The following is a 72,089-nucleotide window of genomic DNA, read 5'->3' as shown; positions in this document are numbered from 1 at the left end:
GGACACAGGTGTTCCAATGGTTGTAGGAGGTTTGCTGCTGGAGACGGGAATATCCTCAGTCTGTGCCTGAACAAACGCCAGGATATAGGTCAATAGGCAGCCTCATCACTACACCAAAAACCAAAAACTAGTTGTAGTTTGTTTTCTGCAAACTGCAAATTGAAAATATAGCTTGTTTTTCCCCATAAATTGTTGGAGTCAGGTAAAGGTTATTTCCAGAATGACAAGGAAAAAAGTCGTAAGCAATTTATAGGACATGTGGACATCACTTAATCACAGTTTTTGATGCAGTGGGTTGTTGATGTATTACTCGCAACGTTTTCTGTTAAGGCACCCATGTGGGAAGAATAAAGCGGCTTTTTTTAAAGAACTTTGCCCAGGCCAGGTGTGGTGGCTCATGTGGGAGGATCACTTGAGGCCGGGGGTTCAAGGTCAGCCTGGGTAACATAGAAAGACCTCATCTCTACCAAAAAAAAAAAAAAAAAAAGCAAAGTGTGGTGACTCACGCTTGTAATCCCAGCTACTTAGGAGGCTGAGATGGGAGGATTCCTGGAGCCCAGGAGTTTAAGGTTGCAGTGAGCTGTGATTGAGCCACTCTACTACTCCAGCCTGGATGACAGAGTGAGACTCCATCTTGAAAAAAAAAGGAACTTTGCCCAGATGTTTGTCGTTTGTCTCTGGGGATGACCATATCTGGGTTGGGTAGGTTGAATGTCAGAAGCTGATTGTGATGGTTGGATTCCATAGGGAGAGAAACCAAGTTATTGCAACTTTATATGCATCCAGATGAAAGACGGTAATAATAATGGCTTACTGTAAAATGAAAACAACACTAATGATTGTATTCATTAGCAAAATGATATTTGCTGGACTAGCATTAGCAGTTATCGAATTGCAGGCGATAATAGGAATGTGAAATTAATTTCATTGAAGGAATTGAAGAATGATTTATTTACAGTGAATATCCATTCTATTTGAAACTTCACTGACTCCATTAAAAAATATAGCTGTATTCTTCTTAGAATGTGCAGCTCAAAAACTAACAGTTCGCAATCTCGTTGCTTTATGCTTTTTAAAAGGAGCATACTTCCTTCTTATCTCCACCATAGTGGACACAGAGGTGTCACTTCAACTCTTGAATGAGGATATTTTGTTAAAGTATGAGAAATGATTGTTGCACCACTTACAAGGCCATTTATGTTCCGTTCACAAACGCAGCCTCTGCCTCCTGTGGCTGAACTTGCTTCTCGTTTTTGATGAGGACAGTTCTGACCTATAGGCAATCACCCCTTTTGTTCCTTAGAAAGCTTTCTCAGGTTGTGGCCCACTTCTAGGTTAGTTAGCCACTTTGTGACAAATGCTGCTCTTGAGGCATCCCTGGGTGAGTGGTGAGGTCACTGGCTTGGCTCGGGCATGAGATGATGAAGACAGAGGGCTTGAGATGATGAAGACACCTACCCCTCAGGGAACCACTATGCCGACCCCAACACTGTAGAGTAGCTTTGTCTGAGATCCAGTTTGTCTAAATGGAATCGTACCTGTGTATTCTCTGATATCTGACTCCCTTCCCTCAACATGGTATCTTTGAGAAGCATCCATGTGTTGTCATGAATCAACACGTGTGTTCTTTTTTTATTGTCTCATTTCAGTCTTTAGATAAATGTTCTTAAAATGTTCCAGTGTTCACTGGAAGGGGCAGGGAGCTCTCTTGAGGGTGCTGGAATGTTCTATATCTTGATCTGGGCCATGGTTACACGGGTGTATCCATAGATAAAAATCCATTGCACTCTACACTTAAAATTTGCTCACTTTTCTTTTTATAAATTATACCCTAGTAACATAAGAATGACTACACAATATCATTAGACCAATTGAAACAGGGTGAAGTCACATAACCTAAGCTATCATTTCTTTAGTGACCTAAAGTGAACTGGTTCATTGTGATGAAATCGAGCCCATTCTAAAAGGCAGTGTTGTGGTTGGGAAGGACCAGAGGACAGGGAGTCAGGAGACAGTCTGTTGCAGATGGGGGGCCTGGAGTGAGTCCCTTGGCTGCCCTGACTTTGGGGCACTGTCTGTGAACAGTGACTGCGGGGCTGCTCCACTGACTTCCTGGGGTCATGGGTCAGGTGGATGATGAAGGGCCCTGGGCACCCCAGGGGGAACTTTGCTGGTGTAGGTAGCTTCAGGGAGCATGTCCTGCTGGGCCCTCCAATATTTACGCTCTGCAGTGGTGCCGCATGCTTGCTTACCATTGATTTTCTTTTTTAAAATCAGCTCCAAGCTCTGGTACTAAAACTTAACTTTCAATTTTTGCTGCAAGCATACACAGTTCTCAGGCTCCGTATCTCAACACACGACACACACGGAAACCCCCACTGCCCCGTTCGTTGATGTAGTTCGGTGTCTCCTCAATGGGCTCGTGTTTTCACCGAAGTTCTCTTGGGGGCCTGAGCTCCAGCAGCCTTCTCTTCTGTATTTATTTATTAATTAGTTTGTTGACTATGAGATTGTCCTCTTTTTCTTATTCATTGTTTTTTAAGGGTTTGAACTGATTATCTAAATAAACAGTGCTCTTAAAATGTTCCCTCAAATAGAATTGCCAACCCCACATTATATTTTTGTTAAAATAGTATAGGATCCTTCTCCCCGTGAAAAGCCCTTTTCATTCCACCTTTTCAGGGAGTAGCCAAGAATGGACAAGGATTCAAAACCCAAGTCCAGTCTCATTTCCAGAGGAAAATGGAAGAAGAAAGCATTTGCTCCATAGTGAATAGGTGCTAACAGCTTCAAGAACTGCCCCTCACGTATTAGCTGCAATCCAAAACTGCTTTTAAAACAGAAAATGCAGTTTAAAAGTCTACCTGGCCAGTTAAAAATCTGGAAGGGAAAATGACTTGAGCATATGTACCCTGAATTTTTCTCCCACTGTGGGAGATGTTGCAGTGGTGAAATATTATGCCTATTATGAAAATAAAGCAATGCCATCTTTGATATATAGCCTTCCCCAATTCACGCTCATCATAAAAATCAAAGGGGGCAAGAGATCATTTGTGCTTGCTGCCAAAAAAAGAAGTGCGACTCTGCCCTATGAGCATTTTGAAAGAACCCTTATCCCAGAAGACCTCCCTTGGTGCAGCTCCCAGGAAGGAGGACAGCTGGGAGCACCAGGGTGGATGGGTGGCTTGGCATCAGGTGGTGGGGGGTGCAGCAGAGGAGCAGCTTTGCTAGAAATCAGTGTGTCTGGTGCTCAGAGCACACAAGGGCCCTGACACAGGTACAGCCCTGCCTCCTTCCATCTGTCTGGTGGCTCCACAGGTGAGACGGACCCCAGGTAAGGCACTGTCCACCATTGCCTAATCACTCCTCCAGGGGTCTCTTCTTTAGGGCGGGTTTGGTCTCCTACAGTCTCTATTACACAAGAAACTAGGAAAGACCAAGGGACTGCCTTGGTACCTGTGAATACTATTGGGAGAACGGTCTTTGCAGATGTGACTAAGTGAAGGATATGGAGAAGAAATCAACCTGGACTTAGGCTGGACCCTAAATCCAATGGTAAGCATCCTAGGAAGTGAAAAGAGATACAGATTTGGGACAAAGAGACACACAGAAGGGAAGGCCACGTGACCATGGAAACAGAGATGGGAGTTATGTAGCTAAGAGCCAAGGAACACTAAAGATTGCTAGAAGCCACCAGAAGCTAGAAGAGGGATGTGGGATAGACTACCCTCTAAGCTTCCAGGAGGAACCAAACTTGCTGCTACTTTGATTTGGATTCTGGCCTCCAGAATTTGGAGAGAATACCTTTCTCTTGATCTAATCCACCCATCCCTTGCTATACAGCCACAGAAAACTAATATGCTGAACACCCTAGACCACTAAAAATGCTGGGAATTTTAGGTCTGATTTGGGGTCAAACCCTAATGAAGAGTGAAGAGTGACCCCATTTTACAGCCACAGTGTCCTCACGTGTGCAATGCCCATTCTAATGTCTGCCTGAGGCTGGCTGTACAGATTTAGGGAACTGTGCTCTACATAACACTGGCAACAAGCAGCAGAAGGGAAGAGGCTGAGGAAAGACAGAGCTCAGCAGTTATCAGCTCAGTGTGGACAGACCCCAGCCTGGTTCTGTGGTTCCAAGTCCCAACAGTGATGGAATAACTTCAGGTCACTAGTATCAACAGAGAAGAAGGGAGGGCAGAGAGCCACTGCACATTAAGGGCTGAACAAGGATTGTGCCAGATATTTGTCAACATAAATACATTTTATCCTCACAACAAGCCTAAAAGGCATTGTCATTCCCTCCAGGTTAGAGGTGAGGGAGCTGAGCTCAGACAGGTGAACCATTGGCTAAGACCTCAGCAGGTGAGTGGGAAGGGCCTACTGCCCAGGTATCAACTCTGTGGGACCTCCCTGGTCGAGAAGTGAGAATCTATGGTGTCATTGTGCAGCTTCATTACACTGGGCTGATGTCACCTGGAGCTTGTGCTCATTCCTAGTTAGTGTGGTTTGAAGTTTGCCTTTAGCCTTACTCGGGCTGTGGAGTGTGAAGGGTGGGGGCAAAGCCTGCAGCAGACAGATGTTCAGCTCTAGTAAGACATAGTGACTGAGGAAACCCTTCAGTCATTTAGGATTATGCACAAATAATGTTTGCAAATGGATCCTTTCTGATAACTGGGAAATGTTCCTAAGGACCCATATGAGGTAAAGGTCATAAAATCCTGCATTAAAAATACATAAATAAGGCTCTTGGAAACACCAGTGCATTTCCTCCAAGGTTAATTGGACAGGCTTTGCTCATAATCCTTCAAGCCACGATGCGAAACACCCGGGGCTGCTAGGAAGACCTGCCCACACTCACTGATGGGCAAGTTATGATTGTGACAACAGTTTGCTTTTTGACATGCCTATTGACCTAATCAAAACATTTTATGTGTTTTTGAGCATTGGTTTACTTAACCCCATTTTAAGAAAGGTATAAAAGAAAACCTGCAGAGGCCGGGTGTGGTGGCTCACGCCTGTAATCCCAGCACTTTGGAAGGCCGAGGTGAGTGGATCATGAGGTCAGGAGATCGAGACCATCCTGGCTAACACGGAAACCTATTTCTACTAAAAAATACAAAAAATTAGCCAGGTGTGGTAGTGGGCACCTGTAGTCCCAGCTACTCAGGAGGCTGTGGCAGGAGAATGTTGTGAACCCAGAAGGCAGAGCTTGCAGTGAGCTGAGATGGCACCACTGCACTCCAGCCTGGGTGACGAGCAAGACTCCATCTCAAAAAAATAAAAATAATATAAAATAAAGAAAAAAGAAAAAGAAAACCTGCAGAAAGATTCAGAGCTGAGGCACACATTCAAGTCATCATGGAATCTCTTGGAAGATTCTGTGCCCCAGAACAGAATGCTGCTCACAGGTCTGGGGGAGTTCCCAGCATTAGTGCATTGGCTGTGTAGCCGGGGCTGAAAACCACAGGCCATGAAAGTAACTGCATTAATCCTTTCTCATGCTTCTAATAAAGATGGACCCGAGACTAGGTAATTTATAAAGGAAAGAGGTTTAATTGACTCACAGTTCAGCATGGCTGGGGAGGCTTCAGGAAACTTACAATCATGGCAGAAGGGGAAGCAGACATGTCCTTCTTCACAATGGCAGCAGGAGAGAGAAGTGCCCAGCAAAGGGGGATGCCCCTTATAAAACCATCAGATCTCATTAGAACTCACTATCACAAGAACTGGATGGGGGATACTGCCCCCAAGATTCAATTATCTCCACATAATCCCTCCCATGATACATGGAGATTATGGGAACTACAATTCAAGAAGAGATTTGGGTGGGGACACAACCAAACCGTATTGGTAACATACACCTCAGTTCAGGAAAACAGGGAAAGAACTTTGAAGAAAGAAAGGAAGAACTGGGTGAGTGAAACACTGTCAGATACCCATTCAAAATATTGAATTAAAAAGATCAACATGGTGTAGCCTGTGTGGAAGGGGCACAAGGCAGAAACCAGAGTTTAAGTGTGAGCACCACGAAACAGGGAGGTACTTCCAGGGAAGCCATGGAAACCAGACACGAAAATGACTTTTTTTTTTTTTTTTTTTTTTTGAGATGGAGTCTTTCTGTGTCGCCCAGGCTGGAGTGCAGTGGCGCGATCTTGGCTCACTGCAAGCTCCGCCTCCTGGGTTCATGCCATTCTCCTGCCTCAGCCTCCCCAGTAGCTGGGACTACAGGTGCCTGCCACCACGCCTGGCTAATTTTTTGTATTTTTAATAGAAATGGGGTTTCACCTTGTTAGCCAGGATGGTCTCGATCTCCTGACCTCGTGATCCGCCCGCCTCTGCCTCCCAAAGTGCTGGGATTACAGGTGTGAGCCACTGCGCCTGGCTGAAAATGACTATTTTTGATGGTTAAAAGGTGGTGGCTCTCTCCAGGTGACCCTCTTCCATGACCTCAAACAGGCATTAGGATGGTCTTGATAGAATTGGCTTAAACCTTCTGGAACTTTCCACTGGTCACCCATGTTACTCCCTTGAGAGTTTAGTTGCTGGACTCATTAAATTCGATATCTAAGATGAAAGGTGTCGTTGATTGAATTTCCAAAAAATCAGTGCACTAATATTTTATTAGTAATCATTAAAATCTTCTAAAACAACCTGATTATCCTGGATATGGCCATACATCAGGCAACAAAATGATGAGAAATTATTGAGTTCCGACTGAATATTGAGGAATAAAGTCTCCAATGACCTGATGATTCTAAGATGGCTCGGAGCAAGGAGTGTGGATTCTAAGTTCTGGCCTTATTAAGAACCTAAGAAATTGTCAACCCCCAAAGAAGACAGACAGGTCAGAAGGAGGTGGCCCAAAGGTCCCTATCTGGTGCAGCCAGACTGATCTGTGCACTGCAGGGCAGGGTTCACTAGAGCCAAGGTTCCTGGCCAGTCCTAGCTGCCCCTCACTTTCCCAGCCCCTGCAGTCTCCCTGCCCACCCAGGCCCCTCACCCAGCACCACCATCGCAGCCAGTAGTGGAACACACTCCTGAGACACTCTCCCATCAACCTGCCTTTCTTTCATCTGCCACGACAACAGAAAGTCTCATTTTGGTGTAATGAGAGCCACAGGCCTGGTTTTCCATGCACAATGCAATCCTGCCTCAGCCTCATCTTTCCAAGGCCTGACCACGTCTTCCTGTTCTTGCTGGCCCGATTCACAGGCGAAGGCCTGCATTTCTAGGTTATAGCTGGGAATGTGAGCAAAAGACCAGCAGCTGGAAGTCTGCCTTTGAAATGCTTCCAGCCAGACCAGAGGAGGAAATATTGGATTCTTCACCAGAAACCTGTTTTTATCCACTGTGAAATTCAAGTCCAAAGTCAGGCTTCCAAGGATTTAGAGGCATGCCCCTGCAGCATCTGAGTCATGGGAATTTAGGAAACTCCAGGTCTATCCTGAAATCTTGAGACTAGTCTCTCTCCTAAACAGCTACATTCACCAGGCATTTCCATGGAATAAGAGGTACTGGTTTTGTTCTAAGTATCAAAAATAAAAGTATAAAACGCAATCTTAGGGTAGCACAAGCTATATCCATGACCAAGGAAGCCAGCATCAGTTTCTCTAGAAATGCTATATCTCAGTATCTAAAAAGAAAGACATGTGCACCCCTGCCGTCTCACAGTTACACAACAAACTTAAAATATCATAGGATTTTAATGGGAAAATAGGAAACAATAGTTTCCTACATAGCATGTTGTTTATTTCTTATTTTCCCATTAAAATCCTACAATATCTTTCAACATCTTCACCGTAATCACAGGCAGCCCGACCACGGGCTCACCCAAGGCCTCACCAGGGGCTTCTGGGAGCCATGGCAGGCCTGCACGGCTGCTCTTTAAGAGGACGGGACTCAGGCTCTCTGGCTGCCTCTCCCTGGGACCTGCTGGTTGCTGTCACTTTCCTTTTGCTCTTATTGTCACTAACTTTGCTTAATGACCCTGTTCTCTGGGACTTACCATTTCTCCAGTGGAGAAACAGGCCCAGCTCTCCAAGGCTGGAGTTGGGGGAATTTGCTCTCTGGCTAAGACCCCAGAGTGTGCGGGCAGAACCACGTGGACTGTGATGGGACCGAATGTTCAGTCCATTTTTTTTTTCTAAATGGATGTTCAATATTTTAAGTGGCACATCAGTTACTCTGGGGTGTTCTTATCCAGTTCACTCCATCAGCTTCAATAAATGCCAAATTAAAAAGAAAGAAAAAAAAAAGAAGAAAGAACTAGCATGCTCTTCAGTGTCTGTGTGCGTGTGTGTGTGTGTGCGTGCATGTGTGTGGCACAGAATTCAAACTTGGGAGTAAGAAACAAAAGGAATTAACAGACCGGGCTCAGTGGCTCACACCTGTAATCCCAGCACTTTGGGAGGCTGAAGCAGGCAGATCACCTGAGGTCAGGAGTTTGAGACCAGCCTGACCAACATGGTGAAACCCCGTCTCTACTAAAAATACAAAAATTAGCCGGATGTGGTGGTGGGCACCTGTAATCCCAGCTACTCAGGAGGCTGAGGCAGGAGAATCATCTGAACCAGGGAGGTGGAAGTTGCAGTGAGCGATTGTGCCACTGCGTTCCAGCCTGGGAAACAAGAGCAAAAACTCTGTCTCAAAAAAAAAAAAAGAAAGAAATAATTAACAAAGCAGAGAAGCAGAAAGCAGGTGGGAAGAGGTGAAGGCCAGCTGGCAGTGCTTTCCCCAGACATTGCCATCTTCACCGCTCCTTTCAGCCTCTGGATGACCACGGAAGGACCCTCTGCTTCCTTTGTACCACCCCATCCCTTGGTTCTGCTTTCTTATTTTCTTGCCTTATTAGTAGAAGGAATAATGTCCCCCACCCACCTCACAAAAGGCATGGACAGCCTATCCCTCAAACCCGTCCTCTTACATTGCCAAAGGGACTTTGCAGATGTGATTAAGTTAATGCTCATGTGATGGGGGTCTAGATGGGCCCATTGTCATCACAGGGGTCCTGATAAGACAGAGGCAGAGGAGGGTCAGGGTCAGAGAAGCCAGTGGGAAGACAGAAACAGAGACAGGTGGGGGTGTGGGGCCAGGAGCCCAGGCACACCACAACCTCTAGAAGCCAGTAGAGGCAAGGGGAGCATTCTCTCCTGGAGCTCCGGTGGGAACACAGCCCTGCTGCCACCTTGATTTCGCACAGCAAAACCAATTTCAAGCTTCTGCCCTCCGGAACTGCAAGACAGCACTTCCGTGTTGTCTTAAGCCTCCGAGTTTGTGGTCTTTTTTTGTTATAACAGCCTCAGGAAACTTACATATTTCCCCTGTGCTCTGTTCTTCAAAATCCTGCGCCTGACCACTGGCTCACAGGAGAGTTAAGGTGGTCAGAGCTGTGTGCACCCCACAGGCCGCGGTGGCCAGGTGATGACGTCATCTTTGTTGAAGGTGGGTTCTCAGTGCCTCTGAAGCCAGGCTGGGCACAGTTTCCCTGGCTTGGTCAGCCTGGCATTTACCCCATCTTAATCCTGTAAAAAGTGTAAAAGACAGTTCTAGAGCCACTGCTGTCTTCAGGAAACTTCCTATCTTGGCTGAAGAAATAAAACTTCCATGTAAGAATAAGAGACTGGCCCAGAAGGGCACTAAGTGAGAAGACGGACATCGCACAGACACCACACAGACCCTATGTGGCTCAGCCCCACAGCTCAGAGTTTGCCTGGGGAGAGAGTGGGGGACTTGCAGCTGTGCTCTCACTGCAGGGACAGCAGCCTCCACCCTCCGACTAATCCCTGGCATGAAGAAGAGGTTCCCTGCCAGCTGCAATGCCTGCACCCCCTCCCACACTGCCCTCTTTACATTTATGGGCTGCGATATGGCATGGCAGACAAGGAGAGAGGCAGGCCTCAGTCCGGGAATGTCCAAATGTCCGTGCCCCAGACTGGGCTATCTGGGTTCCTTCAGTAATTCAGGCCTTTCTGACTTTTCCAAAAGGAATCCCTGGGGGAAGGAAAGCATTCTCTCAACCAGGACTAAACAGCCTCTCCAAGAGCCGTCTGCTCACATTTTCAGAGAAAGACCCGCTCCCTGCCAAGAGAGCAGAAAGGAATGGTGAGTTAATGGATTTCATCACATCTGGATCCTCTTGGGGTTAGAACATGTGAGTGTGTGCCCCCCGATTGGGATCTGCATGCAGGAACGACCATCCAGGCCAACGCTGTCCACCGGGCAGTATTTTCCACTTGAGAGCAGCATGCAAAGCTGTGGGAAAGGCCAGGGCGGAGCTCCTGCTCCTTCTGAGTGTCCAGTACCCACCCTTATTACCCTCTGCTTAGAGCAATTCAGCTAAAACATCTTCGATGACCCATTATTTCTAGATTCCATTGTGTTTCCTTTTTTTCTCCCAAGATGGTGTCCATCTTACTAATACCCACTCTCCTCACTGCTTTCCTGATGAACGCAGGTCTAATCGCTAGGCGTCTGGCCTTTCTGTCTTCGGCTCAGCCGCCAGCTTAGGTTTGCTGGCCAACTCTGGGACCTGTTGGAGGGTGGGGTCGATGGCATCCTGCATTGGTTCCTGGATAAGGCTGTCATCTAGATGGCAAGGCCAGATCTCCAGGACAGCACTGGATCAACGGAAAAGGAAGGAGAGACAAGCCAACAGAAGGAACCAAGCCAAGCTCAGGCCGGAGACAGCAGTCATGGCATCGAAAAAGAAATGCATCTGCTTTGCCTGCTGTGTCTGTCCCAGTTCCTGGGAAATCACAACCGCAGGAGATCTTCATTCTCATACCAAAAATGCACCAAGAGGCAGGAGAGGACAGCCATACCCAAACTGCCTGGAAAAGGGAAGTACAAGTAATGACTTGCAGGCCCCCCATCCCCGAAGCCCCCAGCTCTCAGGGCAGGAAGGCCGTGCCTGCAGCCCACCTGGACACCTCCTGGGGGGGACACGTGCCTCCAGTTAGAGCCTGCAGTGGGCTGTCTCCAAAAACATGGCCATGACTCCTCAGATCAGCCATGAACTCTGGATGTCCAAGATCCTCACATCACTACAGCACCCGGAGAAAGCTCATTTGGCCCCATTACGGATTCCTCTCCATCAGCTTTGGCAATGCAAGAGGCAAGGCTGATTATCCTGGGACATGCTCTGCACACCGGGCATTAGGAATGAACATTTAGCATTCATCCTTTGATGTTTTCCAAATGGCCTACACAGGGGCTGTCAGCACGAAGAATTATTTTATTACATTTTCAGCTGTAACTGAAATCTCGTTTGGAGCCACCGTTTGGATGTTAAAACAGCATAGACTGATTTTCTGTAACTGAAGGACAAATTGATCCCAGCGAATGCAGCAGGAGGAGGCACCGTGAGGGCAGGCAGGGAAGGTAGGAAGGACAGCGGCTATAGCAGACAGCGCCATGCCCGTGGCTGCCTGCAGGGCAGACCAGGGCAGGCCCCTGAGTGTAACCCACTGTGCCCCCTCAACAGTGATTTCCAGGGAAATCTTTTTCCCCTGTCCAGGCCTCAGATTGTCTGTTTGAAAATGAGGGCTCCAGATTCACATCCGGACTCAAAGACAAAGAGAGAAGGACTTTCAATGAGCGCGGGCCCAGGTCTCCAGAGCTGCAGCCAAATATTTGGATCTAAAAACAACCATGTTAAGCCTTCTGAGAGGGTCTGCCCAAAGCCTCAGATGTGTGGGGTCATGGGAAACCTATTCACCCTTCCTGGGCTTGTCTGAATATTTCAAGTAGTCTAGAGAGAAGTCCTTGCTTTTCCCAAACATAGTTTTGGGTGTTTTGTTAAGAAAAGGCCAAGAATGAGACCATAAGCTGGGCCATTCCTTGGTGTGTCCATGTGTGTATGTGTGCATGAGCATGCGCATGTGTGCCCATGTGTGCCTGTGCACGTGTGCATGGCTGTTTGCACATGGACTGCATGTGGGCATGTTGCCCCACTCTCAGGCCCCCTTCTGCATTCTCAGGCTCCCCTGGGGATTTCAGCTGTGTCCACACTGCCCAAGCACCCCCTCTGTGGTCTGCCCATTGCCTGCTGCCAGCTTGGTCAAGGACATCCAAGGTCACTGTGCTGTTAAGAAGCCCGGCCACTAGCAGGGCTCCTTTGAGGAAATGAAAACAGACCCTGGTAGGAGTTCCTTTCCCCTCCCCTAGGACCAGCCTGTTAAGATGCATGTGGACTCCACAAGCACCCAGAGGGCTCAGGCAGAGCCATGAGCAGGCAGTCCCCTTGAGGGTGCTGGGGTGTGGGAGTGCAGAAGGAGTTCTGTCTGCAGGTATAGGGACTGCTGGCCTGGTAAGTCCCCCACGTGGAAGGAACACAGAAGCTGGGCTGGAGACAACCTAGAGGCCCCTGCTCCAGGCATCCCTTCTCCAGTTGAGACAGCAGCTTTCAAGGGAATTGTGGGCTGCCCCAGAAAACAGCAGACAGGTGTGAGTGCCTGGGCAGGGGGAGGGGAGGAGGAAACAGTGGGGGGCAGGGGTGGGGCAGAAACAGGGCCAGCAAGTGGCAACTGGACCTGACCCTGCGGGCAGGGACGGGCCCAACTCAGTAGGATCCTGCAGGGAACCAGGCAGAGTCCAAAGGCTACTTGAGTCTCTGCCATGGGCCTGTCCAGGTGTTCGACCCCACAGTGCCCTCTGGGCATTGCTTGACCTGGGTGCTCAATCAGCAGACTTCAGCTCACCCTGAGGCCTTGTCTGCTGCTCAGCATGCCTGGTAATGAAGGTCAGGGCACCGCAGCCATGCTAGGTTCCAGCCCCCAGTGCTTGGTTACTCATGAGTGCCCGCTGGTGAGTCCTTCACGTTCTCTGAGACTCAGTTTCCTTGTGTGTAGACACAGATGAGACACCTCAAAGATTTCAAGGGGAATCAAACTGGCAATCCCTGAAAACTCTCTGCACAGTGCCTGGTGAGCAGGAAGTGCCTGGCAAAGGCAGCCTTTATCCCAGCCCAAATCTGGTCTTCGTCTGCCTCAGGACACATTCCAAGTTAGGGAGGAAACCTGGCCCTAGGTGCCAATCCTGAACCCACTGCAGCCTTGATATCTGGGAAGCTCTTATCAGAAATGAGAATCAGAAACAATATTTAGAAACACAAGGGGTGGGGAAGAGTTGGCTCTGCAAATCTATCAGCTGTTCCCCAAGGGAAGAAGATGTGGGTGAGCTGCCTGAGCCTTATTTGCTCCACAGGGGGTGTGAAGGTGAAGAGGATGCACATGGATCTCTGGGGCTGTGGCCACGTTCCTAGCAGACAGGGGAGTCCAGGAGAGCCCTGGAAGGAACCAGAATCCTCAAGTGGCCTGTGGAGAATGCCTAGTGTCCCATCCCAGCTACTTCCCATGACTTACACCACAAAGAATCTGTCGCTTGCTCCTTCTGTTGGAACATTTTCTCCCCTTAAATGCATCTCCCTCGAGACCTACAAGCTTCAACCTTAAAGACCTGGGAAGATAAGAGCTGAGGTGGGCATCCAGCCTGCTAGATGAGGACCTGGGCCAGGGGCTAGCTCAGCCCACTGCCTACCAAGGAGAGAAGCAGGCCCTCCTCGTGGCCTGACAAGAGGCACAGAAGGGACAAGAATCTCAGAAAGGGGCCTCACTCACATCCGACCACATATCAGTTGGGACCCAATGGGGCGGAGGCTGCACCTGTGTCTGATTAAGCACAAGGAGAGATCTAGAAGACGCTTATCAAACCCCATATCCCTGAGAGCATTGTCTCCACCAACAGCGCAGCACAGAATGGAGTTTAATTCTCACCTCCTTGAAACCCAGGAGAGAGAAATCTTACAAGCAAGATCTTCTAAGGGAAGAGGAAGGAATGTATAAACCAGATAATTACAAGAAAAGGATATGCACGTTGCATTTTGCTAAATGTGCAATCTACAAGAAGAATCAAAAGGGTCGCCTAAGGTAAAAATCTACATTTGAGGTGCGAGTTTAACTGACAAAAATCAAATGGAAGATTATCATGTACAACTTAACAGTACCAGAGCTTACACTTTCAAGGAAAGTTTTCTTCCTGAGGAAAGTGATCACTAAGAGTCAAAGTGACAGGAAATAAATGAAAATGTGGGCAGGAAATGAGGGAAGGGTCTCCCCACTGGAGAACATCTTTCAATATTGAATCGACATTACGGACCACCTTTACCAAAAGCAAATGTCTCAATAAACTGTGAACAGGCATCTTGATTCCAGTCTTGTCACTACGCCCTGAAAGCTAGACATAAATTATCGAAATACCCTTTGAACATTGGCCCATTAGAAGCTTCAAAGAGAATTTGGAATGCAGAGAAAAAGTGGGAAATTACCTAAGACCCAGGCTGGTGGAGCATCGGCTGTATCCTTGCCCCGCTAGACTTTGCACACTTAATCATGAAATTGTGCACTTAGTAAGAGGCTGAGCTTGTCTCATACAGATGAGAGGAAAAGATGGTTTGTGAGCATACAACACAGATGCAACCATGACCTTCCCACCCTTCTGGATATCCAGTACACGTCTCTAAACAGTGAAATCTCCAACTCTGTTTCCAGCTGTTGGTGGAAGCCTGTACCTGTCTGAGTGGGTGCTAAGGGAAGCCACCCTGGGGTGGGCTTGCTATATCTGCAACCCACAGCAAACTTATATGAAATTGATTATTGACTGATGGCCTCTCCCAGCAGCTGATCTCCCAGCAAAAAGCATTCTTCCATTTGGTGAATTAATTCATTCTCCAGGACAGAGGTGCACTTGCAGAAAGCAGAGCAATGAGAAAAGCACAAGGAAACTGGCTTCTGTTTCACCAATTTCCTGCAGGGGCTGGTGGGCGCGATTGCTCTGGACAGCCCTCCAGGAAGGGGTGCCTCTTTGGAGAGGTGTCTGTGACCTCCTGGCATGTCTACAGGGGAGGCAGATGAGGTGAGAGACTCGGAAGCAGGAAACAGAGTTGACTTGGCAGGTTCCCCCGGAGGAGAGGGAGCAGGGATCAAGAGGCCTGATTGAAAACGTATAGAAAGTATAGATTACTTTGCATGAGATTGACACTTCTGCTTTTCCCTTCCTTGGCTTTGGCGATGGAGAATGACAGACCTGGGCTCTGCTGGGCGAGTGGTCTGGCAAACTTACTAAAACAGAGTAGAGAGCATGGAGACACAGGGTAATTTGCAAGGTGGCTAGTGGGGCCTGGGAGGAGGCCAGGACATTGTACCCATGTGCCTACTCCCCGTTCAACAGCTGGGTCATCGACCCAAGTCAGACAAATCCTGGTGTATGTGGTGAAAAATCCTGCACCTCCACGCGGATCTGCAGGGGACCTGTCACATCATCTTGAGCTGGCTCCTAATTTGACCAAGCATGAAGGAAGCAACCTGGAGGCTGGAGGCGAGGCCTCCAAATTCTCAGCCCATCACTGCCCACAGAAGCTACCTACGGCTCTCAGCAGAATAAAATAGAGAATGTGATTTGGATACTCACTATACAAATGCAAATAAATTATTTATTTATTTACTTAAATTATTAAAATACAAATTATTGACATCTTTATTATTACTATTATGTGTAGATCACCTTTCCCTATCTCATGGAGTGCAGTTTGGTATAAAAAATAAGCGATACTGTAGTAATCTATTTACCGTGAAGCTGTATGCATTGATTAGTTTCCAGAATTAGTGAATAAGAGAAGATTAGGATTACTAAGTACTCTAGTTAATACTGAGTTATATATATTCCACTTATCTATTAGCAAATTTTAAATGATGACAATAAAAAATATGTTGCAGAATAAACCTATACTAAACATAACTGCACCATTCTTTGATGATTCGGAGAGCTGTTCAAGATTTAGTGGTAGAAGATTTCATAAAAAAAAGAAGAGCAGTGTTGAAAAGGTTCAGGGGGAGGAAACCTTTCTGGAAAGCAATTAGGCAGCATGTACAAGGGACTCTGAAATATTCTTATCATGTGATCCAGTCATTTAATCCCTAAGAATCTTGCCCGGGGACTAGATTGCGCAAGGATGTTTCTCACTGCATCTTTTATAATAGGGAAAAGTTACAGATAACTTATGTCCAGCAATTAGGGCGACTTTTGTTATTTCTATTAAGTGGAATATGGTATAGCCATTAACAACCTTGTTTTCAAAACCAATTTTATAATATTATGTTTATAATATAATAGTAAGTTTTAAAATGTACCCCCTGGCTGTGCAGTGTAATCCTGATTTTGATAGGTAGCAGACAACCATGCTAGGATTTGTGTGTGTCTCTGTATACACACATGAAGCGAGGATTAATATACATTTCTCTTCTTCATCACAATTTTCTGTTTTTCTCAAATTTTTATGAGGATCATGTATTATTTTGAACATTATTTTATTTTTCCAAGGCATATATTAATGTTTAACATGTTTGTATATTTTTAATTATGAAATAGTTCAAACATAGAAAGAGAACAGAAAATGGAATAAAGATGCCCACATACTTACTTCCCAGGTTTAACATATATTAACATATTTAATCATATTTAACCTATTTGTATTGGACATTGTTTGAAATCAATTGTTACAGGTACTGCTGCAACCACCCCAAAACATAAGCAATACTGTAAAGTGGGATTCATTTGCATAGATGTTTTGCTGCTTTTACTAAATATTCCTATTCCTATTCCCACAAATGATATGTACTCTTGAATTAATTATGTTTTAATTTACACACAAGTTATTTCTTCTGAAACTTGATTTTTTTAACTCAAAGTTATGTTTTTTTTGTTTATCCACACAGAGGCATGTGAATCTAGTTCATTAATTTTTAACTAGTGTATGGTATTTCCTTGTATGAACAAACCACTATTTACAGACATACCTCAGAGATATTGCCTGTTCAGTTCCAGAGCACTGCAATAAAGCAAATATTGCAATAAAGTAAGTCACATGATTTTTTTTGTTTTCCAGTGCATATAAAAGTTATGTTTACACTAAACTGTAGTCTATTAAGTGTGCAATAGCATTCTGTCTAAACCAGCAATGTGCATACCTTAAGTTTAAAATACCTTATTGCTAAAAAATGCTAAGGAACAGCTGAGTCTTCAAGTTGTAACCTTTTTGCTGGTCCAGGGTCTTGCCTTGATGTTGATGACCGCTGACTGATCGGTGTGGTGGTTGCTGAAGGCTGGGGTGGCTGTGACAATTTCTTAAAATAAAACAACAATGAAGTTTGCTGCATCTAATGATTCCTCCTTTCACAAAACATTTTTCTGTAGCGTGTGATACTGTCTGATAGCATTTTACTCACAATAGAACTTCTTTCAAAACTTGAGTCAATCCTCTCAAATCCTTCTGCTGCTTTATCAATTAAATTTATATAAAATTTACATAGATAAACGTGTGCCATGGTGGTTTGCTGCACCTACCAACCCATCACCTAGGTATTAAGCTCCACATGCATTAGCTATTTATCCTCACATGTATCCCGGAACTTAAAATAAAATAAAATAAAAATTTTTTTAAAAGGAAAAAAACACGTAAAATTTGAAATTGCCTGTTGTTATTTCAACAATGTTCCCAGTATCTTTACCAGAAGTAGATTCTATCTCAATAAACCATTTTGTTTGCTCTTTCACAAGAAGCAATTCCTTGGCCTGGCACGGTGACTCACGTCTGTAATCCCAGCACTTTGGGAGGCCGAGATGGGCAGATCACGATGTCAGGAGTTCGAGACCAGCATGACCAATGTGGTGAAACCCTGTCTCTACTAAAAATAGAAAAATTAGCTGGGCATAGTGACATGTGCCTATAATCCCAGCTACTCAGGAGACTGAGGCAGGAGAATTGCTTGAATCCAGGAGGCGGTGGTGTCAGCAAGCTCAGATTGTGCCATTGCACTCCAGCCAGGGTGACAGAAGCAACTCCTCATCTGTTAAAGTTTTTTTTTTTTTTTTTTTTTTGAGTCTTACTCTGTGTCCCAGGCTGGTTTCACCACGTTGGCCAAGCTGGTCTCAAACTCCTGACCTCAGGTGATCCACCCGCCTTGGCCTCCCAAACTGCTGGGATTACAGGCGTGAGCCACCGCGCCCAGCCTGTTAAAGTTTTTTTAGGAGATTGCAGCAGTTCATTGCCATTGTCGGGCTCCATGTCTAGTTCTGGTTTTCCGTTGTATCCACCACATCTGCAGTTACTTCCTCCACTGAAATCTTGAGCCCCTCAAAGTCCTCCATGAAGGTTGGAATCCACTTCTTTCAAGCTCCTGCTAATGTTGATATTTTGACCTTCTCCCATGAGTTGCAAATGTTCTTAATGGCTTCTAGAATGGTGAATCTTTTCCAGATTTTTAATTTACTTCTCTCAGATCTTCCAGAGGAACCACTCTGATTTTATAGAAACTCTAGCCTTATAAAATGTATTTCTTAAATAATAAGACATAAAACTCAAAATTACCCCCCGATCCATGGGCTACAGAATGGATGTTGTGTTAGCAGGCTGAAAACAACATTCACCTCCTTGTGCATCTCCATCAGAGTTCGTGGATGACCAGGTGCATTGTCAATGAGCAGTAAGATTTTGAATCTTTTTTTCTGAGCAGTAGGTCTCAAGAGGGGGCTTAAAATATTCAGTAAGCCATGCTGTAAACAGATGTGCTGTCATCCAGGTTTTGTTTTTCCATTTATAGAGCACAGGCAGAGTCAATTTAACACAATTTAACGTAATTCTTAGGGCCCTAGGATTTTCAAAATAGTAAATAAGCATGGGCTTTAACTTAAAGTCACCAGCTGCATTATCCCCGAACAAGAGAGTCAGCCTGCCCTTTGAAACTTTGAAGCCAGGCATTGACTTCTCTGTAGCTATGGAGGTCCTAGATGGCATCTTCTAATATAAGGCTGTTATGTCTATATTGAAATTCTGTTGTTTAATGTAGCCACCTTTATCAATGGTCTTAGACCTTCTGGATAACTTGCTGCAGCTTCTCCATCAGCACTTGCTACCCACCTTACACTTTAATGTTATGGAGATGGCTTCTCTTCTTAAACCTAATGAACTAACCTCTGCTACCTTCAAACTTTTCTTCTGCAGTGTCTGCACCTTTCTCAGTCTTCAGAGAATTGGAGAGAGTTAGGGCCTTCCTCTAGATTAGGCTTTAGTTTAAGTGAATGTTGTGGTTGGTTTGATCTTCTATCCAGACCACTAAAACTTTCTCCAAATCAGCAATAAGGATGTTTCACTTTCTTAGCATTCATGTGTTCACTGGAATAGCACTTTCAATTTCCTTCAGGAACTTTTCCTTTGCATTCACAGCTTGCCTAACTGTTTGGTCTACGATGCCCAGCTTTCAGCCAATTTCTGCTTTCAGCATGCTTTCTTTATTCAGCTTAATAATTTCTAGCTTTTCATTTAAAGTGAGAGATCTGCAGCTCTTCTTTTAACTTGAACACTTATAGGGTATTTTAGGGTTATTAATTGGCTGGATTTCAATACTGTGTCTCAGGGCATAGGGAGGCCTGAGGAGAGGGAGAGAATTGGGGAACGGTGTGTCAGTGGACCAGCCAGAGCACAGGCATTTATCAATTACATTTGCTGTCTAATATGGATGTGGTTCATGATACCCTAAAACATTTACAATGGGAAAATTAAAGAGCACTAATCACAGATCACCATGAGAGATAGAAAAATAATGAAAAAGTTTTAAATGCCATGAGAATTACCAAAATGTGACACAGAGACACAAAGTGAGCACACACTGTTGGAAAAATGGCACCAACAGACTTGCTTGACACAGGGTTGCCACAAACCTTTAATTTGCAAATAATACAATGTCTGCCAAGTGCAATAATACAAAATGCAATAAAATGAGGTATGCCTGCACGTATTTGAAAGCTGAAAGCTTGCATGAGTAAGGTACACATCACAAAGGGCTCAGCTCATGGTTGGGTCCCGGTACACAGAACAGCGCCAGCCTCAGGGCAGGTGGACGGTACCAACTTGTTATTGGAGAATCCAGTTCCGTCTGTGGATGGTGAGGCTGGTGGGATTGATTTGCTGATTGTCCACTGATGGACTTCCACCTCTAGGCAGGATAATGCACTTTGTATGTTGAGGCACTTTTGCTTTCCATAATCCTACTTACTACTTAAAAAAAAAAAGAATAGATCCATACAATATTGTTCTCAAAATACCAATGCAATTAACAGAGAGCTAAAAGATAAAAATCAAGCCAGGTGCAGCAGCTCTTGCCTGTAATCCCAGCACTTTTGAGAGGCCAAGGCAGGTGGATCACCTGAAGTCAGGAGTTCAAGACCAGCCTGGCCAACATGTTGAAACCCCGTCCTACAAAAATTAGCCAGACGTGGTGGTGGGTGCCTGTAATCCCAGCTAGTCGGGAGGCTGAGGCAGGAGAATCGCCTGAACCCAGGAGGTGAAGGTTGTAGTGAGACAAGATCGCCCCTTTACACTGGGCAACAGAGCAAGACTCCGTCTCAAAAAAAAAAAATCAGAACAAAAAGGGCAAAGTTGTTATTTCCTGAATTTCCTGATAATGATCACACAGCCAAAAAAAAAAAAGCCAAGAAAAGCAGCTGTTAAAAAACAATAGAAACAATAAGAAAATTTAGTATGGTGGTTAGGAAAAATTTGATATCTATAATCAATAGCTTTCCTACAGTATATGTGAAAAATAACTAGTTAAAACATAAAATGGTAGGGAAAACAACACTCTTTAATATTAAGAAGAAAGTTAACAACAACAAAAAAAGAAAATGAACTCCTACTGGGAGGCATAAAAGAAGTCTTAAATCCATTTAAACACACAATTTGTACATGACTAAAAAGATCTAATATTGTGCAGACGCCAGTTCTCTTCAACTTTCTCTGTAAATGCATTCCAGTCCTAATCAGAACACCAATGAGATTTTTGAGAGAGAGAGAAATGATGAGCTCTTTTAAAATTCATAGAGAAAAATCAAAGCTCAAAAAAGCCAGAGAAATTGCCAAAAAATAAACTACCACATGGTAGCCCTAGCAGATCTTAATATCCACTTGAAAACTGCAAAAACTAGAATAGTTGAGTATCGACCCAGAAATAGGCAGTGAAATCAGGGAGAGACATATTAAAAAGCCAAACATAAACCAAATACATCTGGCATCTCAAATCCATAAGGAAAAGATCAAAGATTAGACATTTGGAATTCTTACCTTTTTTCACCAAATTCATTTCCAAGTAAATCAAATATTTAAATAAAAAAAATGAAAGGATTAAACTATCAGAAGAAAAAAAACGACAGGATTTTTATCTTTAATATTATCTTGAAGTAGACAAGTACTTCTTAGCAAAACACAAAACCTAGAAGCAAAAGCAGCAAGTTTGATCAATGTAAACACATATTTTATAACATAAAATTTGTGATATTGTATTATAAACAATAGAAAGGAACAAACAATCTGAGGAAAACACATTTAATAAAGAAACATTTTTGTAATGAGGGTGGTAAAGTGCCATACAAATCATTAGGAAAAAGAAGATAATACTTTAGAAAAATGAACATTGACTACAAATAGAAAAGTAAATAAATGGCAAATAAAATCTAAGACTCAACTTAATGTCTAATTAAAGATATGCAAATTGAAACAGTATTATCAAAGCAATTGTTACCTACAGGCACTCTCAAATGGGCAAACCGATAGCATTATAAGGATTATAAAAATGGGATTATTCTCTAATGAAATTAACTCATCAGTTCCACTTCAAGGAATTTATTCTACAGATAAAGTTCACAAAGACATACCCTGTATGGATGTTCACAGTAGCATTGTTTAAAATAGCAAAAAATCTAGGAAAAGCCTGAAAGCTGAGTGCATTATGGTAATGTGTACATTCTTTTCTGTAATGATGTTAGAAAGGGCAGAAGCTGTATGAATTGGAATTCAAAGATCTTCAGGATATGATGTTGAATAAAAACTCAAGTTTCAAATCATATTATGGTTATTTTATTATGCTTTTTTATTTCTCCATAAAGACCAAAAAGAATCTGTGTGTGGTGTGTGTGTGCGTGCCTATATGTAAGAAAATAAAATTTCTAGGAATTGTTTACACAAGAAGCAAAACAAGGAATAGTGATAAATTTCACAGAGTGAGACTGTACACCTCAAGACAAGGGTCTATATTTGGTTTTTTTCTTTTGGTTCAGGTTAACTTTTTAACCATGTTTACATATTACTTTTACAATATAAATTAGTAATGAAGCAATTCTAAAACTAGAAGACTTAGAACAAGAAAAGATAGATTTCTCAAAACCTTGAAAAAATAATCTTAGGGATGTCATTTCTTTAATTAAAAGCATACTTTTGTTCCTAACCTTTTAGCGTTTCCTGTTCAGGGCTGATTCTTATTTTTCAATGTCTTTCTTTATCTGTCTGTACCTTGAAGTGGACATTCTGCATGCTTCCTTCTAGGAACCCTGCAATAGATTATATTCCATTTCCTGATCCTCTCGTGATAGAGCCCCTGTCCACAGAAGGCAGACAGCAAGGCAAGAAGGCCTCAGCCAGGACACTCCACTGCGGAATATCCTCTCCATGCCTCTGGGAGCTTATCAGTATTTCCAGATATGAACTGTTTCTGGGAAATGTCTGATCTCACCTTACCATTTCTGCCTTCAGTTTATTGACATTAACCTACAACTGATGTTGGGTCACCTAAAACTCAGACAAGTATGTGCTGGGGTGGAGGCGGTGGTGGGGGTGGGGGGACGCTTTAATGAATTCATCCAACAACTCTGCAATTAGAAAATGTAGAAAAGCCAAATAATTTACTCTGACATATATATACATTTTGTCTTGTATGGCTTACCATTGTTTTTATCTTGAATTCATATTCTTGTCTTTTCAAAATTGAGCATGGAAGGTTTAAATTCAGGCTGGGCCACAGGTAGAAGAGGTTGTTATCTACGAAGACCACTTGGTCATGGGTGTTTCTGTTTGTTATAAAGTCTTTTTAAAAAAGACCACTCCAAATGTCTATTTTCATGTTTACTCTTCTGAAAGTGATGTTCCAGCTTCTTCCACAGCAATCTACCCTGTTTTATCTGCTGGGTCCCTACCTGTGGTCATGAACCTACAAATGGCCCAGGGCTCGTTTATCCAATATTCACAGTCATTAATTAGGTCCAAGTAACAGCACTTTGACAGGCACTGGAGGTCAAATAAAGCCCACTCTCCAGAAAATAAAATCATCAATGATTTTGTGACCATCTATGAGTACAATTATTTTTTTCCCAGATAAAGCAATCAAGTTTTTACACACCTTTATTAGAATGAAGGCAAACGTAAACAAGGCTTAGTTTGGAATATGAGCAGAAAATTTTGTTTTAATTTCATTATCAAAATTAAGGGAGCTGGCTTCTCTCTCCAGTGTTATCCCTATCGATCCCAAAAGGATTTTGCAGTTGCCAAAAAGTGCAATTCCCCTGCAACGAGCTATTCGAAAGCAGCTGTGAAGCTGACTTTTCCCCTCTTCACAACTACTGCAAGGACTTTGTTGTTTTCCCCATTTAGTGAAAAAAAAAAGGAACTAGAGTAGGAAAGATCAGACACTCTAAATTTTAGCATAAATGTCAAGGTGAAAAGAATGGCAAACCCTAAAAAACTCTCTAATAAAGCCTGGGAAGGCTCCTATTTTATTTCAATGACAACCCGTACTTCCAACCCAAGTTCCAAACCATAAATGGTGGATGTCATCTTAAAGATACATTCGCTTAAACACATTGCCAGAGTATAAACCGTTCAAAACATTTAATTGAGCCTCTAAACTTGAACAGCCTTTCTAAAGCCCCAGTTTAAGCTCAGCATACAGTGTTGCCCTGCCAAGGACAGACACACAGTAAAAGGCATTTTTAATTGATTTTTTATTCCTTTTTTATTATTATTTCAGAGACTCCAGGAAGAACAAGAAATCAAGTGATGTGCAAGAGAGAAGAAAAAGAAAGAGTCGAAGAGATGCAATTAGAAATGCACCCTCTGTGTCTTCCCATTGAAAAGTGATGAATTCAGTTTATACTTCCTGAAATCTACACGTTTGACACCCCGTAGTCAAAATGGGTGCTTATCTGACTTGTAGGGTTTCCTTCAGATATTTGAAGTTGTGCTAACACGACAGCAAAGTGAAATACAAGAACATATGCTGGGCATAGGCAGTGCCCAGGACTTTGAGTGGCACATGGTAATTAAGGGAATATTTCTCATGTATGCTGAGAACTGAACAACCCTGTATTTGATTGCATTATTTTGTATTTGTAATTAAAAATATACACATATGCACCTATAATGCTGTATATTATAAAATAAATAAGGAATGGAGTAATGACTATAAGTGTTAATAAATCAAGGAGAAAATATACCTTATATCCGTGAAATTTCAAATCATAAGGAAAGAAAAAACAATTTAAAAAATGTATTTATTCTGTCACCCTACTCATATCCCCCAGAAGAAGCCACTTTTCATAGTTTCAGTTTTTTCGCTATTCTGGAAGTTACCACTGTAACTTTAAATAATGTTAAAGTCTTATTTCCAGAGCTACCCATTTTATATAATAAGTGTTTGCTGACTTCACTTTATTATAAAATTAGGAATTGAGCTTATTTTCATTACCTCTACTTTCCCTTCCTTTCTATCTCCCACTGGCTGTTCTAGAGGATATGTTTATACCTTTAATAAGGTAATCTAAATCCTGAATGCTTAACTTTAAATAATATGTATTGAACTCTATTGCTGATACAAATATGAGAAAATTCAAGTGGAATCACTTTTTTCCATTTATCTCTGTCCCCACCTCCTGAATTTTGTTAAATTATTTTGTACGTGTTGTCAATATTTTCAATAATTATATTCTTTCCTGTAACTCTAATTGCCTTTCATGATTTATTTATATTTTGCAAGTTTTATTGTGCATATATAATAACTTTAGAAAGTTGTTAAAATATACTGAAACCCATTTGCTGCTAGCCATATTAGACTACTTGGTACCAAACTAGCCCTGCAGCAGCAATAAGCAACTGTAATGCTGAAGAGAATATTGAGACAGTTGTTTTCAGGTATTCAGCAACAGGCAGCATCCGACTAGGATCTCTGGGAGAAGGGAAACCCATGAAGTGATCTATACAATTGCCCTGGCTTCCTGCCAAAGGACAATTGCCCAGCTGTGATGTAGAGCACACCAATTCCAATGAGCTTAGGGGACAAACATCAAAGTTCAGGGCAACTAAAGTGTCTCAAATCTGTGGGTCAGGGAATGGCACCAGATAAGAGGAAGATGTGCAAAAAGGAAGCCCCAGAATCCATGTATGGGATCGCTGTAAGTCTGTGGCTAACGGCTGGGCTGTGTATTTGCAAGATGAGACTACATGAGGCCTACAGGTAGCAAACAAAATAGGATTAATGTAGTGCAGAGACATTGAGGTCAAGCAATGATGGTGGAACACCTGTCCTAGAACACTGAAGTTTTTGCCTTGCCATAGTGGAGGGATCTGAGGAAAATATCTTTAACACTGTGGGCATACAACTGAGACACCACAAATGCCGCACCTTATGAGTAAAGACTTCATCCCAGAGTAAGAGTTATTCTAGATCATCCTAACCAAGTATAGAGCCAAACTCAGGTACTACCTGCAGGGAGACAGTGTTACGATATTGAATTCCAACAGGATAGACTGGCTTGGGAAGTACCTTAAGCTTTCCACAGTTCTGTACAAAAAAAAGCATAAAATCAAGCACAAGTCAATATGATCACAGAATAATAGCACTGCCCACTAGAACAAGAGTCAATTATCTTCAGATATATATAACAGAATCTTGAGTTGCTACAACAGATTATTTACGATGTCCAGTGTTCAATCAAAAATTAGTAAATGTATGAAGAAACAGGAAAACTTAAGTCCAGGCAATAGAAACTAAATTTCAGATGGTCTAGATCTTTATTTTAGGAAACAAAGTCCTTAAGGAAGCAAACATAAATATGTTCAAAGAATCAATGTTTAAAATGGTCAAATAATTTTAAAAAATGGTCCTCATAAATGAACAGATAAAAAATATAAGCAGATCAATGGAAACTATAAAATAGAATCAAACAGAAATTCTAGACCTGAAAAGTAAATAACTGAAATTAAAAATTCATAGGCCGGGACTCACAGCAGATTGGAGATAGCACAGAAAAGAGTCAGGGGATAGAGAGTTACATCACTAGAAACTGACCAATCTGAAGAATGCAAAAGGAAAGCATATCAGAGAAAACTAAACAGGTCCTTGGAAATCTGTGGCACGGTATCAGATGATCTTGAAATCCAAGAAAAACAAAAGAGTAAACTTGAGGCAGAAAAATTATTTGAACAACTAATATCTGGAAATATCAGAAACTTGATGAAAAAACATTAATTTACAGATTTAAATAGTTCAAAACCTCAAGTATTATAAATAGTGAGATAACTATACCACAACAAATTACAGTCATAATGCTGAAAACTAAAGACAAAGAAAATAGATCAAAAGTAACTAGAGGTTAAAAGAAAAATATTCTATACAGAAGAACAAGAATGAGATATATCACTGGTTTCTCACAAGAAATAATGGAGGCCAAAAGACAATGGGATAAGATAAAGTACTGAGAGGAAAACACTATGAACCTCTGTCTACATCTTTTGAAAATATCTTTTAAACAGGAAAATAAAGTTGTTTTCAGACAACGAAAGCTGAGAAAAGTCACTACCAGTAATCTCTCCTACAGGATATCATTTATAAAGGTCAAAATAAACCAGATGGAAACTTGGATCTACAGGAAGGAAGCAAGAGAAGCAAAAGTGGCAAATAGGTGGGTTAATGTTTTTAAATTGTGCTTTCTTGAATATCGTAATTTACTTAAAAGCATTTATAGCCAAATAAAATTGTAAGATGGGGTTTATAATGTATGTATAAGTAAAAGATACGATAGAAATTTTACAAAGTAAGGCAATAGAATAGAATTTTACTATTGTGTGGCTATTACATTTTTAAACTGCTAAGTACAAGAGTAAAGTGGGAAGTGTCAAGTGTTTAATGGAAAGAAAGAAGTGTAAAGAAAAATGTAAAATACTAGATGTTAAGGGTAAAATGTGATGGAATAATGTACAATACATAGGCTCTAAATAGACTCTGATAATTGAGCATGTGTATTGTTAGCAAAAATAAAAAAATAGAAGAAGTATAGCTAAGGCAATAAAGAAAATAAAATAGAATAAAAATAGTTGATTAACACAAAAGAAGGCAGAAAGGAGCAGGAGAACAAAAAAATACATAAAAGAAAGCAAGATGGTTGACTTAAACCCAACCACATTAGTAATCATAATAAAACTAAATGAGCTAAATACTCTTAATTAAAAGGCAGAGATTGTCCATCTGAGTGGATAAAAAAGAATGACCCAATTATATAGTCTTCAGAGGAGATCTATTAGGTTGGTGCAAAAGAAACTGCAGTTTTTGCATTGTTGAAATTTGCCATTTGATATTGGAATACAATCTTAAATAAATGCGGTCACATGATACATCATTTCCATGCACATTTCTCACTTTATGTTTTGCTAATGACTTATTACTTGCTGCTTAATTTACATTTATTTTAGACTATGGAAGTGATGTTAGATAAAAAGCAAATTTGAGCAATTTTCTTATTCCAGTTCAAAATGGGTCGCAAAGTAGCAGAGATAACTCACAACATCAACAACGCATTTGGCCCAGCAACTCTTAATGAAGGTACAGTGCACTGGTGGTTCAAGAAGTTTTGCTAAGGCAACAAGAGCCTTGAAAATGAGAAGCGTAATGGCCAGCCATCAGAAGTTGACAACAACCGAGAGCAATCATTGAAGCTGATCCTTTTACAACTACATGAGAAGTTGCCCAACAACTCAACATCAACCATTCTGTGGTCACTTGGCATTTAAAGCAAATTGGAAACGTAAAAAAGCTCCATAAGTGGGTGCCTCATGAGCTGAGTAAAAATTTTTAAAAAATCATTTTGAAGTGTTGTCTTTTCTTATTCTATACATAACAATGAACCATTTCTCAATTGATTTGTGACGTGCAATGAAAAGTGGATTTTATACGATGACCAGCTCAGTGGTTGGACCAAGAAGAAGCTCAAAAGTACTTCTCAAAGCCAAACTTGCACCAAAAAGGTCATGGTCACTGTTTGGTGGTCTGCTGCCTGTCTGATCCACTACAGCTTTCTGAATCCCAGTGAAACCACTACACCTGAGAAGTATGCTCAGCAAATTGATGAGATGCATCAAAAACTGCAATGCCTGCAGCCAGCATTAGTTAACATAAACGGCCCATTTCTTCTCCACGACAACGCCCGACTGCACATCATGCAACCAACCCTTCAAAAGTTGAACGAATTGGGCTACAGAGTATTGCGTCCTCCTCCATATTCACCTGCCCTCTCGCCAACTGACTACCACTTCGTCAAGCATCTCAGCAACTTTTTGGAGGGAAAAACGCTTCCACAACCAGCAGCATGCAGAAAATGCTTTCCAAGAGTTCGTCAAATTCCGGAGCATGGATTTGTAGGCTACAGGAATAAACAAACTTATTTCTCATTGGCAAAAATGTGTTGATTGTAATGGTTTCTATTTTGATTAATAAAGATGTGTTTCAGCTTAGTTAAAATGATTTAAAATTCATGGTCTGAAATCGCAATTACTTTTGCACCAACCATTTATATTTTCAATATAAAGATATGGTCTTATAAAGAAAGGAAAGAGGTATTCTATGTTAAAAGTAAGCATAAGGCAGCTGGTGTGACTGTGTTAAAATCAAAGTATATTTCAAGGCAAAGAGTACCACAAGGAATAAAGAAGGACAGTACATGATGAAAAAAAAATGCCCCATCCTTTATCTGGAAGACACAAAAATCCCAAATAGGTTACACCTAATGACAAACTATCAAAATTCATTAGTAAAACTGACAGAACTAAAAGGAAAAACAGGCAAATGCCACTCATAGCCAGAGATTATATGTTACTACCTCTCTATTATTCAAAGAAAATGAAGCACTAAAGACATAAATTATCTTTAACCACTTTTTATTTTTAAGGGGTCATCTTACTTATTTTCTCAAATACCAACTTCTAGTTCATTTTGCTGGAGTACTTTCTCAAGAAATGTCTTCAGATGGGACTATGGAATTAGGATGAAGGGGAGCTTGATTCATGGACTCAGTCAGCAAATTATTTCATAATATTCATGTCTGGGCACATAAGATACTAATTCATATCATCACATCACTTGAAGGAGCTATTGTTTCAGCAGGTTGATGAAATTAAAATCTAAATTTGCTTATTAACAACGTTGTTTTTGATGTGTAATTTTTCTCTAAGCCTTGTTTGTTTTCATCTGGAAGTATCTGAAAAGAGTCAGGTGACACATTTAAGTGGTGAAGGCAGTACTCTGAATTATTTCCCATAACATAATGACTGATCATTTCTTGAAGTAGCTTAAATATTAGACTTTCTCAAGTATTTGCTCCTCCCACAATCAAAACCCAGCAGTTGAGATCTTCCGTAAGGTTCTATTCTCTGAAATGTGAATGGTCATATATATTAAAATATGGTCTCTCACTTTCCAAATTCACATTTAATTCCTTACCTTCCAGTGTTTCCTAGGTTGTTTTAACTGATGAACTGGTCTCTAGAATGTGAGCAACTTTATTTATTACTATATCCTGTGCAATGAAAGAGTCAACACAGGTGACCCAGACATTTTCATCTGCATAGCTTCAGCCATCTCTAAATCTTTCAGCACAACATACCGTTTCAACAGCGGAAATCACAGAGATCATTCTTTTCCCCCTCACCAAAGTCTTTGTATTTTATGGTGGCTTTTATATGACCTTTACATCTATTTTTTTAATTCTCTTCAAACTTCCTGGGATGTATTTGTAGATAGAACTATATAAAGAACTCTAAAAATGATTCTTCAACTTTCTTCCATCAACATTTAAACACTTCTTGGTTAGTTTATGTTATTTTATGGTATCAGTTTTATCATACTTTGTCATAAAATCCCCTTGGTTGTCTGCATTTAAAGATGCAAAACAAATGTAATGGAGGCTGACTTCCTAAGGAACGTAAAAGGCAAAACAATATTTGAATCATGCTAGGAAGAGACACACAGAGAAAGGTGCTGATTAAATTCACTCTTGGCTGAAAATTTCTAAGCATTATATTAATGACCTTGAAGATTGTCCAGCAGAAATATCTTGTGGGTATGAATTTCTTCAAAGGTTGAAATATAGGTTAGAACTCTCCAGAGGCTCCTGTGATATCAAATAAAAAGCTTAATCAATTTGTAGAAGCAAAAAGGTGGACATGCTTTAGAGCACCAGAAATTGATACTCTGAAATCTACAATTATTAGAACTGAAAGTAACTAACTTGTAGTCTGATAAGATTTCTTTCTACTAGTGTCTCTCTTGCTTGAGCAGACATGAAAGCAAAAACAAATTTCAGTGGATTTGAAATCAACCAGACTTTGTAAATGTGTCAGAATTTGCATCTTATAAAGATGCCATCTTATCTGACCAAAGGTTAAGTCCTTTATCCTGATGAACACATTGACACAGAGATTCTTTCCTTCATCACCCACCATTAATTCTCTCAGTGTGACCTGAAAGCTTAAACCTAAGCAGAGTTTAGCCGGTGTTGGGTCCACATCCTGGCAACCTATCAACCTAAGGCCAGGCAACAGGTAAATGTCCATGCATCTGTCTGTATAAAATATAAGTACATCGGAACAGATGGAATTAACTGGATATTTTCAGGCATAGAAAGGAGGCTTCCCAAATTAAAGAAATACCTGCATATGTTTATATATTCCTCATTTTCACTGTAGCATAAAAGGGAATCACCAGCATACATCCGCCATGACCTCGGCCTCCTCTAGCTACCAGACAAGTAACGAAGGCATTTGCTGTATTTTTCTCCTTGGAACTCGATGACAAGGCTAATTAGAAAGCAGAAAACTGTTCCCGATGAACAGGAGAGAGGAAAGCAGATCAATGGACTCCCGATGATCTTGAAAGTTTAGAAAATCGCTTGAGAATTTTCTACCCTGTCTCGTGATGACAAGCTAGGCTTTGTCCCTCCCAGGTTAAGCTCCAAATTGAAATACTAGATTTGAGCTGATTTTAAATGCTTAACTGAAACATGGTGTCAGTTTGCTTCCTTTTGTCCTCTCCAAAGCATTGTGAACAAGTTCTGACTGCCCAGAGTCATGCTGATTTATTTCTAAGTGAGTATAGCCTAGGAGACTCCAGCAGATCTCTGATGAGACAGGGATTCCAGCGGTGGGGTTTAGAGATGTGGCCCATCCTCTGGAGGGGAAGTCATACTCATTACATTATCACTGTGCTCAAAAAAAGTCTCCCAGTAACGCTACATGGTCAAGCCTGAGGTGTGGCAAGACCATCCTTCAAGGAGACTGTCAGTCACACCCTCCTCCTCCTGGAAAACGCCATGGCTGCCATGACCCCACCTGAAGTCACAGCATCCCTTTGGTATCAGCTCAGGTAAGTGGCTCAATGAGCAGGAATTAGTATGAAGTAGGAAATTCCCTTTTTTCTAATATTAGGGCATTAAAAAGTTTCAAGTCATCAACTACTAGTTGCCAAAAGGAAAACATCTAAACCCTACCTAAATATTTTGATGTCTTTACTCAGCCATTGGTATCCACTATCCTTTATACAATATATACCAATTATATCTGCTGGTTTTCATGATTTTATGATTTTTAAAATTTTTAACATATTTTAAATTGTCTTAATAACTCTTATGCCCTGAGCTGGAATACCAAATGCACAGTTTGAAAAATATGAATAATCTGAGTTTGAAGAAAAATAGTTCAAATGGCTCCCTTGAAAGTTGCCAATTATACAAAGAATCTAAGCAGTAATAATGAGGATAAAATTTTTACTAAATTTTTCTTGATTAACAATTTAAGAAACTAATTTCTTTTAACTTATCACCTAAGAGAGCATGTCTTAGTTTTTGGAGATTAAAGCTATATGAAATATGGAATTTAGGCCAGGCTGCAGTGGCTCACACCTGTAATCCCAGTGCTTTGAGAGGCCAAGACAGGAGGATCACTTGAGGCCAGAAGTTTGAGACCAGCCTGGGCAACATAGTGAGATTTTGTCTCTACAAAAAAATAAAAATACATAATTAGGCAAGTGTAGTGGCACAAGCCTGTAGTCCCAGCTACTCAGGAAGCTGAGGTGAGAGGATTGCTCAAACCTAGGAGTTCAAGGTTACAGTGAGCTATGATGGTACCACTGCACTCTAGCCTAGGCAACAGAGCAAGATCCTGTCTCTAAAAAAAAAAAAGAAAAGAAATATATAATATTATTTAGTCAAGACATATATGTATTACCAAGACATATATTTGTTGACTCTGTTTTATATAATACAAAGATTCGAGAAATGTATTATAGAAATGCGATCATATTGTTTGGATGAGGACATATTTGAGAAAAAATCAAGTGGTAAAGAATGTCATTTGCTCCAGTGAAGCAAAGCTGCAGTTATCTCACCCACTGTCCCTCTGTGGAAGTGGAAATAGTCACTGTGTGAAGATGCTTTCATTCCCAGTGGTTTTCTGAACCATTCTTTCTTTTCAATTCAACCAGTGGCCAACTGGCCAATAGGATGCTGTATTAATAGAAACTGGTGTTTTCAAGTTTTGTTTATGCATTTATGCTGTAGATTCAGAAAGAGCTGACTGGAATTTGCTTTGCTCCCTCAATACTCCGGGAAACGAGACAGGTTTTGTGTTCTGCACACGGTCCTTAAACACCGTGGTGAAGGAACTTTGTAGAATACAATAAAGATGAATTCTGGCCGGGAGTGGTGGCTCATGCCTGTAATTCCAGCACTTTGGGAGGCTGAGGTGGGCAGATCACCTGAGGTCAGGAGTTCGAGACCAGCCTGGCCAACATGACAAAACCCTGTCTCTACTAAAAATACAAAAATTAGCCAGGCATGGTGGCTGGTGCCTGTAATCCCTGCTACTCAGGAGGCTGAGATGGAAGAATCACTTGAACCAGGAAGACGGAAGTTGCAGTGAGCCGAGATTGCACCATTGCACTCCAGCCTGTGCAACAAGAGTGAAAAAAAAAAAAATTGAACAATAAAAATGAATTCACTAGAAACATTAAAAAGACATAAAATATATAAAATACACTTTAATTTTTAAATTCCACAGATATAAAATTACTCAGTCAAATACACATAAAGTTTCCAAAATGCTGCTTTTCAGCCTGCACTCGCCTCTCTGTGAAGCAGAGGCAGGCATTTCACAAGGGGACCCCACGCCCCCGCCCCTGTTCTTGGACCCTGGTCTGGAGGGCTGTCCCCCCTTCAGCCAAGGTGGCACCCTATCTTTATTCTGTATTTCAGGACAACACAGAAGATGACCTTCATCCTGGCTTTTATTTGTAAGGCTAAAGCCATTAGGGGAATAACCAAAGTCAGGCAACCTTAGAGAGAAAGGAAGGAGGCAGTATTCTTAAGTGGATGAATAAGACAGGCCCCACCCTAAATGTCTTTTTGAGGACTGCAAAGAGGAGAAGAGTGTCTGGAATATTTCACAGATGTTGGAGATAAGAGATAGTCTCTTTCATCTGCCAGAGAGCCAAAAAGCCCAGAAAGAGGCAAAGGAAAAGGATGGGGGATGGGGTAGGAGAAAGAAGTGCTCTGCATATCAGAAAGACTCCACAAATACTGACTTACAGCCCAAGAGATGGGAAAAGCCCCAAATTCAAGAGTATGTGGGCACCCAAAAGGACAAGCAATGGTGAGGACATAAGACTGACCGGCTGCATGGAGGCTTCTCTTGGTGGAAGGGATGACCAAAATGTGACCAGGTGATCCGTCATAGTCCATGGGTGAGATTTAGACGGATTGACTATTTAGATTTAGAAAATCATTAACATGATAATATTTGCCCTGCAAGTTTTAGAACATTTCTTACTCACACGTTCATATTGAACCACCAGAGAGAATCCATTTCCATTTGCTATACCCTCTCCAAGAATTTAGAGAATCCAAATGAAGATGGCTATCTACATCTCTCTTACATTCTACTGTTTAAAGAATACCTGCCTGGTGACTGAACCGATTCCATGCATTTAATGTTCAGATGTTCAAAGGAATAGAAAAATGGGAGAAAGTCTGCCCACGGTAGAAAATAGGAAGAGGTGTCATTTAAACACTACCGACTTTGATGTGGAATGTATGTGAGGTGTGGTTCAGGCACTTGGGGAGGGGGTAGAGGGTGCCACTCATCCATCCAGCCTGAGCTTCCCACTATGGTCTGGGCTAGCTCAGGGCCCACGGCCCAGGAAACTTGAGATAAAAGAGCAGCCAGGTTGCCACACAGTTCCTGGAGGTGACCACAGGATGGTGCAGTCCACAGAAGCAGGATCTTAGAGGCCCTAACCCCAGTGTGGAACAGGGCCACCATGCCCCTAATCAGAGAAGCTGTGCCTGTTAACTGAATGCATTGTCATTTTCTAACTTTAGCCTTTCTGATAAAACAAAAAGGGGTCTTGGGAATGGCAGAGGGGAGGAGAATAATTCTGAAATGAGAGCTTTCAGTTGCTCAACGATTTGGTTCTTCAATCTGGCAAGGCTGAACCACAATAAATCAAAGAAATTCTTATTATTTATTGGAACCTAGAATATTTTCATAGGGTCCATTACTTCCAGAATAGTCCATGTCACTGGGTATATGAAAAGATTTCATATTTCAAAAAAACAGACTAACCTGAAAAATCAGAGTAAGTGTTCACCTAGGAAACTCAAGGAATAGCAGAGAAGTTTAGGGAGTATGTTAGTTTTCTGTTGCTGTGTAACATTACCATGAACTCAAGAGCTTAAAACAACACACGCTTCATAACGTACCTTTTCTGTGGGTTGTGGTCTGAGCGTGGCTTTCCTGGATCCTCTGCTCAGCGTCTCACAAGGCAGCAAGCAGAGCACTGTCAAGGATGTGTTTTCATCCGGAGACTCAATCAGGGGAGAATCCACTTCCAAGCTCACTCATGTGTGGGCAGAAACAATTTCTTTGTGGCTGAATCGAGGACTTCAGCTCCTTGCTGGCTGCTGGTCCAAGGCCGCCCTCAGGTCCCAGAGGCCACCCACACTGCCCTAGTGTGTAGCCCTCCCATAGGATGTTCACACATAGCCGTCTGCCTCTGCAGAACCAGCAATGAGAATCTCTCTAGTGCATGCTAACAAAGCCAGGATGCACACATGCATGTGTGTGCACAAACACACACACACATGCAGGATTGGAGAAATGCTGTCTCCTTACCTTTACCAAATAGTGTAACTGAATCATGGACATGGCACCCCAACACCTTTGCCATACTCTATGGGATAAAAGCAAGCCATGGTTCCTGTCCTCACACAAGGGGAGGGGATTATACAGGCAGGGACAAGGGACCACTCTAGGGCATGTCCACCACAGAGGGTGTCTGCGTTCCCCTCTCAATGCTACAAAAGACATTCATCTATGCAAAGGGAATTTAAAGGATGGCAACAGAATGTGTGTGTTGTCTTTCAGTAAAGAAACTAGCAAAGAGTATATTGGAAAATCCATAGACTGGAAATAGTCTATGATTTTTTTCCCCAGATTTTAAAGCTAAAGAGTAAAAAGATAAATGTGATAAAAGGAAGTGAACATGTATGGAAGTAGTTTCAGGAAATTCAACATGTGCACCACAGGAATCCCACAAGCACGCAGAGAAAGAGTATTGGCAAAAGAAGGTTTCTAAGCTAAAGAATTTGTCTTCCCCTTAAAGATAAGTTTATATGGGGAATGAACTCCCCAGCTGCCAAATTATAATAATTATAATAATAATACATATTTCACATAGACATACTAGTGTGAAAATGTTAAATATTCCTGTCATCTAGCCTGGGAGAACAAAAGTAAATTACTTATACTACTATTACTAATAATAGTAAATCAATTTGCCCTCAAATATACTAAATGCTGAGACATAATGGAGCATCATCTACAAAGTTTTGACGGAAATTATATTGGCACCAAGCTAACATTTTTGTTATTTAAAATTATACCAACCTATATTCATTCTAAAGGAAAATCACTCAAAGATGACCTTGAATAAGCTGAAAAGGGGATTAATCATGTAAAATACGGATGGTAGGGAACTACAAAAATTCAAGAGTTAATCTCCAAGTAGTTTTAACATGATAATGGAACTGATTACAACTTCCAAAAAACCTTAAAAGTTAAAAAACAATGCAAGACAATCTAATAATACAATAATAGAAATAATTATCTGAATGCAAAAGTTCAATACTGAAAAGTGGGTAGAAAAAAGGAAAAAAGGAAAGTGTGGTAATTTGTTTTTATTTTATGAGTTAAAAGAGAAGTATCATTATCACTGTTAACAAAGTTGTAAAATAACTGAGAGTCAATAATACATTCGTAAAACCCGTGCTAACTATGAACTTGTATGAAAGACCCAGAATACTAAAGAAGCCAATTCTCTTCCTCCAAATTCATCTTCAAATTCAAGATAATTACAACAAAATTTCCAACATAAATTTTTATACGTGATAAAATAATCCTAGAGTTTATTTTTTAAAATAATCAAATTAGAATAAAAAGCAGGAATGATGGGGGGCTTGCCTAAACAAAATTGGGACAAATTAAGCAACAGCATTTTACTGGTACAGGGATAGGCAGATTCATAAAACAGAGTAGGACATCTTGAAACAGATCCAAGAATATCATAGTGGTTTTAATCCAGATGAAACAAATGTATTGAGGCAAATAACTACTTATTTTGAAAAAAAAAAAAGTTAGGTCCATGCCTTTAATAAGTTCCAGAGGGATCCAAATTTATCATAAAAGCATGAAATAGAAGGAAATACATTATAAAAATATCTGCAAAAATCTGAGGATGGGAGACCTATCTGAAGATGACAACAAAAGCAAAACTATAAAGGCAAAGACAGACACATTTAACTGCATAAAGACATTACACTCCTGGGGGTCAAAAATAATATAGAAAAATAAAAATGCAAATGATAAGAAAATTTAGATGTTAAAATGTAAAAGCAGAGAGCTTTACAAATTGGTAAGAAACAGAAGCCTCAATGGAGACATGGGGAAGGAATACAAACAGGGCATTCACCAAGATGAACCACAGATCGTTAATACACCCGTAATATTCAAACATGCAAATTTAAACAGATTACAACACTCATCACTGTCATCTATTAGACTGACAAATGTTCAAGATTGTTGGTTGGGTGGTTGGATGGATGGTTAGTTGTTAGGTAGATAGGCAGACAATAGAGTAGTAGATAGGTAGATTGAGAGATATATAGAAGATAAGTAGATAGATGATGGATACATAGATGAGTGAATTGTAGATAGGTAGGTAGGTAGAAGATAGATAGATAGATAGATAGATAGATAGATAGATAGATAGATAGATAGATAGATAGAAGATACATGGATAAACAGATTGTGGATTGTAGATAGATAGAAGGTAGACAGATGATAGATAGATAGATAGATAGATAGATAGATAGACAGACAGACAGACAGACAGACAGACAGACAGACAGACAGATAGATAGATAGATAGATAGATAGATAGATAGATAGATAGATAGATAGAGATAGGTAATAGATGGATAGATAGATAGATAGATAGATAGATAGATAGATAGATAGATAGATAGATAGATAGACAGACAGACAGATAGATAGATAGATAGAGATAGGTAATAGATGGATAGATAGATAGATAGATAGATAGATAGATAGATAGATAGATAGATAGTGGATGCATAGATGAATGGATTGTAGATAGAGATAGATAGAGAGATAGAGATAGATAGATAGATAGATAGATAGATAGATGATACATAGATGAATCGTTTGTAGACAAGTAGATAGAAGATATGTAGATAGAGAGATAGATACATATATAGATGAATGGTTTGTAGACTAGTAGATAGAAGATAGAGATAGATGGATAGATAGATAGATAGATAGATAGATAGATAGATAGATAGATAGATAGATAGAGAATACATAGATGAATCGTTTGTAGACAAGTAGATAGATACAAGATAGGTAGATGTTAGATAGATAGATAGATAGATAGATAGATAGATAGATAGATAGATAGATAATACACAAATGAATGGTCTGTAGACAAGTAGGTAGAAGACAGACCGATAGATAGACAGATAGATAGATAGATGATAGATAGATAGATAGATAGATAGATAGATAGATAGATAGATAGAGAGATAGATAGATAGATAGATAGATAGATAGATAGATAGATAGATAGATAGATGATAGACAGACATGTAGTTCCTGGTAAGGCTAAGAGCACAGGGAAGGAACATTCTTACATACTGCATTGGCAGGGTAAATTGACATGACTATCTAGAAGGCATTTTGGCAAGAAAGATCAAATGCAATTTCACTTCTGGCAATGTACCTCAAGCAAATAATCACAGTCATACACACAGGTTCATTTAAAGTGATGTTCCTCAAAGGAATGTGTAAGAACAAAGTGCACTGGTTAAGAAAAAGCCTAGATGATCAACAACATAGGTATTGCTTAAATAATCTTGGCATTTAAAGAGATTCACAATATATTATGAGACAAATGTTACAAGGCAGCTATGGAATAGATCTCATATTTGTAAAATCAAACAGTATTTTTCATAGAAAAATGCAGTATAAGTTTATTTTGTTTCAGTGAGCACCAAATATTTTCTTCTTAAAATGGTTACAAGTGTCCAAGCCTCACAATATGTTAAAGAAAATAGCTTTGGGATGTAAAGAAAACATCACTCAGTTTTTCTTTATAACTCAGAGGTGGGTTGAAGAAGTTCTTGTCTTCTGTGAATATTGCCTACTTTTGGATTCAACATTCTGAACATTTGGGTGAATTTGCAACTAGCAGGAAGATGGATGTGCTTGGAGAATCCTACCAGGGTGACCTATCCCTCTAATTTATGGGAGCGCTACCTGGACAGGAGTCCAACTCCACTCTGACTTTTCAGCATAAGGCCCAACTATTACAAAGACGTTGTGACCAAGAAAATGTACAGTTTGTGAATGTTGCACGAAGGGGTCATGCTTGGCTGATAACACCAACTGGCAGAATGAGTGCAATTTTTAAAATATGAAATACAAATTTTTACCAAAGGAGAAGTAAAACATTATAGCTTGAGGTTCATTAAACCCAGCTCACATTGGGGGATTCCAAAAATAAAGCACTGGCTATTTAATATTGCAGCGTGACGAAATTGCTCTGGTTCCAGCCCTGGAGACTGGGGGAGCTGTGCCTGCAGGGTTGTTCCCTTCCCTCCGCTGTGCTTGGGTGGGCTGGGAATGGCTCCTTCCTTCTCTCCCACCTTCGGGAAACAGATGTCAGCAGCCAAGCCTGCACAGGTCCATCCCAGGGAGCACGGGCCGGCTTCCCCTACCTTCTCAGGGAGCTCCAAGCCCACCCACAGGATGGTGCCTGGTGTCCCATCGATGAATGAGTAATTGGGGTGTCCTTGGGCACAGCCTGTGTGACCTTCGGTGTTGGTGTGCCACTTGCTACAGCCCACACTCCCTCTTGGAGACAGGCAGTTAGGGCTGCTCGGCCTAAGGAGTGGGCCTGAACGCTGGTCAGGGGCCTGCAGGGGCCTGTGGTCCTGTCTGAGCCTTCCCATCCTCCATAGTAAGCAGCCATCCAGGCAGTCCACACCTCACAGGGCGGCTCTGAGGATTCTGTCACAGGGCACAGGCACTTGGCCAGGGACAAGGGAATCACAAATGAGGGCCATGATTGTTACAAGCTTCTTTAGGTCCTGAAAGTGGAAGGCTGTGGGGCATAAACACCCAGTATTCAGGGAGATATCCCTATTTCATTCTTTCTCCCTCAATGTCTTAGAATTCTTTGTTTTTTTGTTTTTTCTTTTTCTTTTTTCTTTTTTTTTTTTTTTTGGACAGAGTCTCGCTCTGTCGCCCAGGCTGGGGTGTATGGAGTGTAGTGGTGTGATCTCAGCTCACTGCAACCTCTGCCTCCTAGGTTCAAGCGATTCTCCTGCCTTAACCCCCCGGGCAGTTGGGATTATAGGTGTGCACCACCACACCTAGCTAATTTTTGTATTTTTAATAGAGATGGGGGTTTTGCCATGTTGGCCAGGCTGGTCTTGAACTCCTGACCTCAGGTGATCCACCTGCCTCAGCCTCCCAAAGTGCTGGGATTACAGGCGTGAGCCACTGCCCCCGGCCATGTCTTAGAATCTTTTTTGAAGGGGCATGTCTTCCCTTGCTCCATCAGCTGCCAGTTTCTTCTCCTTTCTCTTCCTATAAACCCTTTAGGTCTCTTCCAGCCTCTTTCCCATGGGCCACTTTTCCATGGCCCAAGTGAACCTTAGGCTATTATCCTGGCTTCTGACTTTCCTTCACCTCCACACTCCTTGACCAGGGCCTCTTGCCCCCAGCTTTCTGCAACCCCTCCTCGAGATGCCCCCAAAGTACCCATGGGCACTGCTCTCTGAAGTCTCCACCAAGTGCTTTTTGAATGTTTGTCTTTTCTGCTGAATGAATACAGGAAAATAAAGTCCATTTTCAGATTCACTTTTAAAAAAAGACATGTTTTCTCCTCAAGTATGGAGTTTAGCTATAGATATCAATCAAATGCATTGGTCAAATGAACATTATATTTTTCCTACTCACAATAACATATTCATTATTTTTTATTGATCAACAGAATTCAGGTTTCTATGAGATAGAAAATTATATCACCAATAAAATCAGAATAGCAGCACTTAAAATTAGCCTTGTGAAAAAACAGAAACATGCTGCCAAATAATGAAAATGATTATTACTATTCGGCTCTCCTTTGGGGTGGACGCTGGTAGCCATGAACGGCATCAGCCTTCTTTTCCACTTGCCAGGCTGCAAATACTTGTATCTCGCTTTGTTTAAAATCAGGCAACTGGCTATGTTTATACCAAGTTTCTTCTATTTTTGAGGGGGGAGTGGAGGAGGTGATGGCAGTTATAATGAAATAAAATTAGCTGTGATGGTACAAGGCAAGGTTTGCAATGAAAGCTTTCTCCACTGATAACAAGTTCCAATTCACCGGAACTGATCTTATAATTCAAACACAGCCTGCTTGTGAAATTTCTACAGCGAAGTCCTTAGGAGCTATATCATGTTAAATGCAGGCAGTGAAAACTGGGAAGATGTTGCTAATAACAGTGCCACATTAATTAATTGCTATAAAATTTGCAAAATAAGAAGAACATTGGGAACAAAGCGATATAATATTTACCAGTGCTGAAAATTAGAAATAAATATTCAACATGCCCTTTTTGAGTCATACAAGCAAGCAGTTTTGAATAATAAGGCAGGACAAAGTCTTTTACACAGGAAGAGCTAATGATTTCTGCATTTTGCTGCTGGTGAGGAATTGAAGGATGGCTGATTTGAATCTTCCTTCAATCTCCCATCAATAAAACAGAGACAAGGCAGAGGCGAAAGCTGATCTGGGAGAGTCATGTTTTTATAATTGCTTTTTACCCGCAGGCATTTGAAATCCAGAGGGTCAGAAGTACTTGTGAGAAAGGAGGGAGCCGAGAGGCCCAGTCAAAACCCTGAGACATAAATTAATTTGTTTGTGGGGCTCAGGTCTAATTTGTGGGAAGGGAGTGCTGCTTGGCACTTTCTAATATTATAACCTAATTAAAGATGGATCCATGTAAAATATTTATGCAAACTTTACCAAACCCAAAGATTTTAATCTCATTTGAGAGGTTAGCTGACTTATGGAACTAAAAACAATTCCTAAAACAAGCTTCTGCACCAGGAATCCGGGAGGCAAACTATTTTTTAAAAAAATTTGTTAAGGTGTCACAAAATTTTAAGTGAGTTTGGTACCTATTAATCATTTTAATGAGGGAGATCTAATCTCAGGCCAGTGGTTACTGGTTAAGTCCAAATTTCTTTATTCAAATACACTGTAACTTCCTTTTTTTTTCTTTCCTACTTTACTCTAAGATGGGAAATAGAAGCAAAAATTTGCATTTCTTAGGATTTTGCAATCTGCCACTGATAAGCCTACCTGGGACAGACTCAGCCCCGAGCCTGACCGTGACAGCCTTTAATAAGTTCACAGCAGGGTACGCTGGAAGGAAGCCACACGGCCCGAAGAAAGGAATGAACAAAGCGTAGACGGCCAGAGCCCTCTTGATGTGGGACTGCTCCTAACCACTGCGTTGCCCGTCATATTGCAAAGGAACATTTCTCTCCGACTCCAGATCAGGCTATTCAGATAAAGCCTTTCCAGGGCCACATTAATTCTCATTATTTTGCCCATTAGGAATAATGAGATCAAACTTAAAGTAAACATCATGACAACACAAATGGGCTTTTCCGTTCCTGTTATTTGCCGAACTCATCCTCACAAAGGCATCATGCTCCTGATTCAGGGCAAGGACTGACTCATCTGATCTTCTTTTTGAGGATGGCACCCACTAACACCTTCATGAGCCAGATCCACAGCAGCCCAGGGCCCACCCTCCCTGCCAGACCAGCTCATAGAGAAGACCCCACGGTGTCTTCCAAAGCTGTCTTCAGAGACCCCTGCGGGACTGCCCTGCCTGCCTGGCCTAGGGGCTGGACAAAGAATTCAGGGTGGGTTGACTGGTTGACACAGGCCCTGGGATCTTGAGTGGAGTGGCTGGAATCCCAGCAGGTACTTCCCCTAGGACAAAAGGCTCTACAGGCCTGATGCATTTTCACAAAATCAGGGACTTCGTGGGCCAGGACCTCAGCATTCACTCTGGGCACGCTTTTTGTTTTATTTTTAATTTGGTAAAATATACATAATAGATGACATAGATTTTCGTTTTTTAAGTGTACAATCCAGTTTCATTAATTAAAGTCATAATGTTGCGCAGCCATTCCCCTATTTCCAAAAGTTTCTCATTGCCCAAAAGAAAAACCGAAACCTCCTCCGCTCCCCCAGTCCTGAGTGCTCTCCAGTCAAAGATCTGTGTCTGTGAATTCCAGGCACACTCTCCATGCCTCACATTTCTCTTGCAGAATTAGATTGTCAGAGAGAGGGAGGGAGGCAGTTGAGAGGGTGCCTTTACCTTGTGAAGGGAGAGGAGGAAAAGAAGGGTGAAGTGTGAGGGATGTCGAAGGCCCAGAAGCTCTTGAGGCTGCTGGACAAAGGGGCTACCCAGGGCCAACATGGGGCAAAGAGATGGAGGAAGCTTTGCAGCCTGAAAACCAAGTTGGGAAGGGTGTGATAAGAGCCTAAGGCGCTGGAGCAAGAGTCAATGCTAAGATAGTTCCATCTTGCCAGGTCCCTAGAAGTAGAAACTTCCAGGAATGCATGATCCAAGCATCCAGCCTAAGCCAACAAAGCGCAGTCACCTGGCCGGCGAGATGGCAAAGTCTGGACTTGGTGATTTGGTAAGAGGCCATCCCCAACAAGGTCTTTCCGAAGCCAGACTTCCAGCTCCTGGCTGAAGAATGTTTTTGCTGGCTACGTGGCAACAGGTCTGTGCACTGAGTCTTCCCGTCAGTGTCATGGAGATTGAATTTACCTCTGCTTAGGAGACTACAGGTTCTGAAAGCAAATGAGGAACGTCTCCAAATAAAGATGGAATAAATGAATTAATTTTCATTAAGTTCACATTTAGAATCTCTGTAGGCAAGTACCAAAGGCCACTGGGTCCGTGTCCAGCCCAGCACCTGAGTGACCTCTTTCAGTTTTAGAAACACCTGACCCCTTCCTGCTTGGGAAGTGCCACCCACGTAATTAGATGACAAGTTCCAAGCAAAGTAGACTTCTCTGTTGGACCCTGTATCCTAAGGCTGATGTGTGAGAAAACGGCTACAAAATGTCTTGTTTTAGAGCTACATCTGACCCATTCTAAGGGTCCCCAGTGTTCCATAAAATGCTCCCCTCCTAAGGAAGAACTTAATGAAATTCAGTCATAAATCACCATATTTAACATTGACATTTGTTTACTCTGCACCTGACTTGAAACTGTTGGTTGACCTTGTCTGACACGTGTTGAGATGGCCTTGGCCCAGGCCACCAGCCAATTGCCCCACCTCTGAAGACCCTACCCCAGGCACCCCAGTCTGATTTGGGAGGCAGGAATGGAGCCTCCTGGTGAACATCTCACCAGATATTATGTCTGACTCTCCCCCAGGACAAATGGGGTGAAACCCAAGGAGCCCGAGCCATATCACTGCTTTCTAGCGCTGCTTTATTTTCTCTAAGAGCAACCCAAAGCCAGAAACCTGAGAGAGGCAAATGAGAATACACACTCTAGGCTTTCCCACATATGCTTCTGAAAAGAAAAAAAATGAAACACCCTGTGAGTTTTCACTCTCCTGGGTGGTTTTTCTGAAGACGATCCTTGCATGTAAAAACACAGGGAGATTGCATCAGAAAAGAAGGAATGCTGGAGGCAGTGATGACGCCATTGGATTTGTTCCTAATTTCGCTCTGGCAGGAGAGCTCCACCTAGCATCTCCTAGGGCTGGATCATGGGGACCGGCAGTCTCCCTGCCAATGGAGGGAAAATCCACCAATCAGCACCCATACATTTCCCTTGTGTCTTGGATAATGCAGTCCTTGAATGACAAAACAAAAACGAACGTCCTGGTTCTAAAAGGAGATATTTTTATTCATCTTTTCAGGCCTATATTTCATTCATATCATAAAGCTTATGTTCTGAATCCTGTTGTGAAGGGTTAAAAAAAAAAAAAAAAACAGGATGCCCTATAGCCAAGAGGCACTGTGGAAGGAAGAAGGCAGGGTCCTTCTTCCAGAGGAGGGTCCACAGATCATCGTGGCAGATTACAGAGTTGACATCCTCTCAGGTAAAGATGAGGCCATTTGGGGGAGAATTTTTATTTTTCATAATTACAGCAGGCCTTTCATTGAAAATGACCATTGACTTTCTACACTGACAACAGCTGTGTGAATAGACGGAGAAATGTTCGGAGCCTCCCTGAGCTGTAGTTTTCCTCTTTGAGCAGCACAGATCAACGCCCTCCCCTTTCCAAAACTGCCAAAGTAGCAGCTGATCTGTGAAGGAAAAGGCCCGTTGGCTAATGAATTCTGAAAATGCAGGATTAAAGAAAAGTGTCCAATCCCTTCCTAGGTCTTTACAGGGCTTGCCCAGATTCCACAGGCCCCGTGGGTGGCTGAGAGTGAGCAGGGGTAGAGGACTGCCACGCAGACTTCCTCAGACCACATCCTGAACTAGATGGAGCCTAGGTGAGAAGACTGCTTCTATGTGTCTAAAATCGGGGTGTCCGCTTGGAAAGATGTCACAGGGCACTTCTCTGACCAGTAAAGTGGCGCCATTTTTATTGCCAGAAAGTGTTAAACAACCATCTCTCTACTGAGCCCTCTAGTAAATTTGCACTTGGTTTCTATCTGCTCTGAGCCTTCTGATTCTCACACTTCCCAGCTATTAAAGATGTGCTTTGGGGCAGAAGCTAAGATGTGATATGGATACTCAAAAATGTAACATCAGCAGCTGATAAAGCTTTCTGTGTTCTTCAGTGTGGCTGGTTAAGAAGAGATTCTGTTGGAAAGGAAGGAGTATTCATGATTCTGGAATAAATTATTCCAAAGCTGTGCTTATACTCAACTTAGTGACTCACCCTTATGCTAACTATGTGAGCAGAGGAGAAGGCATAGTCAAAATGCAGAGAAGAAGCCAAAGGGTGGGGGGAGAAATAAATGGAAAAAATACATAAACAAGACAGTGGGGTGCCCCAGGTAAAGAACTCTAAGCTGTCTTGAAGAAAAGCTTTTTAAGTTACAAGTCATGTTATTTATACAAACATCATTTCCAAATGAGGAGTCCAATGTAGGTATCAAGGACTTTTTTTTTTTTTGGTGGCTGTGTCCACTTGGGAGAATATTTTCAAGAGCACCATGTTGAAGGTTCTATTTTAAAAATATAAATGTGCAATCCAAATAACACCGTGCTGTTCATTACAAAATAAATCACAGCCAGCTGCTGATTGGTACCCATATCAGGTCTGGCAAAACTTTACCCGAGACCTTGGGAAAAAAAAAAAAAGTTACTTATGCATTGATGCAATTCTGCAGATAACGGTCACTTAAAGCCATTTCACACCAACCTGAAAATTTCACTCTCTAGGAAAGGGGTTAATGAATGCTGGCATGAACATTCGAATTGGATGTAGGATGTATAGATTAATACTCTAAAAATATAATCAAAACTAAACAGAAACTCCTAGAAGAGAGATGCATATTTCCTGACTATTCCTGACACGAAGAGATTTTGGAAAAATAGAACCTTTCACAAAGCAATTATTAGGCCAGGGCCGTAACATTTTACAAACACGAATCCACAAAGTGACCCTGGAGATCGACAATAAAACAAAATTTTATAATGGGCTTAAATAGCCAGAAAGGTTTGGCATCCACGTTGCCTGGCCAAATAGATTGCTTTTTGTTGCTATGTCATCGTTTCAGGGAACTTTCCCTGCAGCATCTCAGCCCAAAACCTCCTTAAAGACGAAGCGGGTCTGAGTCTCCTCATCTAGTATTGCATTCTTCATGGAGGAGATCACGTGTGTATCTTTTGACGACTTTCTCGGTTTTCTCCTGGCTCCCTCAGGCCCCCTCCCGGTCTGTAAAATGGAGGTAAATTAAATAAATTATGAACTACCCAGGAATTGAAACGCTTTGCCAAATTGCTGTGCCAGCGTTCAGAGCCTGTGCCGTCCCGCCTCCCCGAGGTGGGCTGCCGGCCGCCTCTGTCTCTTACAGTTGCCCTTGCCACTTCAAAACGTGTCTGAAAACGGCTTTGCAGATGGCCTCGTATGTTTTACAGGAAATATTACTTAAACATTGAAAAGGATCATATTTCTCCTGTTAGGAATTACAAATCTGGATTTCATTTTCTTTCTTGCTTTTTTTTTTTTTTCCTCCTCCAAACCCTGGGAAAAAAATGTAACTGTTATATATGACATGCAGGAAGCATTTGGGAATTTTTTTAATACATCCTAGCACTTGCTCGTTGGCATGCTTTTCATGTATATTTACACACATTAATGTAAAATATATTTACATTTCCTATATAAATACACACATACCCACAATCATGTTATTTCGTTTATAAGTAAACATAATTGCACAGGGGGAAGAAATTCATTTCGAAAATTTAGACGACTGTTGCTTCTTTTTTTCTTCTTCTTTTTTTTAAATCTTCTATAGCATAAGAAAAAAATTATCATTCAACTCACTTGGATAACTAAAACATGAACTGCTTCTCGTTCACTGACTTCCCTTTCTGCATTTCATGTAGATTCATGAAGACCAGGGGAATTCCTATTGTTGGGAAAATGATTAGCATCAATAAACAAAATAGTAGTGATGAGGTAAGGTAAGTCTGACAGAAGCGGTCCTGTTCCCGGGCTCTTTCCACACTCTTGTGATCTTCAGATGGGAAGATGGTGAAATGAGCATTCCGCACAGAAGATCAGCCCCGCGGTCTTTCTTAAACGCCCACTTCCCAACATTTTAGAAAACACTCCTCCAGAAAGGAGGCCCGCTGAGTTCGAGTTCCGGCAACTGAGCCGCAGGAGCAAGGGAAGGCTGTGTGGCCTCCTGGAGGTGACACAGGGGCCTCCAGAGGTCCCCAGCACCACCAGCTACTGCGGTGGACTCAGAGGGACCCAGACCAGGCTCCAGTTTGCATTTTAATATTTCTCACATGAACCCAGACTGGAAGAAAATGACCCAGCCAGACAGGGACATTGTCCCCCTTGTCGCAGGGTCTGGAGGCTTCTCTAAATGCTGCTACACTCAATACGGCTGGCTCCTCTATGCCCAGCTGTAAATACTGTGCTACAGGAAGCCAGGGTCAATGTCAGATTTTTATTAGACTTGCAGCCATTCCCTGAAACTTCAAGTGCACAGGCTCCAACAATGCAGGCACCATGCCGGGCTGGAGTCTGCAGTGTGCTCGCACCGCCTGGCTGCAGGGTTTTTCCCTCCAGGTGGAAACACAGTAAACACGGCCCCATGCAGCAAGCCAGGGACGTTCTGGGCGTCCTAAGCTCCAGCCTCTTCTCCTGAGGGAGTCGGAAGCTCTTCTCTGGCCACAGCAGAGCCCTGCCTGGCCACTGTCCACACCGCTGCCAGGCTCCACCGCCGCTCACCTCCAAGGCGCAGACGCCTCTCCAGCCATCTGGAACCGCCTCCCTATGTCTCCACCTCATTAATTCCCCATCTCATTTCATACTTCCTCAGAAAATGTCTCTTTTCTCCTCAGTCTCTCATGCACCCTGGCCTGAAGTATCTGCTTCCCTTAGCAAGACCACCATCCTGGGAGGCCCCAAGGGATCCAAGGCCCCAGATACATGGGAGGCCAGAGCCTAGGAGCTGGCTTCCTAGGAGGGAAAAGCCTGGGCACCCCCGGTGCTGCTGCCCTGCCTGTCCCCTGCTCACCTGGGCTTATTCGTGCCGAGAAGGGCAGGTAGTAGGAAGTGCGGGCCCCAGTACAGTATGGGCAGGGGCTGCAGCTCAGACCAGGGACTGTACGGGGAGGTAAGCAGCCCTGGGGCATGGGCTCAGCACTGGGGCAGCCCCTCAGAGCCCCTGACTCCATGCCCTGGTGAGAGACAGATGGCAATCCCAGTGACATTGCAGGGAAAGCTCCCCGAGGGCTGAGGCCACTCCAGCGCCAGCCCAGCTCTTTGTCTAGATGCCCTGACAACCATCAGAAGGACCTGGGGGGCCAGGAAGGATGGGGTGCTGGGGGCAGGTGCAGTCATGGAGGGCCAGGGAAACTCCAGGAACTCAGCCCACTGGCTGGGTCCTTGCCTTGTCCTCCCCTGGCCAGTGGGCCACCTCTGTGGATGCCCATTTCATACCCCTCCCAGAGGGAAGCAGCACAGACGCTGAACTGGAAAGATGCTGCGGGGCCTGGGATCTTCACTAGGGTTCTGCACGGGACAGACCAGCACTGTACTCAAACTGCAACGAGCTTTGCAACATCTAGAAGTGAGTCATTATCAGGGTTGAGATATTTGGGACTTCTTAAAATGAATCTAAAAGTATGGCAATGAACCCAAACACTCAAGCCCTCAATACTTTCAACATGCTCCTGTTCACACACAATAATGATAGATTTAAGGAAATGAGCTACGTCTGCAAAGTAACATGACCTATGCTAATTCAAGCAACTCCTGGATAGGCAGCAATTGCAATTACATATATTTGTATATATCGATACATATATTTGGCACATGCTGGACCCTAAATAGGTACTTCTTGAATGAATGAATAAAAGGACGGATGAATCCGTACCTGTGGCACTGCCAGACTGGATTTCATGAGATAGTTTTACTGCTATATGTTACTTTTCTTCTTTGCGTGACAAAGGCAAAGAGTCATTTGCTCCTTTTTCTTTCTCTGTTTTCTTGAACTTCTCTTTGAAACTTGCTTAGATGCTTTATTATAAGCTCATGATATTTTCATGAGATGAAAGTGGGGCCAGGCCAGGTTTATCCCAGAGTGATGCTCTGTTGGTTTGGGGGTATGGAGGAGCCTGGAAGGGAGGAAGTGCTCCCCTTGGTGGCCAGTGGCAGCCTGCACTTTATCAGCGGCCCCCTTGCTTGAGTGTGAAATTCCCCTCTAAGTGTTTATCTTGGGAAGAGAGAGCTGCAGCCCAGGGCAAGCTGGCCAGGAATGAGCCTCGCCCCAATTTCAGATCCCCTTCCTTTTGTCTGTACCACGACCTAAACTAATGCTGCTTCTGGAACTTAATTGTAAATCCAGAAAGGGGCAGCTGAGAAAGCAGAATGAGAATTACAGCCCAATCAGCAGTCAGGAGGCAGGGAGGAGTGTGGGCATCCTTTTAGGAAAGAAGCTTCTGATCTCAGAGAACCACACCCCTGTCATTAACTATCCAGCCCCTAAGGGCCATTGCCATACAAATTTAGGGTCAACCCGGAGGATCTTCATAGCTGGAGTAGAATATTTCTATCCTTACAGCAGAATTTCCCCCAAATGGTGAAAACATCCCTGAGTGTTATTAAAAGTGAATACTTCCCAAGATCAGGAGAAAGAATCACCCGCAGCAACGCTGACTCCACTAAACTGAACCCCACAGCATTCTCCCCAGAGAAGAGGAGCTTCCTGAGGCCTCTGAGTCTTTTCCTGGTAGTGCCCAGACTGTCATGTTAGTCTCTTGTTATGTGAAGAGCACAAATTTTACACAAACCAGTAAAACTACCTTAGTCCTGTGTGGACATGGCCAGCAGGTGAGGTGGAGACAGAGATCAGAATAAGTGGAAACTCAGAATCAGAACCATCTAGAGGAAATGCAGCGTGTGTTGCTGAGTGCCCGTGAAAGACCCGAGCCGAGTGCCAACCTTCAGGACCATTCCATGTGGCTCATTCTAGCAGGCACAACATCCTAGCTCCAAGGCCTGTGTCTGTAAGCACATGCTACCTCTACAGTTTCTAGCTGCAATTCTTCCTCATGGATCATGTCAGTGCATGCTGTGCCTCGTTCCAGGAATGGCAGGTGCCAGATATGGCAGGAGGACTTGTCTTTCCAGCATCCCTGAAATGTGCCCCATCTCCCAACCCCCCATGCCATCTTCACGATGCATGACATAGCAAGCTCTTTGTTCAGTGGCGGCTCGGAGAGAAACCTGGCTGGGCCCCTCCCATGCTCCCGCATTTGGCAATGGGTGTTCCCCTGAGCAGGACTGCTCTGAGGAAGCTGGCTTTTCTCCCTGGGGCTCTCGTGTGTCCTCCCGATGGCACCGGCTTTGAGATTGCAGCTCTGTTTGGCTTTGGGCCCTTCGTCTCCAGTAGGTCTGAAGCTGTAAGCTATGAAGAAGAAATTCCTCCATCAGGACCGAAAACACATTGAGAGCATGGGCCAGTTCTGGGTCTTTTGCAAGTGACACATTCATGGGGTTTATCTAGACTCCTGGCTAACAGCACCCAAACTGGCAGTAGGGAAACTGTCAGCTGCCTGAAGACATTTCTGGCGGGTGCCGGCATGGGCATGTGCAGCTCTGGCCCGGCCCCCCGAAAGTCCAGGGAAAATGGCCCGTGGCAGCCAAAGCCACAGGATTATTTCCAGGAAAAACTCAGCGGGCTCCCAAGGCAGCATCAGGTTAGAATGTAGATAAAATTGGTCTGGGATGTTCACATTAAATGAAAACAGAACTTAAAAAAAAAAATTAAAAATGGTATCATTCCATTTTACAAAAGTTTCCCTCCCCCAAAATGAACACAATTCATGGGCAATTTGGTCAACAACAGTGTTTCTCTGCCATTGTTTGGATGGGAAAATTCCAAGATATAAGATAATTTATTGAAAAGAATGCAAACACTATCATTCACTGTAGAATGTTTGCCTTTTGGAGAAAATCTATTTAAGCTTTATCATTTTTAGATCCTTCCCAAGCTCCCCAAATTCTTTTACATACGAAAAAATGCTCATCTTCCTCATTAATAATAACAGGATACAACTGCTGAATATTCTCTAATAATGATCATTAACTCCTCTGTGGTTTTTATCACTCTGATATTAATGTGACATTGGAATTAGCAGGGTTTTCAATTTTTAAATAAGCCAAACAAATCTGGGGAAATTTTTTTAAATCTAAGCAAGCATATTCAACATTGCAGGGGCAGAGGGGATGGGCAGGAGGGGAGGTGGCAGTCAGGTCAGGCAGGCGTCTTTGTCAGGCTTGTCTTTGTGCCTGCAACACGCTCCTGGCACCGGCTCCAGCAGGCCCGGCTGACTGCCTTGTGCCGTGCCTACCTGAGGGACAGCGAGATGGCACAACCGTGGACATCTCACAAAAGGGGCACTGCCCCCCGCTCCTCCCCGACAGCCTGCCTCCTCTGTGCCCTGAAATTTTATTGTTCCTCCACAGAGCCCCCTCCTCTGGGCGTCCTGTGGAAGAATGCAGCCTGCACGGCCCCTCCCGCACTCAGCTATCTGCTTGGCACAGGCCACACTCAGCTGGGACTTCGCTAAGGATCTCGCTTTCCTGGGCAAACACAGCTTCACCTGCCCTCCAAATCCCTCTCTCCTCCTCCTTCCCCAGCCCTCCCAGCTGAGCTATGTTAATCAGGTGGGGGACACAAGGTAACATTGAAGTAATTCAGCCAATTAGGCCCTGAATTGTTTGCATCCAACAGCATTTTGTATTTCTGCAAATGTGTGAAATGCAAAATGTGCCCTCCAGCAAAAACGACAGCAGCCATGTACTGGCGGCGTGTCAACAGATCCTGGGAGCGGGCGGCCCTGACGGCTAATAGCGACGCATGCATATGCTTGGGAAGGCCAGCCTTCTTTATGTGTGCGCCTCTCTGCGAGGGAGGCAGAGCTGGGGGTCTTGGTGGCAGATGGGCAAGGGTAACAGGGATTGGCTAATCCCAGATCTGCATTCTCTTCTTCACGTAGCAACTGGGGAAAGATGGGGCCAGCTGTCAAATGGAAGACTTTCATGGTCCCCTGCACACAACAGCTGCACAGGCCCTGCCTGCTTGGTTCTAAATTATTAAACATCTTTTTAGTTTGTTCCAGCTGCAGGCATCAGTGTGTTTATGCAGCCTTTGTGCATTTTACATATGATTCCTTCTCCCCTCCTCTCATCAAAATGCTGTTTGTAAAAGTCATTATCCCATCTGTGCCCCAGTTTGGCCAAACAGCCTAAGACAAATCCGATGCCATTCTCCTTCCAGGACAATTTGGGAGTTGAAGATGATTGCTGTGACTTGAGACTTCAGGGGTTTGCCGCATTCTCTCTGCCACCTGTAAGAGGTGGTGTCATCTCAGCAGCTTCAGGGGACCGACGCATAATGGGGATCTCTGCAAGTAAGATTTCATTGTTGCGCACTTATGGCTTTAGAGAAAACACACACACAGAGAAAACCAAACACGGCCTCCGCATCCGCGGAGGTTTTCCAGCGCATTGTCATGGAGGAAGGGCAGCGGGCGAGTCTTCCTTCAATCGTGGCTCCCCGCAGCTCCTATCCCCGGACAGTTCAACCACAATCACACTGTTATGATTTGCCATTGACATGAATATTCACGAACAGGTATCAAGTGCGCTGCTCAAAGGGCTACTTTGGCAAGGAAGTCACTGTCGCCGGTCTCCTGGATGGGCCTAAGCTGTCTGGGAAGCGATAATGTCATAAACACGCCCCTGGCAGGACGGAGCCTGACCTGATGTGTTAATTATATTCCCGAACCCAAAAATGATTTGTTGGACCTGGTTGCTTCCTGCCGGATATTGCGGTGGCAGCCAGATTCCAGCACAAAATGAAAGTCACCAGCAACAGTTGCTTTGTTTGTAGCCAACATTAACTCTTTCATCCAAAGCACACGGTGCTCTCAGGGTAGAGGCAGGAAGCTCCGGGCAGACCTGCCCGCTCTGTCCTACCTCTCCCGAGCTGTTCAGGAGCCCAGAGCTACAGACACCAGTGTGCAGGTCTCCTAGCCCCTGGCCAAGGGCCACTCCTCCTTCTCTGGCTGGGTCTGGGTCCTCCCTGGCCCCTAACACAGCCGCCCTGTGGCTCCCTGGCACTGCTAAGTTGCCACTGGTTTATTTTTAATGTAACGGCACACGCTTTGAATGGGTTTTGTAATGGCATCTGAATAGTGTATTTCCCAGGAAGTTTCTATCAATGATCACCCATCGCCCTTCCTCTCCTGCTAGATCCAGGTACAATTAGACAAGGGCTAAGTGTGGCTCTTCTGCCAGGCCAGTAGGTGGCTGTCCCAGAGCCTCAGAATTGCTGTCAGACACACCTCCAAACTGAGGAGAAGAGAGAGACCAGCCAGGCCCTGGAACCCTCCCAAATCCAGGCGATGCTTGCTTAAAAGGTGCCAGGAATGCTAGAGAAAGGCCAGATTGAAGGCCCTGTCAGCTCAGGGCCTGGAGGCAGCATGGTGGGGGCAAGGCTGACCACCAGCAAGGCAGGTGTTAAAGGCTACGTGATACCCACGGACAGCAAACCAGAAGAATCTCGATTGCCAAGAGTCCCTTGCAATGCCATCTCTCCCTGTCTCCAGAAAACAACCAAACGGCCAAGGCCAATCAGACAAGACTGTGCTCATAGTCCCTTGGCAAAATCACTCTTTCCCTGGAAGAGAAGAAATGAATGCTTCATCAGGACACAACCTTTTAAAGTTTTCAGCTTTGTTTTTCTTATCCCAAAAGGCAGGGCTGCCCCTTTGGCCATTTTGAGGGACAGGGCTGTGCTTTCAAAGCAGTACCATGCAACCTTCACCAGTGGCTGTAAAATATCACTTAATGGGAATGAGTTTGCTCAGAAATGTCTTAATGAAGTACTAAGCATTTATCGAACTTCGCTTACTTTAACTGCGGCCAGTAAAAGTCTCCAAGGACAATGAGGAAACCAAAATTTCCAGGGAATGTAAATTCCAGCTTCAGCTAATTTTGAGGACAATGATTTCTCTCCTTTATGAGGTGCATAATGAGGTAGCCCATAGCTTCAGCAGAGCAGGCTCTGAGCAGGCAGGGGCAGGGAGGGAGGCAGAGAGCAGGGGTGCTCCATCCCCAGGGCTGCGGAGCGCAGGAAGAGCCAGCTTCACACCAGACAAATGACTCTTTTGTTTCACTCATTTTTAATTAGCCTCCTTTTTAATGACCTAAGTTAATAAGTGTCAAAAGGTGCAAAACACAGCTTGTCTTTATTTTTAAAGTAGGAATTTGTCTTTAATCTTGAAGGAAAGCCCTGCCCTGGGTGAGTCTCGCCTGCGGAGGAGGCAGTGACCGCTCTGGCCAGCGGTCCCCGGGCACCACACCTGCCGGGCACAGTGGGTCCCGAGGAGCTACTGGGATGGACCCGGGATCCCACCTCTTCCAGAAGCCACAAGGCACCCCAGCACAATCTCAGACAAGCTCCCACTGGGCCCAACCTCCCAGGAGCTCACTCTGCATTCCTCCTACTGCTCTGAATAGCATCCCTTGAAGCTGCCTGTCCTGTAATGGACAGCAGGCAAGGGCCAAGCGGGTGACAGGCTGTTTCACCCCAGGGGTCTGGGGAAGATGACACAATTCACAGGTCACCAGGCAATGGGCAAGGTCCCACCCACAGGGCCAGCCTCCCAGGCAGCTTTTCTTCCCTCTGCCGTTACCATCACTGCGGGCTCAGTGCTCGGTGCATGCCGCTCATCTTCCTCTGCTTCCTCTGCTAGCCCCAACATGCAGGAGGAACCCAGAACCACACAGAGTGAGGGAAGGGAAGGCAGAGGCTCTTCAGGCTTGGAGGCTTTTCCTAGGGTGTGCTCCTGGAGGGAACTGTGGAGCGTGTGTGTGTCCACCTGTGTGTGAGTGCACACACAGGCATGTCCAGCTCTGGTTTCTGGTGGGCTCCTAAAGACACATGCTACTTGGCATACATTTAAACCCCACTCCACTGGGCTTCCGTGGCAGAAAGCTACAGAGAGGATGAGAAACCTCTCCTGTGAGTGACGGAGCCAGGATTCACTTTGCGGTTTCCCGGACTCGGATGCCACAGGTGTGGGAGAGGCAGGAACTATTTCAGGCCGCCCAGAGCATCTCAGGCCAGATGGCTCACTGGGGAGGCAGCAGTATTACTTTTGTGGCATTTTATGGTGTAGATAAATATTCCCGCCAGGCCAGGCTCCAACCACAGCGCTCACATTTGTTTAGGATCAAACGGGGTGAATGAACAGGAGGTGAAGTGCTGATTCAAGGGTCTGCACCACCAAAGCCTTTGACTGAAAATGTAGCTCCCATCGACAAGCCCATATCCAGCACTGTGTCCCTTAATAAGATGAGCCAAACACTCATGGTGGACATGAGTCTCCGCAGCAGTTGTCCATCCCTCAGAGAGGTTCATGTGGAAACCTTTCGCTCACCAAGGCACCTGTCTGCGGAGCCTGGACCGAGTGGGTAAGCTGGCTCTGGGGATTGTTTGCAAAGACAGAACACAGGAGCAAGATTCTACCTCGCAAGACTCTCATAGAAACTCCAAAATTTTAAGATGTGCTGGACTCCACTCTATTTTACACTTGAAGGGTCAAAATGGGCAGAAGTTTTGAACGGCCCGTGGGAACCCATTGTGATGGGTGTGTGGGTAGATATATTACCATACATTTATAAATATATTTACATAAATAAAACCAGGTTTGTGGCTTAGGTTTGTTGGTACAAGTAATTTCCATAAAAATTAATATTCCTAACTTTACTGGAACTAAATAATTAAGGAAGAAAGTATATTACAATAATAAAATTATCAACAGACTTTTGACAAGCAGTCATGTGCTTGTAAATGAAATTTATTTAGGTGCCACTCAAAACATGGTAATTAAGAGGTACAGAATGCATTACCAGATGGTTCCTGTTTAGTGGCTATTTCCTTTGGAGAACACGGAGATTAGAATGAGCACTAACTAGCACCTAAAATACTCATCACCCCAAGCCCTTAAAACAGCACCCTGATCATGATGCTTCTGTGTATAGCATAACTGTCATGAAAAATTGGTTGCTAAACATGTGTATAATATAAATTTAAGTGACCACTAGTTAAAAATAAAAATGGGGAGCGAGAACAATTGTGAGACTACCAGGGTTTTAGAGCTAGAATGTAGGAAATACATTAGGAAAATGAATTCTTTTATAGTAGTTGCTGAATTCTTTGACTACACCATGGTGTCACTGGACAGTTCAACTTAGTAAATCAGAGAGCAGGTGGCTAGTCAAGGCACTCTGTCAAGTCTTGGTGCCTTCATCCTAAGGACAGTTACTGTCTTATTTTCCAGGGATTACTCTTATAAAAGTGGTTATGTGCTCTTTGGGGTAGATCCTCAGAGGCATAAGATATTGGAGCTAGAAGGATCCAAACTCCTCATTGTACAGATAATGTCTCCAAGGCTCAGAGATGTTGAGTTAACCAAGATCACACAGGGGTTGGGTGGTGTATGAGTCTGCTCCAGCGTCACAGCAAAGCACCACAACCTGGGTGGCTTAAGCAACAGAATGTAAGTCTGTAGAGTCCTAGAGGCTAGAAAGCCAAGAGCAAGGTATTGGCGGTGTTGTTGGTTTCTTCTGAGGCCTCTCTCTTTGGCTTGTAGACAGCCATCTTGTCCCTGAGTCTTCACCTGGTGTCTCCTGTGTGTGTGTCCTAATCCCTCTTCTTATAAGGACACCAGTCAGATTGGATTAGTGTCCACCCTAATAACCTCCTTCAACCTCCATTCCCTCTTTAAAGGCCCTATATCTCCAAATACAGACAGTCCCCAACTTACAATGGTTTGACTTTATGCTGGTGCAAAAGCGACATGCGTTCAGTAGCAACTATACCTCTGGTTTTGAATTTTGTTCCTTTTCTGGGCTAGGGATATGCAGTGAGATACTCTATCTCAATGCTGGGCAGCACCAGTGAGTCTCAGCTCCAGGGCAGCCATGCCGTCAGGAGCGGATGCAGCCAAAACTCTACAGTGGACTCTCTCACCAGACGACTTGGCTCAACTGTAGCTGATGTACGTGTTCTATCACGTTGAAGGTGGCCCAGGCCAAGCTGTGATGCTCCATAGATTGGGTGGATTCATGCATTTTCCATTTATGATGTGTTTACTGGGATATGACCCTATCATAAGTGGAGGGGCATCTGCGCAGTCACATTCTGAGGTATTGAAGGTTTGAGCTTCATTGTATAAATTTTGGGGGAGAAACACTTCAGCCCATAATAGATGACAATATTAGGCTCTTTGGGGCCACCTGATCTTTTGCTTTGTCTCCTATATCCTATAATTTAAGGACATCCAGAAGGCCCCCACCTCGAAAGATCTCTGTCAAACATTAGTTGTTCTTCCCTTGCAGCCAGGTCTTTGTAAACACACGTGTCTTTCGGAACAGAGCCCCAGGAGCCACTCATGACTAAATGAAGGCTTTCCCTGCGCTGTGGTGAATGGGGTGGGATTTGGAGGCAGTAATCCAGAGGGAGTTTAGTGCTGCTGGGAGAGGGCACCAGCCTTACTGTCTGAGCAGTTGGAGGGGAGCCTGCTGACTCCTGGAACAGCAGGTGTTAAGGGCTGGTGGTTGGGAGAGCAGCTCCCCTGGCGAGGCAGGAGGTGGCATCATATGCAGAGGAAGCCAACCTTTCCCACCCACAACCACACTGCCCTTGAGCCCTTGTCCAGACTCAGCCTGGTTTGCTGTTGACTGGGAGTGATAATTCATGCATCTTCAATATCACCAAGAATAATCACCTAAAGCTAACATGTATTGAGTGCTTACTACATGCTAGATGTTATTCTAAGTCTTCATCTGTAGTAACTAATTTCATATTCACAATAACTTAGTGGGATAGGTAGGATTATTATTTCCATCTGACAGATGAAGAAATGGTGGCGCAGAGAGATGAAGTGACTTGCCCAGATTCATGCAGCTTGGAAGCAGCAGTTCAGGAGTTTGAAACTAGATGACTGGCTTTCAAGACACATACTGTCCACCACCATGCTTGCCACTTTTCTGCAGCAGTAAAGATAGCAGGTGAATACATTTTCAGCCACATGCTCTTAAAGATAGATTTATCTTGGTATCAAATGTCTTTGACACTCCTAATGATATGCTTGCAAAGCACATATGTGAAGACCTTGAAGCAGCTTACAGAGCAAAAAGCAACCTAACATTTGAGTCAAGAGCAGCAATGCAGGCACCTGGTTGGCACATTTAAAACTCACTACATTCTGCCTTCCTCTCTTCCCTCCCTCTTTCTTTCCTTTGCTGTTTCCTTCCTTCCTCTCTTCCTCCTCCTCTCTCTTTCCTCCCTCCCTCTTTCCCTCCCTTCCTTCCTTCCTTGCTTCTTTCCTTCCTTCCTTCTTTCCACCCTTCTCTCCTAGTTGTAAGGCAGCCAATACCAGCTGGGACCAATCTAGGAAGGAGTCCAAGTGGGGCAGCAGTCTTGCAAGGTCACGAAATTAACTGCAAAAAACCAGAATGGATCAAATAAGAAAATATACTAAGAATGATGGGAGCTAGGTTTTTTTTTTTTTTAAAAAAGAGACAATTATAAGAAGGAGGAAGTTAGAGTAAACCTTGAAGCTGGTTAAAACTGGAGGTATTTGATCTCGTAGATAGGTACAGCCATAAATACAATATCTGTGTGTGCTCATGTGCACACACTCATGTTTGCTAGTTCTGTTCACTGAGAGGGCTGCGAGCACCAACACTCCAGGAGCACTGAGCACACCTAGAACCAGATCTTGGTTTCTAAACACCATCGTCTGCTAAAAGGAACCTGGCCTTCTTGGGAAAATGGGGGATTGTGTTGAGAAAACAACAGGTTATTCTGGACCATCTATTAATGCCAGAAAATAAAAAACGTGCAGAATGAAGAAGGGTTAGGGCGTTACCAGATGGTTAGGGTTAGGTCAAAGGGGTAACTTTAAGTGCTCTTAAGGGCTAAATTTGAGACAATTTGAGCAGCAAAATAATTGTAATGGATTATAACCTATGGCATAGAATAGATACATAGAATTATAACTTATGGAATAAAAGAAGGACTCACTTACATAAATAAATAACTAAGAAGAAAAAAACTGCTCCTTACAGTTTAATACCAACAGATAAATATAGAGAAATTATGGAAGTAGAAAATCACCATTTGATAAACATCATAGTAATAATTCATGTAGGCAAGGGACATCAATGGATGCCAAAGCTAGTGGGTAAGAGGGCTAAGGAATCCTGTCTTACGTAGTGCCAAAATGTCAAAATGTCACCTCTCACCGTGCTCCTCCATGAGAAAGGCAGGGAGCGTAACTTTAGAAAGGAGAAACCAAGCAGGCACAACCTCAGTCAAGTCACCCAAGGGACCACCTTCGGAAACAGCACAAATTAATATCATGCACTACAGTGACAAGAACATAGTACCACTCCTGTGATATTCTGGCAGAATTATAAACTGCGGCTCTGTAAAACACTGATGAAACACACACTGAAGAGACAGAATGACTGGACTGTAATCTTTGGAACTGTCAAGGTCACAGAGGACAAAGACCAAGCAACTGTTCAAGATTGATGGAGCCTAGGCAGGCATGAGCCTTGATCCTTTGGCACTAAAGAGTTCACTCAAGGAGAAACCTGAATGGGGTCTCTGGAAGGTGAATATGGGGAATTCTTTGGGCTATTCTTGTAAACTTACTGTGTTTGAATTTATTTTTAACTAAAAGTTTAAAAAAAAATCCTCCAAAATGTAGTTCTCTGGCATCTAGATCAGAGGTCCCCAGCCCCTGGGTACCAGTCAGTGGCCTGTTAGGAGCCAGGCCACACAACAGGAGGTGAGTGGCAGGTAAGCCAGCAAAGCTTCCTCTGTATTTACAGCTGCTCCCTATTGCTCACATTACCACCTGAGCCCCACCTCCTGTGAGATCAGCAGCATGTTCAATTCTCATAGGATCAGGAGCCGTATTGTGAACTGCGCATGCAAGGGAGCTAGGCTGTCCGCTCCTTATGAGAATCTAATGCCTGATGATCTGCCACTGTCTCCCATCACCCCCGGATGGGACTGTCTAGTTGCAGGAAAACAAGCTCAGGGCTCCCACTGATTCTACATGATGGTGAGTTGTATAATTATTTCATTATATATTACAATGTAATAATAATAGAAAGTGCACAATAAATGCAATGTGCTGGAATCCTCCTGAAACCATCCCCTCCCTCCGCCATCTGGGGAAAAAATTGTCTTCCACGAAACTGGTCCCTGGTTCCAAAAAGGTTGGGGACCACTGATCTAGATGATGAAAATAAAGCATTAGCTAACCTCTCAAGAAGGGGTGGCAATGAGAAAGAAACATGTCTAATCACAAGGACCCAGGGGCTTAGGGAAAATAAACTTTTCAGATACAAAAGGAAATGAAGTCATATTCTTTCTTACAGGGCTAATGGGAATACATATATCCTTTTTCAAAAGCATTTTGGTTGGATATATTTTTAGACTTGGATTATTTTTTCCCTTTGGCCCTACAGTTCCATTTCTGGGACACAGTCCTATGGAAATAATCTGAAATTTGGAAAACGGTGTATGTCCAAATAGATTCATTGCAAAGTTATTAATAAAAACAAAAGTTGGAAATCAGTCCAACTGTTCAACCTAGGAGAACAGATTCATAAACTTGGTATATCTACCCAGTAGATATACCGCAGACACAATGGCTGTCTTTGCACCACTACCACAAATACAATGATGTTTCCTAGAATGATGCCTGGACACTATAAACAATGTTTATAAAGAGTTTATGATGTGACAAAATTCTAGTATTTGTTTAAAAAGAAAAGTAACATAATCTTTTATTTAAATGATTCAATGCATACTGTGTATAAAAACGTGTCTTCTTTTTTAAAAATTCTAACCTTTACAAATTAATAAAAATGTAACAAGGAGCTCACCTATGAGTAAAACTATTAGTGACTTTTTTCTCTTCTGCCTATTTTTTGTACTTAAAAATATGATAACATACATGTTTTACCTTTATAATGGGAAAACAAGATAAATTTTATTTTTGTAAAGCAATTGAGCTGTTAAATTGTTTAAATGCTATGAAGCACAGAAAACAAAAAGTCAAATTGAGGCAGCTTCAGAGAGGGATGGCAGCCCTCTCTGCCCCACTCCAAAAAAACCCATACATCCCTAAACTGATTTCTGTCCACAGCCCCCCAGGAGGCTTCTATAGCAAACACAGTTCCTTATCACAAGACTGTATGGCTAAAACATGCATATTTGTGAATCATCTATTTCTTTAGTAATGTGTAAAGCAAGAGGTTCACTCTGAAAAGTAGAGTTCACCTTACTTGCCATAAAATGAGAGTTTCAAACTTTTGGGTTAAGCCTGAGAACTGGGGAGGAGGGGAGCAAGTGTGACACAGATGAAAGAACGGTGCTCACAGAGCCATGGTGGACATCTGGATGGAGGTCTGTCAGTAACACAGAGAAGGTGGGTTAGGCTGAGGAGAGGACAGAGAAACATCCTTACCCTGCCTTGAGGTCTCCAGCAGTCTGGCCCTTCCCAAAAGTCTTTGCAAAAGCTTGCAGAAGCTCCCACTTGCCTGGCACATGAAATGAAATTAAAGCAATTATTGGGGGTGATTAATCTGACCGTCACTCTGAGAACGGGTGGTAGGGAGAGACAGGGATGTAGGCCTGGGGCACTGATGGACACCGATGGAGAAGGAGCCCAGAGGCTACAGAAGTGAAGAAAACAGCAGGGGAGGGGGCAGAGGATACCAGGGAGAGATCCTCGGGGAACCAGCACCCTCAGGCACAGGAGGAGCCAGGCAGGCCAGAGAAAGAGATCCTGGGACAGGAGAACTGAGAAGGACAGCACCCCAAAATTCGGGAGGAACTGAACTCTAAGAACTCAGGAGCAACATCAAACCTGAGAGAGGATAAGGGACCCATGGATTTGACATTTTTCTAAGGTATTGAGTCTTCTTTAAGGGAATTATTTCAGATGTCAAATTGCAGGGTTTATTTTGGCATAAATTAACAAAATTATGTGATGGGAATGTAAGCCTTACCTACTGCAATGAGGAAACAGACATAGCTCTTAATCAAATACTGTACCTTTTATCTCATTCTTAAAAGTGGGTTCTTAAATGACAATCATCTGATGTATTATAGGGTAAAACATCAGTCATGTCTATGAAATGTTCTGGTAGAAACAGGTAACTGAAAATAAAGAACTGGAAACTACTAATCATGCCAGAGCAGTGGACATTCATACGAAATGTGATTTTAATGTTATGCATTCAGCATACCTACAGTGACTTTTTTGCAGATATTTCCTGTCATCAAGCATAGCAACCATTGTTACATAGGAAATAAGGCCAGCACAAAGTGTGGTGTTTATCGTAGAAACTACTTCCTGTATATCTGATTGTCAACTACATTTTCTGTTCTTAAAGAAAGTGCAATGATTTGGGAATCAGGGATGGGAGAATGACAATGAGGCTCTTTGAAGCCATTTTTCTGGGAAAAAATCTATGCTGATTGGGCTACATGGTGTTTCAGTAATTCTAGAGATAGGAAGGATGTGGTCTTATTTCATGTCTAGGCAGCTTTTGAAAAACTTCCAAGCTCCTTTAAGGTTAATTTACAAATAAGTTGTCTCTCCATTCTTCCAGCTTTAAGTGCAAGAAATTTACTTCTTGTCACACATTTACAAAGTGATTCTTAGCGTTCACTGCTAGCGTATTCTAAAGCCTTAAATGACACAGGTGCTTATGTCAAAATGTGATCCCAGGCCGGGCACGGTGGCTCATGTGTGTAATCCCAGGACTTTGGGAGGCCAAGGAGGGCGGATCATGAGGTCAGGAGTTCAAGACCAGCCTGGCCAACGTAGTGAAACCCTGTCTCTACTAAAAGCACAAAAAATTAGCTGGGCATGGTAGCAGGCACCTGTAATCCCAGCTGCTTGGGAGGCTGAGGCAGGAGAATTGCTTGAACCCAGGAGGTGGAGGTTGCAGTAAGCAGAGATCGCACCATTGCACTTCAGCCTGGGCGACAGTGTGAGACTCCGTCTAAAAAAAAAAAAAAAAACAAAAACCATGATCCTAGAACTAGCAAATTAACTTCATGTTCCATTTCCAGATCCTGTGCCATTAACTCTGATGCTCTTTGTGTGTATGTGATAAGTCCTTGCCTTCATTACTCTGCTCATAGAACGTCTTACATGGGTGCCTTTGTGTTCTGCATTGTGGGTAGCAGTGTGGCTGCAATCCCTCAGCATCCACAGCCAAGCCCATGTTTACCCCCAGGCCCATCAAGACCAGCAGCATCTCATCCCCTTTGCCAGCCCGTCCACTGTGCACATCTGAAGCTCGGCGCGTGTTTAGAACCACTTCTCTGTCCCTGTTTAAGTTTCCGCAAATTCTAATTTGTTGTCCTCATTCCATCAAATTATATCCAGTACAAGCGTGTCAGCAGGATGTCATAACTTTCTTCTCTCCACACTCAACATAATTTACTCACAGCTTCATTTGAGACCAATTATTCACATATTAATTTTTCGCCACAAAGAATGCAGCGGTACCAGGCAGCCCAGGGGCCTCCTGCGACGAGTCTTTGCAAATGGTGTCCTGGCGCACACACCCAGGGTGACCACAGGCTGGGATCTGCCTTTCTGAAGACATTGCCTGTGTTGCGGGGGTGGGGTGGGAGGAAGGAGCATCCTGAGGGGTGCATGTTTGAAGCCGTAGCTGCCTCAGGAAAGTAGAGATCCCCTGGGGGGGGCAAAAACCCGAAGGTACCAAGTGATCTGATGGGCAGAAGGCCACTCCCTGAAACTGACTGAGTCCACCGCATTACCGAGGGCCCCCTGTATTTCAAGCACCCGCCATCCCCAACGTGTTTTAATGGCAATCGTTCTGTAATTGTCAATCCACAATCCTATGTGTCCACATCCCCTCCCCAGTCGGCACCTCCAGCTTGTATTAATTAAACAGCCCAGCCCATGCGGCTTCATCTTGGCAAACAAGCGAAGAAAGATTTTTCTAGAAGCTACAGCGTGAACTCCTTTCTGGAGATCGGTTATTAGCTGCAGGCTTCTGTTTCATTCGCCTGCCTTTCACTTTAAAGCCAGCCGCCACCACCGCCACAAACACAATGATGAGAGAGGTCATAGAGCAGCGGTTGTGCATGAAAGATGTGAAAATTTACTGCAAATGAGACAAGAGCAGTAAATTCATTTTTATTCAAATTACTGTCATCATACATTACCACGTCTCCTGTAAACATTGTGCTTCAGACAGGGTGACAGCATATTATTATTGGTGAGATTATACTATTATTAAGCTATTAACATGTCACCCCGCTTGAAACACTGACTCAGCTTGGTTCTGCAAAACAGGACAAGGGAGAAGACATGCAGAGGTGACAGAAAGGTTAGTTTTAAGACGACAGGCGGGTGGAGAATGACAGCTGGCACTTAGGGACCCGCATCACGAGGGGCCTGTGCATTTTTATTTGGGAACCTTCATCATATCCTTGCACCAAAGACTGTGTTTGGTCTCCTTCACAAAACACTTTGCTCAAACATTACTAAGTAGTAAAAATGCTTCCTTCAAAACCAAAAGCAAAAGGAAGTCGGGCTGAAAGAGGTCCATCCTTGCCTTAGGTCACCCTGTGACTGAGGAGGCTGCCTTCTCCAGGGACGCTTCCCTCACTGTGAGCATCCAATTGTGTGTGTCAAGCAGGTGTGTATAAAGCAGAGGGAGGCACCCGGTGCTGAGCTCTGACAATGCAATTGCACAAAATGCCAGACAGAAGCCTCTCTGACAACCCAATGCTGCCTCTGTAATTCCTCCTGCAGGACAGCGGTCTTCTAGTTCTGGGCTCCCGGTCTCCAGGGGTTGAGAAGAATGAGTGTGTTCGACTCTACAGGCTTCAGAGACCTCTGCTGTGGTGTTGCTGCAGAGGTAACACCGTTACTGAGACGTACAGATCACAATGCATCCAGACATCCCTTTCTATCTGCAGAAGGTGCTTGCCACAATTCCCCTGGCCAGAACCAACATATTAGCATTCTTAAGAATGTTTGTTTTACTTATGGGACTTTTTCTGTCACCACTGCAGCCACTTCAGAGTCAGTGGACTCAGAGCAATCCAACCTGATCACCCACAGTCGCTCTGGCCGGATGCCTTTTCTTGTGGTTCCAGGATGTCACCATTTTCTCCAGCTGAGGGTCTGCCTACACTGAGGATGAGGACGGGAAGAAGCCCCTAGCAGCCTCGCTGAGGGTCAGGGCAGCTCCTCCTGACTTAAGACAGCCTCATTCCCATAGCTCCATTGGCCGTTCTTGGGGTCTTGGACTCAACCACTACTCCACCAGCCCTGCTCTGGGTGGTAGCTGTTTATTAAGTCTGAAGATATTTGTGTAAATAGAGTTTGTTTCAGTGTTTTGTGGGCTCCTTTGGACAAAAATGACATTTGTGAACCCAAGTACAGAGCAAATGTCAAACAAGTTTTGTTCTAAATTAGTTGGGAAGGAGCCTTGTGAAGTAGAACAAATTTAGGGATACATCAGCGTGTTACTAATGATCACATTTTAGGCTCGATGAAAAAAAAAATCAAAATGACGGCGCAGCTCAGAAGGTGTTCCAGCCTCAAAAGCTGTGTCTGTGTGTGGAACTCGCTGCATGCCCCCGTGCTGGCTCAGCCTTCTCAGGCTGTTAGAAGTTCCTTTTTAAAGACGGTATCTTAGGCAGTAAGAATATAACTGATATCTTGAAAGCTCTGAGTTGCATGTAATATTTTGTAAAATTGTCCTTACACAATCAAGAAGCTGAGAAATTGGCAAATGTAAACCATCCACAGGTTCTGAGCTTGATCTTTTACCACTTGTATAACCATTTTGTTCTCCCTAAACTTCTCTTAGAAATCTGAATAGCAAAGGCATCCCTTACTCTTCCATTGATAATGGACATTTCTCTCTCCTCTCTAACATCCTCCCGCTCATCTCTTCTTTAAGAAAGTGGGTCTCACCTTTCATGGCCAAGGATCACCTCGGCTCAGGGTCCCACTCCTCCAAGTGGTCTTCTCTCCTGGTTGATGCAATCCTTCCAAAATAAAAATCCATCAGTCTGTGGTTTCTGGATAGCAGGTGCAGATGTGTGCCCCCACCCCACCAGCCACACATACAATGGCTTCCCTCTTTTGTCAAAATGAGCAACTTAACCCTTGGTCATGAATCTCCCCCATCTCTCCCAGGCACGAATCCACAATGCCCCAAATTCTCTTCCTCAGGATTAGCTCTCAGCTTTCTCTGGCATCAGTGGAGCTCTGTACAAGGGACTGACCATGACGTTTTTCTTCCATGCCTGTTTTGTGTCACAAGGATAACCATAATTTTCAAAGTGAGGTAGGAGACCACCAGGACTTATTTCCCAGTCCAGACAGGATAAAGTAAAAAAACTAGCAGGAACCAGCAGATGGCCAGGAAAGTGATCCCTGGCTACCCTCATTGCTCATTAGCATAAGACACTCCCACCAGCATCATGACAGTCCACAGGTGCCACGGCAACAACCCAGAAGCTACTGTCCCAATGACCCGTGACAATGACCCAAAAGTTACCACCCCTTTCCTAGAAAGTTCTCAATAACCTGTCCCTCAGTTTACATGAACCCACCCCTTAACTTGCATGTAACAGGAAAGTAGGTATAAGTACAGTTGCCAATAGCCCAGAAGTGTGGGTCTGGGTGCACCGCCTTTGAGTTAGCTCTGCTCTGCAAGGAGCAGCTCCCATTTAATAAAAGATTGCTGTCTAACACCGCTGGTTTGCCCTTGAATCTCTTTCTGGGTGAAGCCAAGATCCCTCCTGGGCTAAGCCCTTGTTCTGGGGTTCACCTGCCCTGCAACAAAAGGAGAAAGTTGAAAGGATTCACTAGATGTAATTAAGGGAGGGTCTGGCAAGATGTCATCCATGCATCTTTTTGGAGAATCACATGCCAGAGAAAGTTTTCCAAGGATCTTCTAGTCCGGTTCCTGGCCCTCACACAGTGAGAATTTTCTAGGGCTTGGGAGATATGACCAAGGCCCAGAGAGAGGAAATATGATAAATTTATTGTTTAATAATTCACCACACCCAAGTTTGCTTGGCTGGTTAATGGCAGAGAATAAACGGAACCAGGTCTGATGCAAGCTTCACACCCTCCCCTCTGCCACCTTGAGAAGAGCCAGCTCAGCTCCAGTTCCAAGCACCACCTCAAGCCAACACGCTTTTTGTTTTCTGTTTTTTTTTTTTTTAGGAAACAAACCACTTTTATTGACCATATTATGCTACAGAAAAAAAACCTAATGATAATAGATGTGTAGACAAGGAACAAATAAATAGTAACCAGGAGCATCACAGAGATCATTTAAATTTAAAAATATTTTCCATGGTTAGGATGAGAACCATTTCAAAGTCTGTATGTCTGGTAGAGGAAGTTCAGAGAAAGTTTTGTTCCTAGCCAAAATCTGTTTTACTTGCTCTTGACAAAAGGCTAAGATCTACAAGAAAAGGAACGTAGCCCTCATGCTCCAGAGCTCAACTGTGCTCCACCAATGTCTCCACAAACGTGTTGACTACCGATCTGTCCACAATGAAGCTTTTAGGTGGTTGTTCCAGGTGGGTTGTACAGTAAATGAGGGGAGGGGTGGATAAAATGGGTGCCGTGATGCAGCTGCTGGCTCTGGTCACACCACCTGAATCTTTCCCAGGTAATATTACCATGGCCAGTTCTGAATGGAGAACCTCCAATCCTCCAACTCTGTACCATTTCTGGCCTGGGTAGAAAGTCAGAGTGCTGGGATCTTTCCAGGGGTGGCTCTCACACTTCTGAGTGTGGAAGTCTGGCCACAGCTCCAAAACACGCTATGCTCAACCTATTGGAAAGACGCTTTTGAGAAAAGTTTTGTCTTCCCATAAGCGAAGGTAGTATTGTGAGCAAAGTCAGTAACATCCCCATGATGCTCCTGCAAAGCATTCAGTGCAGCAGTTACGAGGGTAAGTTCTGAAGTAAGGAACTGGGGTCAGCCACATGTGACTTGGGGCAAGGGATGTGACCTTCTTTTGCCTCAGTTTCCATTTCTGAAAACGGGAGATAACACGAGCATCAGCTGCAAGAAGTCAGGCCTGGATGTGAGCCTCAGACAACCACACACACCAAGCAACAACTGACCCATCAAGCAATAACTAAGTCCCTGTACCAGGGCCTCTCCATAACAAGGCCTTCAGCAAATGCAGGCTTCTTGTGGTCAGCTTCCCAAGGCAGGCACCTCATTCGTCAGATGCCATGCCAAATGCCCATTTTCTGGTACAAGGGGATGTCCAGTGAAGGCTGGCTGAATAGATGGTGTGTTAGTCCGTTTTCATGCTGCTGATAAAGACATACCTGAGACTGGGCAATTTACAAAAGAGAGAAGTTTAATGGACTCACAGTTCCATGTGCCTGGGGAGGCCTCACAATCATGGCAGGAGGTGAAAGGAATGTTTCACATGGTGGCAGACAAGAGAAGAGAGCCTGTGCAAGGGAACTCTCCCTTATAAAACCATCAGATCTCATGAGACTTATTCGCTATCACAAGAACAGCACAGGAAACACCTGCCCCCATGATTCAATCACCTCCCACCAGGTCCCTCCCATGACATGTGGGAATTCAAGATGAGATTTGGGTGGGGACACAGCCATGTCTCACCTGCCCTCCTGGGAGTCTGCCAGGCACAGCAGGTGCAAAGATGGAGTTTAACCCAGGAGAGATGGTAAACCCATGACACCTGGGCAGCGGCAAAGCCATCCTCAGCCACAGAGACACTTCCAATGACCTAGGATACTCATGCCAGCAAAAAGGGAATGCAGACCCCCATCCCTCACACATGAGATCCATCAGCCTGAGCCCACACAGGGAAGACACTTTCTATCTTTGACCAAGTGATGCATTGTCACACTCTCTGCAGGAAGGAGGGAAGACAGGGTGTTGTCTGGAGCACAGCAGATACTGCATCCTCATTTGCCAAAGGAGTGCCCCTTAAGGATATAAAAGCCTTGGCCGAGGGGGAGGAGGGAACTACCAGAATCTCAGGGCAAACCAGAGCCCCGGGCTTCAGTGCCCTTAATTCAGGGTAATGTTGGTCCTTCTGACTGTGGTCTTTCTACAAAGGGAACTGAGAGAAACCAAGTGAATTCCACCAGAGTTCCAGGGCCTTAGGGAGACTGGCTGCGTGGGGACAGGCCTTGGCCATACTAGAAAGAAGTGTCGACAGGAGTTGAGGAGAGGGTGCCTGCATTGCGTTTCCCGAGACACCCCTCCAGTGTGAAACCTTCAGCAAATGTCTTAATATACTAGGATTGGTAAGAGAAGAAAGGAAGAGGGAGAGGTGGCTAAATTCCAGTGAGGCAGGAGAAACAGGTTCTACTGCGCCACAGCACTGCAGGGTGACCTCAGTTAACATGGCATTGTATATTTTCAAATAGCCACAAGAGAGGACTTCTGAATGTTTCCAGCACAAACAAGTGATAAATGTTTGGGTGACGGATATACTCATTACCCTATTTGATTATTACCCATTATATACGTGTACTGAAAAATCACACTGTGCCCCTAAATATGTGCAATTATTCTATATCAATTAAAAATAATAGTAATAAAGTCTACATACACAAGGGCCTCCTGTGAGGGGCACTTTGGGAAAGTGAAGGACTCTCCAGAGCCCAGAGCAATGGGCCGCAAGCACAGTCAGTGACCAAGGCCAACCCCTGAGCCCAGCATGATGGGCCAGAGTGGAGACCCCACACTCTGCCAAAACCACAGGGACACGAGCCCCCAGACCCCGGCCCAGAGAGCAGGGGCCTCCCAGCTCTATGAGGGATGGAGGCCTGAGCTGTCTTTAATCAAAGAGTGGAGCCCAGAGTCTGCAGGTGTCAGAACAGGGAGTGCATGGATCCCTGCAGAGGATGGGCCCTCCCACTAGCAGACAAGAGCTGGGAGGGCAGGAATCACACTTGCGATTCACAGCTGGATTCCCAGTGCCCACCAAGCCCCTGGCCCATAATAGGTGCTCCATAAAAATTTGTTGACCAAATAAGTCACCAAACATTTCTTTCCCACTAGACTGTGAACCCCTTGAGGCCAGGGTCCATATTCCAATTCTGTATCTTCCAGGAGGAGCACATGCCCAGCTCATAACAATTGACTTAATAAATGATTATTGAATGATTGAATGAGGGTAACCCCGTGGAGATCAGAAAGACACGTGCAGGTGTTAGGCGCCATCATGGGAGCATGCTGGTTTCCTAGGCTGCCCTCTAGCTCCCTTCTTCCCAGAGCACTGGCTTGGTCCAGCCACTCAGCTGTGGCCAGGTTCCCTTGCCCTGCCATCCACCATTCTAGCCTGGACAGCCATCACTCCCAATAGAAAGCTCAATTCCATTGCTGTCGCATTTATCTCAGTCTCTCCTGCCCCGCACTGCCCCTGTACATTGCGTCCTCCATACTTGTGGTTTTCTGCACACACCATAATGCAACAATTTTCCATTGCTCTGCGGAAGCCATTTCTTCAACCCTGTGCTCATCATCCCTTCTGGAAAGAATCATACCAGGGAAACTGTCTCCCCTCATCCAGACTCTTTCTCTGTGTAAAGACGCTGAAAGGGGCACTGCAGGGGGCAGGACTAGGGCACCCCGGTGTTCCCCAATCTCCATCAGCCCCTCTCTCACCACGGCCACTCCAGAAAACAAGCGTGGCTGAAGAAAGCCGTGCGTGTCTCCTATGCAGATCTCCATCAAGAGTCCACTCCTCTTCCAATCAGATTGCTCCCTCTGGGGTCCCTCCCCAGGACCCTGGAGCTCCCCATATGGCCGCCCTGTCTTACTGCATGGTCCTTCCCTGAGGACATTTGATCCTGTTTCACACTCAGTGCCTCAATGACTTACTGTTGACCTGAACACAGGTATTGACCATCTCACATCCATTCACCACCCAGCGCTGGGGCTGGGACATGTTGTTGTGTTTCCTTAAAAATAAAGCAACCGCAAGTTAGCTCACGGAAAAACTCATGAGAAAATATCTCTACAATGACGCTTCAATTTAATTGAAGAACCAAGATTGACTTAGTGCCTATCAATTCGATTTTTGAAGGAACACAGATTACTACAGTAAGAGTATTTTTAAAAAACGAAATATCTGACAGTTCTGTTAGACAGATCATATTCCTAGAATGACCTGAAATTGTCTGCTATTTCAATTCTTCCTCCAATCATGACTTTTTCCTTCACTGTGCTCATGATAAGCAAAGGTTCAAAAAGGACTGAAATGAGACACAGGTGAAGAGCCCGGACTAGCTCTGTGAATGGCAGCAACATTACTGTATCATGAACAATATCATGAATAGTGACAAAGCTTTTTCCTTTCACAATGGTGCATGTAAAACTGAACTGAGTTAGA

The sequence above is a fragment of the Gorilla gorilla genome, chromosome 8 (assembly GCF_029281585.2).
Source record: "Gorilla gorilla gorilla isolate KB3781 chromosome 8, NHGRI_mGorGor1-v2.1_pri, whole genome shotgun sequence".
NCBI classification, from domain to species: domain Eukaryota; kingdom Metazoa; phylum Chordata; class Mammalia; order Primates; family Hominidae; genus Gorilla; species Gorilla gorilla.
Note: the sequence above shows the minus strand (reverse complement) of the source record.